Below are 61,026 nucleotides of genomic sequence, written 5' to 3'. Positions count from 1 at the left end.
AAAAAAAAAAAAACAACTACACACAATAATAGTGGTAATTATGGAAAGAGCAATTAAAAAAAGAGAGAGGGAGAAAGAGGCTCTGGGCCTAGTCCAGATCGTGTGTGCCCAATAGCAAAACTACCATTACCTTGAAGAGGACTGAGAACTGGCATCTTCCCGATTCCCAAATAAAGCTACAGAAGAAGCAGACCTTGGATTTTCAGTAGCATTTTCTCTTGTACCTGCTTATCTGCTTTGTTAATTTATCTGTGATTTAGCATTTATGTTTACAAAATACAGCCCATCCAACAGGTTTCTGGGAGCATAGTCACAGCATATTGCATACATCTAGAACACCCTGAGAGAAGAAACCAGCTCCAAGAGCTTCTTAAACAATAGACTGTAGCTGTGCCAGAACGTTGTTGGAAGAAAATTAGAGATTAAAAATTCCTGCCATGGTTCTCCAGCCTGGTTCAGAAGTACCAGCCTCCTTGCAACAAACTCATCCCTCCTGACAGCAGATCAGTTTCCCTCCATACTCTGCCTGCACAATCAGCCAGGAGACCCCCCAGCTCTCCATGGCCACTCTTGATAGGGAGGTTTCAAAGCACAGAGCACGGTATTCCCTGAGCACAGCCCCACACTGCGTATGCTACCACACGCTTGTGTTTGCACCATCCCCTTTTATTAGGCACAAGATGATGTTCAGACCAGCTTGGAACCAGTGTGGGTCTCTTTTTTCAGATAAGCCTGGGATGGATGCCCCAGAGAAGGAACAGGGCCAGTATCTGCCTTCCACCTCCCCTGGAAGGGCAGAAGCAGCATTCGCTCAACACTTGGCCCTGCTGAGAAAAATTCAGGTCTTGCATTTTAATCTCTAGCTACAGGCACCTCTCAGTCCTTCCAGCTCCAACCAGGAAGCTTGGAACGCCCTGCCACTGTAGAGCATGCCCTTAGGGAGGACACACACATGCATGGGCTGCTGGGTTGGAGGAACTGGCTGAGCCATGGCTGGGGGGGTGGGCTGGTGGGGTGGGCTAGTGGGGAGCTCTGCACCAAGGGAGGCTCTGGGTGCTTCCACGTGCTCTGCTTAAAAACAAAACCAGAAAACCACATCAAGTCCTGTGCTTATAATGTAAAAAGGCATTAGGATCTTGAATCTCCTTCTGGTTTAATGTCTATGAAATTTCAGGACATGTTTTTCAGTAGGACTCCGTCATTCTTGAGTACTGTTGGATAATTTACATTGGAAAAGATCCCTGGAGGACATCTGGTCTAACTGGCAGCTCAGAGCAGGACCAATTTTGTTCAGGTTACTCAGTCCAAAAAAATGTGATTTCACTAACATTTTCATATTGATCCTCTCTGCTGGCTTGAGAGACTGGATTGTGTTTTTGCCACATTTTAGTCACACTAGCAATGCAGAAACCACTGTAGTCCTGCCCAGCTAAGGAGTCAGGTTCTATTTTTTTGCCCCTGGTTTATAGAAAAATGGTAATTGGTAAGAGCCTAAACTGTCCTCAGCTCCACCAGAAAAATGGCCATTGTTCTGGAAAAAAGCAAGTCATGGTGAGCCTCATAGTGCTACTTCTAGTGGCCACATTGTCTTTGATAAAAATAACTCAGGGCTATTCTTTAAAAAACATGCTCTGACCTCCTCATGAAGGACAAGGTCTTTTGATAAAAAACCATGTCTGAAATACAGTATCTGCCATAGCTTGGCCTCAGAGCACCACAACTAAAATAGTGCCAGTGATCTCTTGTAGTACCTGGGTTTTGCCTTGGAGATCTTTGTGCCAAACAGCTTGTGGTCCTTCTCTTGCAGCCCCATGGTTTTGCCAGGAGTCCCGTGCCTTGTAACTGCCTTTGTTGGAGTTCCTGGACCAGGCGAGGGAAGATGTGATGTCTGGCTTTGTATCATGCAGCGCTGGGTAGGGTAAGCAGCATCTCCAAGCACTGAGACCAGGCAAAAGGAAACATGTGGAGAAGGAGAGGCTGTAAAGATCCAGAGAAAGGGAAGGAGGAAGGACATACCTGGGCCATCAGGCCACATGCTCCCAATGGAAACTTAGCAGTGTTTAGGTCTGTCTGTTTTTAGGAATCAAGTCCTGCTTCCTCCATGGAAACCTATGACTATGTGGAAAACTTCTCTTCTCCTTGAAAGGAAGATTCTTGCCCTCAAGGTTATAAGTAGGACCTGGGTCTCTCTCTTTAATGCCTGAGAGGTGGACATCTCCCACAGGTGTGAGATTGGTGGCAGATCAGGCAGGGAAAGGGGCTTCTGCCCTTGCCCCACTTTCCCTTATGGAAAAGGGATAAAATGGGAAATATGCAGAAGCAGTGGCACGAGGGATGGAAGTAGGAGGGTTTGGATGGGAAGGTTAACCAGGGAGCATGCAGGGAGTCACTGTCTAAAGTGACATGTTGAGAGAAGCTGAGGACCACACAGGCCTCTTGCAGCTGCGCAAGATGTTTCTAGCCAGGCTTTGAAAAGAGTATGGAGGAAATAACTAGATATTAATAACACTTGGCATGCTTATGTTTTATATCAAGAAGTAGCATTTTCCTCTTTGCTTGTAAAGGAAACAAGACATCTTAAAACACAGGTTTAAATGATTGAAAAATCTCTTCCAGGCAAAGTTTGAGGGTGTCTGGTAAGAGGCAAATGAGCCATTTTGATAGCACAGTGTTTTCCTCCACTGTATTTTAGGAGGCATAGAGGCTTCTACTTTCAGGAAAAATTGCAAAAAATGACAAATCACTGATAGATTGAAAGGCTTGTATCAAAATCCTGCCTTGCTTTCTCTCAGTTCAATGTCAAAGAGAGGTCAAAACTAGGGCTGGCACAATTTGAGGGTCCCTAAAGACTTTGGATCTTGTCGCTTTGCCCTACAGTCAGCAGATTCAAGCTTCCAGTCATGTGTTTCTAAAACTGATGTTGTATTAATGTCAATACAGTCCTCCAAAGCACAAAATAGGAAACACTCGAGCAAGCAGGCAGATCTACAAAATTGTCTGGCCCCTTTACATCATTTCCTCCTCATAACTCATCCTGCGTGCTGTACCTCTGACTTGCACATCTCCAGCTTCCTTTAGATAAGGGAGAAATTCTTCTTGTATCACGTGAACCTCTTCAGTTTTATCACCAATCTCTCAGATAAGGGGCTCATGTGAAGCAATCCTTGCCGTGCTCACATTCCAGTCTTCTAACAGCAGAACAGGGAGCTTTCCCACCTTATAAGGATGAGTTTCACTGCTCATTCGAAGGTGCTGCAACTGCTTTAAAAGATTTCTCAGCCTGAGTATTGCAGAAGGAAAAGTACCTGATACCCGCCGCCCTGCTGCATTAGCAACCTGGCATTCCTAGGATGCTGATCTGGGCGCCTGAGCAAAAAGCATTTGGGAGGCTGTGCCATTTACTTTTAGTTTTTGTAGATAGATTTTTGTCCCTCTCCCAGCCTATGTCAGTGCTGGCTGTAGTTAATGCAGCAAGCCAGAAAATTTCTGCAGCAAATCAGAAATTCGTTTCATAGCTGTCTGCTACTGCTGCCTGAAAAACAACCAAGTGAGTGTGCTTCTATCTAGAAGAATCCCAAAGCGTTCCTTCTTTACTACGTGTGAGGAGAACTGGAATGTAAATGTATTAACAAAATAAGCACTGGCATTTAAAATGAAGCAGGGAAACCAGATGCTCTGTCTCCCTCTTTATGCAAAGCAAGAAGTAAGTGTCCCAAGAAACACCGAATAGTCCCTGTTGTTTGGAGACCAGGCTGCCTGTTCAGACTTCTATGTAATGAAATGGACACCTTAAAATATACCAGTTTAGCTGCAGTTTAGCTGTGCAGCCTTACAGTTTATTTCTTTTGTGTTTTGTTTCCAGTTTCCAGGTTAGAATTCCTTGCTCCAGTCATAGAAGAAATATCTGTTTTGGAAACCAAGGACCGGGGAGGATGGGAAAGCTCCCTTTTGGCAGTTTATTTGAACACCCGGGCTGCAATGATGAGTGATGGACTATAGACCATTTCATCACAGGCCATGCTGTTCTCACGAGGCTTCCTGCTTCTCACAAGCCTCCCCACTCATGGCACAGAGAGCTCAAGGACCGAGCTGCGAAGGGCGACGGGCTCCTTTTCCGCAGCTGGATGGATGTCAGGCTGCACGGTGTGGTCCTGTAAGAGCTCAGCCAGTCCCTCCCTTCCTCCTCTCTGCGTCTTCTTTCCAGACCTGTCTGTGTGAGGTTTCTCAGTAGGGCAGGTCAGGAATGGCCAAGGACAGAGTTCAGGGGTTACACTGAGTGGCAAGGTGGCAGAAGGGTCATTTCTGAGTGGAAGTGAGGGCGGATCGGAGAGGTTGGAAGCTAGTGTCCAACTCCAACAGCTTCAGCCAAGACTGATGTCAGGAGAAGAGCAGGTTATTTTTAATCAAACCAACAACAGAGAAGGACCCATGATATTGTTCTTGAATGGGGACTATTTAAAGGAATAAATCATCACCATGGAAACCGGGAGCTTTGCCAAAGCGAGGCAGGAAATGAAGTTCAGTGAGAGATACCCGAGGAATTTTCAGCCATGATAACAGCAGTAACTGCTCATTTTGGGGTTGCACCTTTGGGTCAGGGGACTCCAAGTTGCCTTCCTGAGCCCAAGGAGCATGGGGGAGTCAATTGATCCAGGCACTTGTGGTGGGATGCAGCATCTCTGCAAAGTTACCCACCAGAACCACATATGCCTGAGGTGGGACACAAGGCAGAACAGAGCCTGAAACAGACCCTGCAAAAGGGCTTTGGGAAGTAAAATCAACTATGCAGGAATTAGACCAAAATGAATCCTGAAGGCTTGAAAGCCTTGAAATGTGTTATCAGCCTGGCTGCTTCCCTAAGTCCTGATTAGATCCAAAGGCCTGTTCTTTATCTTGAAATCCTAAGAGGCAAAGACAAGAGCTTAGCTGAAAGGCAACAATCCTTTCACCCCATTTAGGAGCTCCTTACATCTGCCCACTCATCCTACCACTATAGGGAAGATATGACTACTCCATTCTTGGCTGTTGCAAATGCTCATCAAAAATGAGTCTCCTAATTGCACAGGGTGGCTTATACAGCCACCACAAACCTACTGACATAAAACCTTCCTCCCTGCATTGGCAGGGAGGCTGATTCCTAAGTAGATCTTTTCACTCAGTACATTTTTGGCCTTTTGTGGGCCATTTCCATGCTCGGGAGTCCAACCTAGGCAGCTGTCATCTCCTCTACTGCACTCAAAGCCAAGCAGGATGTATGGGCAGCTGCTCTGTGTTGTTCTTTGTTGGGTGCCTCTGCGATGCAATTTTAACCATGGTCGAGTGTGTGGGCAGAACCAAAGTTGAAGGCATGGAAAACCCAGGAAAGAAAATTCAGCTGCATAAAACAAGCTGCAGAAGTGGCAGCAGCAGTACTGCAGGCAACGATAATGGTGGCAAGAAGGCTTAGGGAAACCTGAAAGAACAGCACCACCAACAAGAGGAACCATCAGCCCCCATCCTCAGTTGAGAGCAAGTGCATTACTTTATCTGGCCTCCCTGACAACTGCATTTCATGATGAGGAACTCCATCAGTCCTGCATGAAAGCCAGTCTGCAGTGGGGCACTGGCAACCTCAGAACTGATCTCTGAGTAAGTAGCAGTCATCTGCCTGCAAGTCATCCTGGGGGCTTGCTGTCATGAACAGGTATCTGCAGGTGCTTTGAAATCCATCCTGAGCAGCAGCTCTTGGGTGTGATGGAAAAATTTTCTCTGTGGTCAACAGTCTCATGGGATCTAATGCCAGTCACAGACCCCAGGATTAGGCCTTGGTAGATTAGTCCTGCAGATGAATTGAAGTGGAGCTGGGGAACCTGCTTCAGCTGAGGAGCAGCTGGTTTGTTAGGTGCAACCTCATTGTGCATCAGTTCTCCTTTTGTGGGAGCAGCAGCCCCACAGACACCCTGGAGACACCCCCCCCACAGCGCCTGCGCTGCTCCTCTGGGCAGCTGGGCTGCAGTCACCAGACCCAAGCCAAGAAGGCAGCAGACCAGACGGAGGCTAATATTACTCTTCACAGAGGTTCAGTAGGTCACTGCTTCATTCTGTGAGCAACTCTAAATTTCAGGGCAATGAGAGAATTGTTTATATTGGCTACTTGTATGAATGCTGGAGAAAAAAAAAAGGGGTATTATGGGACTTCTGTTCTTTAATTCCAAAAAGAAATCAAACATGTCTAGACTGTTGCTTGCATGTGGCTTTCTTCCAGGCTTCTCCCACCTGGAGCAATAAGCAGGCTGGAAATTCTCCACCAAAGCGTTTCCAACACCCATTTAAAAATGCTCTCACCCCGTGCACACTGGCCAGTATCGACCAGCCAAATCCTATTAGGAGGCAATGTCAGATAGGGGAAAAGCTTTCGGGTGCAGGTCACAGAAAGCCTCTGTAGCTTCCTCGCTGCCTTTCCCCAGAGGGAGACTGGGGAAGGTGCTGGCAGCTCGCCCACGGCCGGGGCACAGGCAGCGCAGGGGAGGGGGCTGCCTGCCCTCCCGCAGGGCGGCTGTGAGAGCAGCACCCACCCCACGGGGCACACGCCGCCCTCCTCCAGCCACAGGTCTATCCCCTGGGACTCGCCCTGTGTCAGACCATGCAAAACAGGGCTGCAATTCAGGCATGGGGTTGGTGGTTTTTTTGTTATCTGGTGAACTTCAAATTGCTGCTGACAAGAGACGTCAGAGCTGGTTGTGGAGAAAGACATTTTCCCTTTAGTGAGGAAGTGGCCCAGTTCAGATTTCATTCACATCAGCTCACTGAGGAGCTGCGGTGGCAGAGCTGGGGGAGGACCAACAGCTCTGCCCTTGCAGCCAATCCACCCTGTCCTCTTTGATAAGGCTGACAGCCAGGGAGGCAGAAGGGCTGTGGGAAACAATTAGCAGAAGGGAGCAGGGAATTGCCATGCTGACTGAAGCTTGAGGTCTACTTCATCTAGCAGCAGCCCCAGCGAGGCAGTTCAGAGGGAAGTGGAGAACCATGTGGTCAGTCAGACATGACAATGACTGTCATGTACATCAACTCAAACTTGGCCCTTTGGGAGATTTCCTGAATCTCATAAACACTGAAGCTCAAGCCACTATGCCCTATATTGTGTTCAATCTTCTTGCCAGTTTACCAGTCCCGGACTTTTCATTCTTTCCACTTGTATAGAAAGAGAAATCCTTCTTAACCCAGCACTGTAGACTTTTGTCCAGCAGAGGCTGAGGTGAGACACCGAAGTACCTGCCTAACCAGTCAGAGATGGGAACAACTGTAGGAGCTGTGTCCAGAAAGCTCCAGAGCCCTGATCCCTCCCTTTTCTTAGCAGATCCATAGAGCTACCTCTAACTGGTTTCCCTGCTGCATGTCCTCACTCACAAAACCTCAGTTCTTTGCCATCGCTGCCATCACCCAGCCTTTCCAGAGCTGCCAGGGACATGGGTACAGGGATTAGGCCCACGTGAAGATGAGGGCCCGGAAAATAGGCAGTGGCTATCACACTAGTCCAAAAAAGTCCAGATCAACTAATTTTCTGGACACAATGCAAAAGGTAAATATTTGAGAGAGGTTTGAGAGATCTGCTTCCATAACAGTGAAGAGCTGAACTCAGACAGCAAGTTTGGTCCCTGTTTGAAATATTGCTTAGCGCTGCTGGAATTTTACTACACAGCAGTGGGGTGTAAGTAGGTTTAGATCATGAGATAGGAATCTTTCTAAAGCTATAAAACTTGAAATAAACAGAGAGCAGGGGTCAGACTGGGTCAGTTCCCCAGAGCTGGGGACTATGAAAGAAGAGTTGCATGCTTGGGAAGGGGGTGCTGAGCCAGTCTGCTGGCAGGGTGCTCTGCCTGACCCTGCATAGAGCTGGGGTTCATCTGCATGGGCAAGGGCACTGGCCCCATGGGTAGGTCGGGGAGCCCTAGTCCTGCACATACACTTTACAGACCTGCTAGCTGCTTTTCACGAGGAATAAAGGTAGAGATCTCTATCTGGTGTTTTTTTGACTGCGTCCACTGCAGGCAGGTGAGGAGAGAGGCTTGGATGGTGCCCATGTTCTGTGCTCAGCGTCCACCTCCATGACACGAGGGCCACCCTTGCCTGGCTTCACCACAAACCCACTTCTAAAGTCCCCAGGTTTAGCCCTTGGCCAGCGATGTTTTACTTCCCAAGAGAGTTGGTGTGCTCTGATCTGAGTGCAGAGCCCCCCACCTCCCTGTTGCCCTCAGCGGATGGCACTGTGCATCACCTACACATGGGTCAGCAACTGCCCGAACACTGACGCAGGTGTTTGGGGCCAGAGCCCCCATCCTGCCTGCCCAAGGGAATGAGAGGACCATCACTGCTCACCCAGCATTGTGCACAGGCTGACACTGGTGCACCCACCCTGCTGCTGATCCACTACACTGGTGGTCCACATTTCTCCCCACTTTAACTACTAGAGCTGTACAGAAGCACAAGCAGATGCCTCTCAGCAGACCTCAGCCAGGCCCCCTGTGATGAAGGGAGCCAGGAGCCACCCTACCCAGCTGCCTGTGACCGCAGCTGTCCACAACCCACCGTGCCACAGCTCTCTGTTTTTCTGGGGGTGCCATGGGCCCCCAGGGCCAGTGTGTTCCTGAACACCCTGGGAGGCTGCCCAGGGCAGGAGGGAGGGATGGGAACCCTTTCTCTTCCATGTGCCACTCATATCTGAGCTTTTCCTCTTCCTACGGCAGGGCCAGCTCCTCTGTGGGGACAGGGGCCACCTCAGTTTGGCAGTAATTGGGATCTCTGACACAGGAGGAAGACTCGGAGCGCAGAAGGGCTGTGCGGGAGCAGACGTTTCCCATCTGGTGGAACTGACTGCTCTTAGGCAGGTGGGTAACACTGTGGTTACACAGACACGCTGTGCCCAATCAGCTGCTCGTATATAATTCAAGAGGTATGTGGTGACGGGCTTTAAGCTCTACAGAAGAAAGGAAGATACGTACGAGATTACCAGTACTTACTTTGACAGGTTACCCAGCCCACTGCCTCGGTGGCATCCTCGTGGTCAATACCAGCTGTATCTCCCCATCCAACATCACTTCTCTACCACTGGGAACAACCTGGAGAGAACAAGGCAAGGAGCAGGAAATTATCATCATCACCTAGAAATGATTTATTTGGGAACCTGAGTAATTTGATCAGATACCTCCATCTTCTTCTACTGACTGCCCAGGACCAAGCACATTGCTTTCTTCACCAGCAGGACATTGTCTTGTTAATATTGCTTGAGTTATAAAAGAATGAATGAGTGATACCTATAATTTGATTCAATTTCCTGCACAGAAAAAAAAAATAATTAGATTTATTTAAGAAAAGAAGAACAACCAAGATATTATTTATCATGGAGTGCTCCACCAGGAAATGTTACAAAGCTGAAAAGAAAAAGGCAAGCCCCAGAGTCAGCTCTTTGAGTTAAAGTAATACAATTTCTCCAGGAACATTCATAGATCTCTCACTAACACTAATTCAGCCTCTTCCTCTGTTTATGAAACAATGAATTCCCTCAGCTCCCCAGTCATACTTTTCATGAGAAGGGAACTTAAATCAGTTTGGTTTGTTGAAGGGAGTCAAGTACAACCTTAAACAAAATCCAAGTTTTTAGAGAAAAATCCTCAAACTGCTACTTTTCAGAGATGAACCCCTAACAAAGTGTATTGTAAACTTAGTGAACATCACCACGACTGTTTAGTAAATTAGTTTACTATATCTCAAAGAGTAGGAATACTACAGTGGGTGTATAATACAGAATAGACTCTGCAGTCAAAATATCTGTATACCCTCTCCTTCCTCCATCTGTTGCCATGTAGAACCAGATACCCCACAGGTTATTCTCCAGAGAGCTGTCTACGTTCATAGATTTGAAAACATCAATTAAGGATTGGACTAACAAGAAATGGCATGGCCTTGGTGCAGCGCTCTGAGGGCTCCTGGGAGACAAGACTCAACGACGTTACAATCCAATTTGCACTATTACTGGTTTCTTTTCCATCTCCTCATCTGCTTCAGCAGATCATTTAACACCAGCAAAATTCCTGTTGCCATCTGGCAGGGTGCTGCCAGCACGACTGGCCCCAGCTGCCCGCTCGGCAGAGCACGTCCTGCAGGGCTTGGGCTAAGTGGCACAAGGGGTGGGGGACAGTGGAAAGAAACTGCAAAAGAGTCATAACCTGCCTTAGTAAGAAAATGGGCTCAAAGGGGCTTTGTCTTTGTACACAAGGCAAACAGGGCTTTCACATTCATCTAAAAAGCAGGTGACTGACTGGACCCGCCAGCTGCAATACTCAAATGGTTCACATGGGCTTAATGTAGCTTCTGATGGATGCACGTGGCCTCGTTAGCTGAAATGACATCTGAAATGGTTTTTCAGGACTTCTCTCTTTGCTTGCCTCTCCAGTACATCAGGCAGGTGAAGGTTCACCTCCGCAGAGCATTATGAATCGCACCATTAACTTCCAGCAGGAAACCGGGCTGTTTAATGCAAGATTTACAGGGACGAACGCCTGTACTGCTAATGTCTCTGGGGTACAGCTGCAGAAGATGCAGAAGAGGCAGCATAACGCAGCAACCCAGCCATGGCTGGTTTCTCTTTGTGAGAAAGCCCCAGACTTGATTTGTGCTGCAGCAGCCAAGGTGACCAACAGCAATTAAATGCATGAATCATTGAAACTGGTTGGAGTTTCATTTGATTTTCCTAAAAGATGTTAGGAAAATGTAACATTAAGTAAGTTGCCTGTTTTATACCCCTCAACCACACAAACTCCTGCTTTTCTGGCTGCGTCCCTCCCATTCCCGAGTCCCCACATCTGTGTTTCCGTTTCCCATGCTTATTCCAGCCATGACGTGAGATTCTCATTTTATGTCTCCTCTTACTTTCCAGCTTCTGCACCAGCTCATCCCCAGCCCTGCACCGCTTTGCTAAGGGAAGGAGATACCTGTGGCCTGTCTGCACAGTGAGGTGGGCACATCTTTCTCCCAAAAGTTGGAAGGTGGGGTGAAGTGAGGCATAGCATTCCCATAACCAGCTCCCAGGGGCTGTCTCGGGACTTGAACCTTTCCTCTTGCAGAAGCCTGCTAAGAAGCCAGCACAAGTGGCAGGTGAGCGTGAAGAGAAAAAGCCTTATGATTTATCTTTTGTCTAACACTATTCTTTTTATCGAGAAACAGACCCAGGTTTGGCCTAAAGAAGCACTTATTTGGTCCCTGGCAACAAGCAATATCCAGGTTCTTTGGCATTGAAGATGCTTTCATTTGCCAGTATCAGCCCTGTTTTCCCTTTGTTGGTCCTGCCTGACCCACGAGAGGCTGCTCCCATTTGTGCTGCCTCGAGAGTCACCACCGTGTTGCATAAAATCAGCTATTTAATCTTCCACAGGCCAAGCCTTCCAAACACCAGATCCTTTTATCATGCCTAGGATGCCAAAGACAGGGGTTCCTGCACCCTGCGAGATAGTCTATAAGCGCAGCAGTAAAGCTTTTCCATACGCTTTGGTGTAGTCAGTGAGGGCGGCTCTGCTCTGGTCACTGTGAGCAGGCAACAGCTTCAGGGTTTAATCGATGCTGCCACAGCAAGCGCGTTTAAACAGTGACATGTGTGTGAGCAAATGCATAGCTGTACATTTTCATAGAACAGAAACTTATACGGCCAAACTAAACAACCTGAGGCAGTTGAATACATAAAACATTTTGTGCACTTTTGCTTTTACTCTGGAGAGTTGAAACCTGCGCTGCCTTCAGTTCCCTCACAGAAGGCACAGTCCCAGGGGGCCTCAGCAAGGACACAGCCTCCAGTGCAATGCTGCAAGCATGGTCCATCTCTCCACCCTGCTCTTCACATCTAGCCCTGCACCCTGGCAGCGACCTGAAACTCAGCCTGGCTGGGAGAGCGATGGCTGGAGAAGCCACCTGGGCAGCCTTGTGAGATATCACAGGACCTACGTGCAGTGGTGGCCATCAATTGAGGGTCAGAACTAATGAGACCAAGCCCTTGCAAGGCTGAGCCTGGCTTCTGATGGCATCTTGGGGCATTCAGCTCTGGTTCACTGCCCCAGTGCCGTTTTCTTGGGTGATAGTCTTGGGTTGTTAAACATCTGTGACAAAGTGCTACATAGAAATGTCCGAGTCTTCCACTCAGTTCTTGTATGGACCCATGGATGCTGAGATGGTCTGGGGAGAGCCACGCAACACAGCCTGATCTGGTGTGGGCTGCTAGACATGACAGGCTGCAGACACCAGTCCTTCTATGTTTACCTTTCCTGCTTGTAATACAGGCTGTGAAGGATGCTTGTGTGTGTGCGCTGCCCAATTATTAATAAACATACTAATAAAGGTATCCGTAACAAAGATATCAGAACCTATTTCAAGCCCTGCTGTCCTCTACAAGTACCTCTAATGACTCCCTGCTTGGGGTTAATGTTGGAAACCTATCCCTGAGCCAACATTCAACACACGCTGTTCCAGTTTAATGGACAATGCTTGGACCTTTCAGTACTGAAAACACCTCTCCAGGAGCCCAAACATTATTGCAACAGCTACATTTATCAGTCAGACTTGAAGTCCCATAAAATATGCTTAGCTCAACACAGTCTGTGCCATTCCCTATCAGTTTGCAGTATTAATTAGCCATGATAATATTTCCTTGCTTCTTTTTTAGCTCTTGTCTGTTGTTCTACCAGTGCTGAAATCACGTCAACAGGCCTGGAATTAGGTCATCCTGTTTCCACGCCTACTTCCCCATCCCCCAGAGCAACTCTGAGCTCCAAGGCTTATTAATAAAAAACCCCACTATATGAGTGGTTCAGAGACCTCTCTGTGTGGTTAGTTGAAAACTCTTGAGTGCAAATTATCTGCTCCTGGTGGTTTGAAGACACCCACAAGAGCAGCAGATGCTTACCGGCTTTCTTGCAGCGAGGGCATTGCCCACTATGCACTGCTGCCCACCCTGTGTTACTGTGACAACGGCACTGTCAACTAATCCTGGGCATACAGCCACTTCCTTCTGATTTGACACTCCTTCTTGCCCTTTATTCATTTTTTTTTCTTTAGGACCTTTGTTTCCCTCATTACCTGCCCATATTTCCTTGTTTCTAATTCATATTTTTTGCAGTGAACTTCCCTTTTTCGCTGTTTGCTAATTATAAATACATATTTTATTGCTGCATTTACTGCCCCTGAACCCAAGCTGATTTGCAAACCACTGGTACCCAACTCTCCTGGTATGGCTTTTGGACTTTCTAGGAAAATGTCCTAAAACCGTTCTAAGTCAGGGCTGGAGAGAAAGAAGCTACGTTATATCCTGCTACCAGCAGCAGTGAAATGGGATTTTCACATCCTGAAACAAAAAGCAAGAGTGTTGTATCGAGTGGTATCAGCAAGGGAGGGAAATGGAGCCCTAGTGACTCGACTCCCCTCCCCTCCACCCCCAGTAAATCACTCCTCAACGGGGCAACACCCCACTTCCCACTGATGACAGGAGACAGAGCACCCTTCTTCCAGCCTGCCTCCCACCAAACACTCCTGCTGCTCTGTCTGGGGTTTTCCTTGCCAGTGAACAAACACACTGACCCAGGAGAAACCTATTGGCTTTCCACCAGCTTTGGAAGTTGAACTGGTTTCCACAGGAAGCCCAGCAGTGCAGGAGTGTGTGCCTCTGTCCCAGAGAAGAGGATTCCCTTCTGCAGCAGTTTTGTGCTAACACATCTCAGCTGCTCAGGAAACCATCAGCATCCTTCTCACTCCCAGTCTGCAGTTTGAATGTGGTTGGTTTGGGTTTTTGTGTTTTTTGGTTGGTCGTCCCATCCCCCCAGCTGTACACAAGATAAAATCCTTTCTTTTCACAGCATAATTGTTGTATAATATAATCAGCAGAGGATTTAACTTGGTTTAAACTTCACAAATGTAATCAGCTAAGCAATACACTCACTTTTAACTTCTGTAGTAATTTTCATCTGGCAAGAGTAAGACTAAAGTAGATTTGCCCTTGGGCTGGAAACAAACACTGACTTTGGAAACTACAGGATAAAATTGTAGAAGCATCAAAAGCATTTCAGGCCTGGCAGCAGGAGACCTCAAGATGCGTCACTCAGACTGAAACCTTCTGATGTTTGTGCAGATTTTCAGCCTAGGAGCATAGCAAAGTGATTAATGAGCCATTTCTCCTGCTGTCTGCTGCAATTTGTGTGTCTCTAGCAAGGTGATCTACTGTCCCAGCATGTTAATTAACTGCTGGGAAGTTGGGCCACAAAAGATCTGTATCTTTTACATCTATATCATTAGTGGAGGGAATGAGAAAATACACCCTTCTTGGCCAAATACACGGGAGATGAAAGGTGAAGAGTTCTCGTGTTGGGTGACAAACTGCAAAAGTTTTGACTTTAAAAGTATGTGTAAGTAAATAAAAATCTCCATCTAAGGCTGTAAATTTCTTCCACTGTTGCTCAGACAGATTATCCTAGTTGGTCAGCCATTTAGGAATTCAAAACATTGCTACAGACTTTCCCAGCTTAAAAATAAGTCTTCCACATCATCAAAAAAATGTACAAGCTAAAAAAAGCTTATTTATGGAGAGACTAGAGATCTGCCCTGTAGGACGTACTGAATCAATTCTCAAATCTCATGCTGCATTAAAAGGAAATAGAGGACGGCTGGTGCTGTCATCCCTGCTTGCAGGTAAGTGCATCACACGGCAGAACTGGCATATGTGAAAGGCAAAGCTTGGGAATACTGAGAGTTTAGAGAGGGCCTATAAACAGCTGGAAGCAAGTACTTCCTTTCATTCCAAGCCTGTTAAAGCCTAGATCATCTTTCCTTTCTCTCCTTCCAAAGCTTAGATAGGTGGGAAGCAGACTTTTCTCATGCTTTGGAGAAAATTGTATTCAAGGATGCAATCCAAGCCAGGAAATGCCAGGTCTGGCCGTAATATACTGGAAATGTCATTGAAGCAAAGACATCCTGAACTGGGCACAGTTTCATTTTTGCTTTCTAGGCACCTAACACTAAGTCTCTCTAGATCCTAGAGGGCAGAAAAAGGTACAGGGTTCCTCCAGCAGACCTAGAAACCTCAGGAAGGGGAAGAGCGAGTTAGAGGAGGCTCTTGCTTTGGAGTTCTCTGTTCCTCCTGCAAGGATGCATTAGTTTTCTTTCCTCATTTTAACATTTCCTCATTTTATAGATTGCACTGAAATGAAGCCCCAAAACTTTCTTCCAAGGTCCAAATGCAAACATCAACTAAAACCAAAGTGCTTTCCCCTAGGCATCTTTCTTCAGCAAGTCCCAGGTGATAGGAAGCTAAACCAGAGAGCTGTACAAGAGAGACAGAATCAGTTGGTCAGAGCCAGGGCAGCCTTGGTGCCAACAGCCGTTTGTGTCGTTCCATGCAGGCTGCAGACCAAAGCAGTGATCCCTACTGGGTAACGTGCTCGTGGTCAGCCCGTTTGCAGTGTGCTGCAAGGCACGGCCGTGGCTTCTTGGCTGCTGCGGATCACTGAGCTGCACCGGTCCAAGCTCAAGTGTGGTGAGTCACTTCTCTTACCATACTGCTCTGGCCTTTAGGAGCCAGAGTTAGAAGCAGGTGGTGAACTTTTATTCAGAACCTAATTGGTTTTTAAGGTGTGGAGGGTTGTTGTTTTTTTGTTTGTTTGCTTGTTTTTAAATACATTTCCCCTTCCCTGACAGAATTCAGTTCTGAAGCTCATGCTGTTTCTCTTTCTGCTGTACATCTTTTAGTTAGAGTTCAAAATGTACTGCATGAGTAATTAACCTTAAATGCTCAGCTAAAGCCAAAGCTCTTTGAAAATATGCATCAGGCTTCCTTGAAGCAAGGTTTGTTTCAGAGAAGCAGAACTTGACCCTGTCAGTCTTTGTTCTGGAAGGAGGACACTTACACAAGACTTTCCCAAAGAGGATATGGTTTGACAATTTTGAAGTGACCAAAATGCAAACCCTCTAAGTACCTAGGAGCTAGTGGTTTCAGCTGTTAATGCTGCTACAAGCAGCCATGGTTTGTGAAGCAAAATGCTGGAAGACCACTGGTTCATAGCAATGCAGTCCTAGGGGTAGATTCTACCTGGAAATGAGCAACTCCTGTAGCATCTGACCATGAAAATGCTGGGCTTATAGCCAGAGGCATTGTCTGGCTGTGAAGGATGTGGTTTCCCATCAAAAGTGCAAATTCAGACAGTTTTTTGCCTATTTATAGGAACATACAGAATGTTTTTACTCACTTGCACCACTTACTTCCAAAAAGCCAGTGTGCAAATGGCACCTTCAGTAAAGGGGCAACTCCGATCATCTCTTAAAAGCGGCAACAATGCCAACCTGCATCTGTGCAGGTGTTGGCTGATACTCGAGACTAGAACTGAACAGAAAAATATTCATGAGACAGCAAAGCTGAGTCTGCCAGACATATCCCAGAACAGCTCATGTGGCTTGGGTGCTCACTTAGGAGGCTGGTGTTAAATGTCTGCAGAAAAATAATTTTTAAAAAATAACCATCCATACACATTCTGCTGAATCTGGAAAGGACAACTCTCTCATGTTCAAGACAAATGGGATGCATATAAGGCTGAGACAGCATCTGCCTCTTGCTCTCTGGACCAAAGATCACACGAGGCAGAGAAAAGAGAAAGAATCCTCTAGCATTCTCAGCAAACTATGAACTGACAGAGCTGGGCTCAGGTCCCACTCCAGAGTTTGGGGAACTGTTTCAATTTCCCTTCCCCTTTGCACTTCAGACAAAAGAACACAACCCACTCCTGAATAATGCAATGGGCTGATGCTTAAGGTACTCAAGTGAAAGGCAGGAGACCCAAGTTCCAGTCCTTGACTTGAATTGAGTACAAACATCAAATTCAGATTGCTTATGTCCTACGACAACAGAACACACCGATAACTCTTTTGAGATTTCACTGCTTTTGACCTGCACAACCACTGAAGAAAACCTTGGCAAACCTAGTGCCTGCCATAACCCATGGCTTTCTTTGTTGGGGTTTCTGGTGTGGCTCCCCCCTCTGCCCCATCCTAAAGAATTGCAATTTTCTCAGTAGATGCTTGAAACAGAGCTCTTGTTCATACTGTTATAGCATTAGCTGGGCTAATTAATACACCCTGACACAGCTGCAGGAGTGCACTGATGTTTTATAAATGATGTATGGGCTAGAATTAGCTTATTAAAGAATTCCTGAAGACCTATGTGCATACAATTCAGTTGTTGCAGCTATTTGCGTTACTCTTGGTACTCTGTGGACCCTGCAGCAGAGCACTGAGCTTCCGAGCCCTGGCAAAGACATTCAGAGAATCTGAGTGGGTGAAAATGAGAGAAAGCATCAGGTGTAAATGGTACCTCTCCCCATAGTTATTGCCTGTAAAAAAAAAAAAAAAAAGAAAGCTCACAAACACGGACCATTTTAATTCAATGAAGAAATAACAAAAATCCTGTCTTGCTCTTGTCCACAAACAGCAAAATAAATTCTAACTGTAAACGAAAGCATCCCAAGACTGTAGTAGTATCAAGCCACATCAGTTTCTGATGCTGCAGTGAGCAAGGGGCCCCTATCTGTTCACTGGGATGTGACAATGCAGGAAAGTACAAGACTTCAGAAGTAGACCTAACTGCATTTTTTTCCCTGAAATTTCATTTCAGGAAGAGTGATTTTCCAGCTACCAAGTGAGATGGCTTATAAACAGATTAGGACAAGGTTTCAATCACTAAGAGAGTGGTTCTACTATGACACTTAGGGGAAAAAAATCCGCTACAATGTTTTGAGAATAAAAGACTCTGAAATAAGTTGTCCTTCTCAATTAGTACTCCACCTGAGAGAGGCTGGATTCAGAACGTACTGCATCAACAGGGACGCCCACGGTCAAACCCCTGTGCTCACACCTTCTCAAGGCAGCTGTATCTTCCTACATGTGCTTTGCCTGCCTGCGAGAGCTACTCCTCAACAGCAAAGCATGATCTCCACTGGGCCACTGACCTTGGAGAAGAGTCTCCAGCTTTGGTATGAGCATCACTTAAGAGCTGCACACAACCTTTTCATTTCGAAGTACATGGCACTGATTATTAGAAAAGGTGAAATATCTTCAGATAAACTTGTAGGATTTTCCACAGAACAGCTTCCTCTTTCCTCAGAAACAGGGAATGACAATCCCAAACACACAGCAGCACTCAGGTCTAGCAGCCCAGGCCTGTAGCACGCTCAGCGATCCAGTGTAGGGGAGAGCAAGCAGATGCACATCATCAATGACAAAGCAAAGCAACCTGCAGAGAGCAGCTCCTTCCATCCCTGGCTACCTGCAGCGGCTGCTTGCTTGCCTTTTGGGGTTTTTTTTTTTTGTCTTTCCCAGGTAACGTAGCTGCCTAGTGCTGATAACATTTATTTATGTGAGAAGGTGAACCCACTGATTCAGAAACTCAGTTCTTGTGTGCAGTGAAGTTTCCTGTGACCAAACGGTTAAGATCGCAGCCCACCCTCCTCCTGCTTGACAGAGACTAGAAGTACTAGGCATGCACACAGCATGGGAGGCTGTCTTTGGGAAACCACAGCAAACCTTTCTGCCCAGAGCCTTCAGAGGAGCATTAACACCAAACCTGGGAGCTTTTATTCTGCTTCTGAGAACAAACAAAAGAACCAGAAAGTGAGACCACAAGGCATTTGAAAAAACACTGAAAAAAAGATGACTGTGTCAAAGGAGAGCAGAGATACTAATTCACCAGCAATCTGGGCATTCTTCAGAGGAGGGCAGAAGAAGTGATAGCTGAGAAAATGTTTCAAACGTAAAGAACTTTTAAAAAAGAAAACAAAATAAAAAAGTATTTTTTACTCAGCAACCTTAAGATTTAGGCTAAAAACCAGCATTTGCAATAAGGTGTTTACACAACCAAGAACACTCCTATAGCGGTCTTGATTGCAGTGATCTAAAATATAATCAGCACAGAACAATTTTTTCAATAAGTTAACAATATATCAGCTTGTTCTTCAAACACTTTCACTCATGTTTGAAAACATCTCTTTCTCTTTTAGCCACCTTACATGCTTTTTAAGTAATATCTTCTTTCAAGTTCTCACTCAGCAAAGCCAACCAAGCGTGGGCAAACAGCCTGGGGCACTCAGTAGTTGCTAGAAAAGTTTTCAGTTTGTGTTCTTCACTCTCCCTCCAATACACTTCCCTTCCAGCATCCCTTCTGAAGTGCTCCTATACTTTCATCATGTTTTAACAAGGGCATCTTGCTTCTTTCCCCAGGTACCAGACAGCTGTGCGTATGAGATAATCCTGAGACCAGTGCTCTACAGCAGTGTAGAAAGCAAAAATCTCCTATTCCTTAAAATAACCCAGCCCTTCTTCAGTACTGGGCTTGAAAGCCCATGATAATAACTGGGGTCAAATGAAGTCTTTTTTACTATTGTCAGCACTGCAAGGCACAAACACATCGTCTTCCTGTCCTTTACAGGTGGCTTCTCCCTTCACACACTGACTCCTCTTACCTTGTTGCTAGGGAAGCAAGTGCCATTCTGCCAATTCCAGCAGGCCAGAATCACTCCATACTCCATTAAAAACAGAGCCCAGGCAAGGAAGGACTCCACCCAACTGAACAGTAGGCTGGTTTACGGCAGCCAGGATTACACCCTTGCTCAAGTTCTGACTGCCAGTCTCGGAGTCCCAGCATCCTCACACCTGGGGACATTTCTCTGAAGCTCTCCCATACACACACAACTCTGCTGAATCCATCTACCCATTTGCAGTTTTAATTATCTGCAGCACAGTAGTGGAAAACCAACCCTGATCTCCAGTGCCAACCTATTTTGAGCTCTGGGCTAAGACAAAAGCTAAAAAAAGTAGTTTTCAGACTTTACTAAGTGTTACTGTTAACATGCATCAGTTACATTATCCATCCTTCTGCTATTTTCCCTTTGGCTTACTGCCTCCCAAAAGTAAGTACATGGGGGAAAGGGCAGGGCACAGTCAAGATACATCCCAACACTCAGAGCCATATTCTTAATAAATAATAATAATGAATCTTCTTTATGTGTTAAGCTCACAGAAAGACATGTTTCAATGCCTGATTTTTAATAGCCCTTGGTCAGAGTGAGGCCTACGGCACAATACCTTCCTCTTGCCAAACAATCAAATTTTAGTATAGTGACAACACTCTGTTATTCAGTTCTTTCCTTTAAAAAAAAAAAATAAAAAATCACAAAATTGAATGTCACCATGGGAACAGTCTAAAGTTGATTTTGGAAAGAGGCTCATTTCCTATAGGTTTTCTGTTGGCATAAAAATCATGTCACTGAACTGTATCAGAAGCAAGTACTTTATGAACCATCATCTCTAAAGATACCATTCAGTTCTGAAAATATCCTCCTGAATGATTGCAATTCTTTAGTTTCTGAAACAGAATAAAAGGCCCAGAAAGGTTTCTTCCCTGTTTTTCTCAGCAAGAAACACATCTCAAGCTACCACCAGTGTGATCTAATTCAATCATTCTTCAGCCTGTAATGTGTACTAAGTGTCAGTATGGAAAAACTCCTTCTTAGAAGAACAATTAAAGCACTCATCCTTGCTGGCTGGCTGAACAAACGACACATGTTCACACAGGAATAATTCAGTCAACCATCTTAATAAGGATTTACTTTAAACAGAACCTTGTATGGGTACACTAGACTCAGTTTCATTAAGGAGTAAGTTGGATTTTTATACAGCATGAACCACTGGCAACCTAAAACAGACCCACTGAAGAATGGAATGGAGAATCAAACGCAATGTTTCAGACCCAAGCTCTATGTGCCTTTAATACTTTCTTTCATTTTCTTTCTTTTTTTTTTTTTTTGTTTGAGTGCACACTACGACAGACATTTGCATTTATCATGTTTTTAACTTCTTTTCTAGGGATGAACTCTCTGAATCTGCATCTTCCAACTCTGCTCTGTGTCTTTTCAGTCCTCCAAGAGATTGGGTGCTCTCACTGACCATAGGATGCAAGTCAGCAGTATCCTCTCTTGTGCTCACATTGTAGCTGTTGGAGTCCATTTCAGACAGGCAGCAGTCTTTGTGCAAGGTCACACCCACCTGTACGAGGTTGCCATTATCAGCATTTGAGTGCACCTGTAGTCCTTGTGTCACAGCCTCCTGCTCTCCAAAGCTCTGTCCATTGTTGAAGCATGAAGGGCGAAGATGCAAGTGGCCGTTATTGTGGTTAACACAGGAGGTGTCGAGGCTCCTCTCCTCACTGTCATCAGTTTGGTTTCTGGAGCAGTGACCTGACATGCTACAGATGGCAGCAGTAGAGAATGGAGGGACCAGTGAGTGATGGCTCGATGCTGGTTGACAGTTCTGACTATTTTTCTGTTCCACGAGTCCTGCAGTCTGAATGCACGGTTCTTCGGTACAACTAATCAGCCCTTTGCAGTTAGCTTTTCCATTGAGCTTTTTAGTCTCAAAAGAATGCTCTACACCTCCACTGCTAGTGTCTTCAGATGTGTTTTCTTGACCCTCCATCCACCGCTGATTGTCACAGTCATGAGCTTGACCGTTACTAGAATTTTCTACCAAGCCACATTCTTTTAAAGTTTCTTTGTTGTGGCTTTCCACAGAAAGAGCTGGGGAACCTTGAGGAACTACTGAACTCAAGTTCCTAGCATCTTCCTTATTTAACGAGTATGCTGTACTGTGCCTTCCACTAGTTCCTGGTTTCCCTTCATCATTCTCCCCATCTCCTCTGGAGGACTCACCATCTTTGCTAGCTGAATATGATATGTAAGAATAATGAAGCCATTTGTAAGCTTTGTAAATCTTTCTCTCCACTGATTCACTGTCTGAACAAGGAGAGGTCCTTTCTTTGACAACTTCTTTGTTGGCTGAACTCCTTTCTGGCGAAGAAGCTGGAGAAGAAGATAGGTCATCTACTTTGATCTGGGGGTAATCATAGATGTCCTCACCTATGTAGGGGGTCACATTCTCTGTGTTAGTACTAGTCCTTTCCTCCTTTTGCATCTTCTGTTGGCGCCTCAGTGCATTGCGTTGCCTCATAGATGTGCGTCGTTCATTCAGCTCCTCTTCATCTTCTGTACTGCTGCTGCTGCTTGAACTGCTGGATTCATTCTCCTCAGGACTCGGGGACCGTGGCCGTGGGAAAAGGTCTGTGTCTAGTTCTGCCTCACAGGTATTGTCATCAGAATCAGACTCATTGGAAAGGGCCAGGAGACGTTTATCCTGATACTTTCTCAGGGCAGAGAGCCTCTGCTGACGGGAAGCCACATCTTCTCTGGCTGAGGGGGATTCAGTTGATCTTAAGGCCCTTAAGTTATAGGCAGTTTCATCAGACTCTTCAGCCACATGTGGTGGGGAATGATGCAAAGAGGCAGAGGACTCTGACTCACTGTAAGCAGAACGTTCGCTTACTCCTGCGTGGAGCTGCAGGATTGTGCTCTCACTGAGGTCGCTGTCCGAGTCAGAACTCCAGCCCTCGATCTCCCGACGCACCAGGGAGTCAAAAAAGGCCATCATCCGTGGGTCTTCCTGGACTGACTGGTTGGCATAATCATGAGACAAACCACTACCACTGTTCAACACAAGACTGATGTACTCTTCATGAGTGTAGAGGCAACGCGAGTCATCCTCAATTCTACCATCCAGATCCCCCGTGCAGTCAGGCTGTTTGTAAGGACTCCAGATCTGTAACAGAAAATAAAAAAAATACATATGTCTTCAAATTTGTAAACTATTACACGCATTTGAAGTAGAACAGTAGTGCAAATACCCAGAACAACTTCAAGTTGCAGATTGTTTTTATTGATTTTTACCCCTCAGGCCCATACTTACAAGTATTCCAGAGTCATGGGTTTTTTTTCCTCCTCCTCTACAAATGTGTTTTTCCTGCATCCGCTTCACCTATCCAGAACTTGAAAGCTCTCACACTGCAGATTATCCATCATTTCAATATTTCAGTGTGTAATAATTTCTCCCAAATTGCAGGGCTTTATTTTTATGTAATAGGGGATGCTTACTCACTAACTGTAAGAATAGTCTGTTGCCTAGAATACAGTCTCCGCACTAATAAAGGCACTTGTTTCCCAGGAAACTAGAGTTGCTTGTGCCAGTGATGTAGCGTTTCATCCAGCTGCATAGTCAGTCACACCTGATCAGCAGGCAGGGAGCTGAATGTATGGAGGAGAAAAGCAGGCCTGCATCACTCCCTGCAGGGAACAGTCTTGAAGGAAAGAAAGCATCCAACATCCTCTCAAGACACAGCAGCAGTTTTAGTTAATGGGGAAGGGTGAAGGAGAAGAGTTGTACTGAAAGCTACTTTTGAGGCGGAGAGAAGTAACATTGTAAAGTGTAATGATTTAAGCAATAGCACAGCCTTGACTGTGCTGTCCATCTAGCCTTCCCTCAGTATTCCTGGTGTGGAGAGGAAAAGGAAAAAAAAAAAAAGCCCCAAAGAAGGTCCACTACTATCCCTAAGAAACTGGTAATCCATAGCAAAGATAATAGTTGGATCTCCTTACCTTTCTCAGTTTTACTCACAGTTTTGGGGCAGTATGATGAAGGCACTGATTAGACAACCATTATCACTTTGCTCTAGATTGACTGTTAACATGTATAGACTTTCATCAAACATTCTTAACCTTTCAATTATTCAAGAGAACAGAAAGACTCTCTCTTCATCATCTAAGTTTTCCATGCTCCACTTCCTAAAGACAAGGTAGGAAGCAGTATTCTCCCAGTGGATGCATGAGAGATTGTTGATTTGGGGATACACTAAGGTTTTGAATAGAAAAATATTAAAAAAGCCTCTACTTCTCTAAGGACTATTCTGAGTTGCTGTCTTCTTGATGATTTAAGTAGCACATGTTCAGTACCTTCTATCATGCCTGGACAAGCAGGCTGGCATGCTGGCCTCTTCCTCAAGTAGTGTTAGATTGATCACTAGGTTTTATAAAACTCTTTTTTTCAAGCAAGAGAATTAGAAAACTCTTAAGATTCTGTATGAACCAATATAAATGAAGGACAGGTACTCTCTGAAGCCCCTCTAAGAAAGGTCTGTTTTATAATGAAAAGTAATCTAAAAAGGTACACAAAGTGCACAGAGTGATTCCACATCCTTGTTAGTGCTACTAGATCTTTTTGCTCACTCTGCAAGTATAAGAGAAAATACAGCAGCATTAAATATTGAAAAGATCGCTACAAAGAGTCCATAGTGAAGCTTTTCCGTTCCAAGACAGATTTGTTCAGAGAGAAGGAGTAAAGAATAAAGAGAAGTCAAGGGAATTCAGGATGAATACTTGTTTGTACAGCATCAGATGTCTCTGGAGATCGATGTCCCTACTTTTTAGACGTTTTGCTATGAAGCCTGCCAGAGTCCCAGAAAGAAATCAGATTAAGAAGCTATCCTTGGCAGAAACGTGAAGTCTTTAAACTAGCAGCAACTGGTCCAGTGCTCTCTGTGGCATCTGAAACGGGCTTCTTTGTAAATGGAATGCCTTTGCCTTTTCTCATCCTCTGACTGATGCAATGTTGAGGAAGAATGCGAGCAAATTGGAGAAAACAAGTTGGCAAATCATTCCACTGAAGCAACAATCTATCAAGAAGTTCTTTCTCTGTCATAGGATTAAGGAGCTGAATATTACTCAGTGATGCCCTGAGTATGGATATAAAAATAAGAACAATAACAGAAAAGGGAAGGACAAAACTACTTCTCTACTTCAGCAGAGACGCTTCAGACAGCATCTTTGAATTGCTTGTATTCCACGGTGGCAAACCCACAAATTCTGAAACAAAAAAGTAGTTATGCCCATAGCGTGAGAATAATTAAAACCAGCTATATTAGATTATCTGATTAGGCAGAGGCAGTTAGCCACAATAACATGAATCTGTCACCATAGCAACATGGAAAAACAGACTTTGCTATCTTTGATAACACTGATCATTTTTAAACAAATGGGCCCTACAAGAGTTGTGCTCAGAACCACAGTTACAGAGTATTCCATTTCCAATACAAAATCAGTATTTCTTTCTGAAAAATCCTTATGCACTTTATCGATTTTATCTTTTCTGGAATTGTATTCTAACTGCAGAATTCTCCGTGGCCCTCCTCTATGCCCCACACATCAGAAGGAATGTCTCATTCATTTCTCCTGCAATGCAATTCGTTTTCCTGCCAGCACATCCCAATGTCTCACACACTTAACTGAGGAGAAAGTGGTATTTTTCTATTTTTTTGCTTTAGTCCTTGTGGCAAATGCTTGCTGTAAATGGTAATTTTAGCTCACAGCTGTGCTTTTCCATACAATTTTAGTGAGGTTCAGGTTTCTGAAACAGAGCGCAATGAACCATTTATCCGGGTTGATGTGTCCAGCACACACTTTCTGGAATCAAGGCTTCTAGTATCTTTTATTATTGAGCTTGTTTAGTCTTAGTTTAGGTTTCTGAAACCTCCTGACTTGAATATTCACATCTTGACTCTCATCTTATCCATTATATTCTCAGTTCTAGCAGAAATCAAACCCTGAATCACTGAGCCACTGAATTACACCCTTGCAGGTGCTTTACAACAAAATAAAACTAAAGCAAAAAATCCATAACCACAAAGGTCAAAGTAATTCTTGTAAATATTATTCATTTCAGTAGGGCTAGCCCTGAGATAGATCTGTATTTCATTTGCAATTAGCATGAAAAAAGCAAGCGTGCTGGCAGAAACACTTGGAATTATTGAATGGCTTGTCTGTATCATGCCTTTATGCTGGTGCTATTAGTTCCTCACTGCTAGAAGTATTTAATTTAGGCCAGCTAGTCTAAAATTAAGGGCTCAGACAGACAGCTACTTGCATCCACATTTTTAATTAATCACAGAGTTTCTACCATTGAGGGAATGGAATACCACCCAAACACAGTGAACTTATCTTCTGTGATTTCATTCCAGATAGATTTTTAGAAGACACTTGAAGGACAGTAAAAGGAAGGACATTTCTTAAGGAACGATTAAGACAAACAAAAAACAACAAAACAGGAAAACATTAAAAACCTAACTACAGATTTTTATTTATGGCTCTTCTCTTGTCATCTTAAATTCTCCAAGCAAGCACATCAAGCATTTATATGAGGGAAAGATAGCCATGCAAGGGAAGGACTTGTGTTCCCAGCTATTTTTAATGCAGTAAATATCCCTCAGAACTGCTGGTGGTGTTTTTCCTGTTTTGCCCTTCTGCTGGTGGCAGTCACTAGCCTCCAGCCTATCTGAAGAAGTAGCCGGAGTAAAGAAGAAACCAGTATTGCACGGTCACCCACAAAGCACTGTTCACTAAGACTGTACCTTTAAAGTGAAGTCATGCAGATCAGACAAGATACGAGCCTTAAAATAACGTGACCCCCAAACAAGGCACATTACAAGCTGAGACAAAACGACATACAACAAAAGGGCAAGAAGTTCTGGGTTGCTAATAGACTTAATACATGAAACACCTTTCCCTTAATTTGTTTCTAGCTTGCAGTGTTTGGGGAATTCAGTTCCTTCAAAGCAGCTACACAAGTTCCATAGCACATACTGTGACACAACAGGCGTTCTCTTCTACGGAAGCATTCAAGCAGAGGTGTCTTTCAAAGAGTTACACAACCTGTGACTGGGCCCTTAATCGAACTAACCTTTTAATCACTAGGCAAAAAAACCCCCGCCAAAACCCTAGCAGGAGTACACAAAAGCAACACAGGGGATGTTTATACCAATGCTAATCCAACAGTCTAAGCACACTCATGCAGGAAGGATTCCTAGGGTGAAGGGTCAGCAAATCTAAAATCCAAAATGGAGAATTCAGGCTGTGTGAATCAAGTTCCCAAAGCAAAAGAAATGCCTCTGGCAAAACTGTGGTTAAACAGTGGCAGTTAGACTGCTTGGAAATTAAAAAATTCACGAGCTGCTAAGAGTGTTCAATGCACTTGTGTTCAAAGCTTGTATTTGACAGATTTGTGATCAAACCTGTCAGAGGGACACAGATGAAGAAAAAGGTAGAAAAGCAAACTAAAGTACCAGTGGAAGACAGAAGAGAAGGAAAGCTGAACTACAATCAGAACCCAGAAGTTGATAGTCACTGTAATGCAAGTGATGCAGCTGGGTGTTGGTCCCTGGATTCTGGGCCAGTTCTGGTGGTCCATAACTTGCAGACCACTAAAACATTCCTTTGCAGGACAAGTTCATTCAGTTAACTTGTAGTTGACTAAAACATATATTAATACTCAAACGACCTCATTTATAGCCACATGTACATAAGACTTCCATGAAATCATTCAACAGTTAAAAGCAGTATCAGTTCTCATTATTCTACTTAAAAATTAAATCATTCTGGTTTCTTTCATTTTGTTGATAGACTTAAATTATAGCAAAATTTCTATGGCAGCAGAACGCAAAGTGCATTAGTGTAGCATAATCCTCCACTTCCCCACCCTCAACCTCTGCTATTATAAGTGACAAAAACATTTCTGCCTTGCTCCCACAATATTGGCTGTCTATAAGAAAGTTTCAGAACCTAACAGAGATTTTTATCTCTTTACATTCCACATAAAAAGGCATAAACTTTCTAAAAATACTGCACATTTTTAGAGGATTCAGAAAAGACACTGTGGAAGGTATCAAGAGCCCCATTTCCTCTGGAAGCCACAGAAATGTATGCTGAATTGATTCCATGCAGAAGTGTACACAAAAATTGTAGAAGGGCAGCAGTACTTGGGACAAATTCTTATTAAATTTTAGCCCAAAGTATTGGAAGTCTTGGAAGATCACCTGTTAAAGCTGTGACCAAACTCTCCAAAGAAGGACAGTTTGCGTGATACTTCAGTTATGATGAATTATTGGATGATATAATAATATATGCATGATACAGAATAACACTGGAAAAAAATTCCTTTTGCAAGGCACAAATCCAGGAAATTCTGATCTTATCCCTTATTTCCAAAACTTTTAAAATTGAAATGGAGTTTAAAGTTGAAATGCTCAATTAAAAATTTGCACCAGTTTAGCCAGCAAATGAGACATGCCACTTTACAAAAGAATAAGATAAGAAGACAGGATGGGTGTGGAAAAGAATGATGCTGAGCAGAACAAAGCATTTCCTCCTGAAATATTGAAAGAACACATTTTCTGATAATTAATCTTACCTTTATAATCTTTTCAACACCAGAAGAACAGATCATGTAAGTGTGAGGATTAAACCGGACTTGGTTTACAATTGACCGATGACCTTTCAGTACCATAAAAGCACCATTGACGACCCGGCCAATGCCACCTAGGAGATAAACAAGCACACGTTAAATTAAGTAATTAAATCTTCATATTACTTTCATTCATAATTATTTAAAGTCATATTATATTTGACAATGCACTTCAGCTCTATTTTGCAATATTTTAAGGCCTGTGTTGGCTGCAGAATTCCAATTTTATGAGCAATGCCCCTGTGAGAAGCTGCAAGTTTGATGAAAAGCATCCTTCCTGCAAATTACAACTTGGAGGCTAGCTTTAGTTCAACCATCTAAACAAAGAATGAAGGTTTTTGACCTAATACGACAAGTATGTGAATAAGAACAACATACATACTTAATGAAATCACCAGTGAAACCACAGTGCCTAAGGCATGACACTACTCACAGTTTGTAAATTTGAAGCAGAGACAAATAAAAGAGGTTGACTTTTTAAACAGCTGTACTCTTTTTAAAAAATATTTCTTTTTAAAATCAGCAATTCATTACTGTCACAGCTGACTCTACTCCGATGGGTAAGAATCTAAAGGAGGCTATCTTCAAGGCTACTAACCTGAGTTACCACATTACAGCTGGTCTTAGTATAGCCTTCCCTAGACCAGGATCTGTAACAATTTGTATTTCTGTAAATCAAGCTTAAAGAGGGACCTGAAATAACACATCTGACCAGTGGCTTATATCACTCTTTGCCACAAGGCAGGGAATTAGCTAAAGCGCAATGTTTTTGTACTAATGGTAAAATTCAAAACAGAAGCCAGACAACTTTTCTGCTTGTGGTCACTGGTCTACACACCAAAGCAAGAAACTGTCACATGGTAACTTTTTATACTCATAGATTTACACAACTAAAACATACATTTGTTAGAAAGCACTTTGTCAGAAAGTATCCGACTAAACAAGTGTCAATCAACATGCCATGATTACATCTTCAATGAAAGAAACCAGAAGTTTTAAAAGAGGGGAAGTAAAAACTGAAAGCCACTTCAGAGGAAAACAATCTTGCTATTTAAAACTTCAAAGGTCGTAAGCACGCCTTACAGAAAGTTAAAATAATTTCACTAGCTTCTCTGCTACTTATAGTCATCTTAACACTAAACAAGTAAACTTTATGTTCTTCTGGCTAGAGATGTTTTCTATCCTCCTTTGTCCTCCACAGGAGCTCTTTCAGCTGAAAGAGCTGCTGGTTTAAGCCCTAAGCCCAGTGTTGAACAACTTCTAAAACAGAGTCAAGAGTTCTGCAATACACATTTCATAAAGAAAAACTTGCATTAACACTGAACAGTAACAAGATAAAAGGGTCAAGGGAAAAAAAGAAAAATAATTTAAAAAAAGGTATTCCTGTATCACCTATCACTTTCCAGTTGTTAGGTTACATAAATGATAAAGAACTGCAGCTAGTGAGCTTGTGTTCAGCCCCTTTCCTCTTAGAAAAAGTACTCTAGCCCTTCCACTCATTAGAACTACACTCTGAAGACCAGACCGGTGTGTACACGGTGTACAAACCATGATAAGGATTCAGAAATGAGGGGTCATCCAACTCCTAAAACTACACAGAGAGATCTTTTTAGTGATTCTGGAAAGTGTTCTGCTTGCACAAATAAATTTTTGCAGACCAAACTGCAGTCTCATGGCACTTTGGGACAGAAGATAATGTGCCTGAAGAAGGGAAAAGAGCTGGACCAAAACACATGGCTGTTTCAAAGTCTTTGTATACAGAATGAAGGCTCATTTAGAATTAAAACTTGAAGGGGAGACTATCACTCCAGTTAACTTCTAAGTATGTTCATCGAAACTGTACTGAGACTGAGCTACCTGGAACAGTTCTCTTATTTGCGTACACTTTTATTTTCTGTAAAGGTTCAGAAATGAGTTCTGCCTTCAGCCACTGGAGCAAGGTTTCACCAGTGTAAGCAAAGTTGACTGAGAAGTAACTGATTGGAGAGTAAGTTTATTAAATGCCAAATTGGGATCTTTTGATTTTCTTTTCCATTTTATGAGTTTCCTTGCATCCTTTCATTCTGCTCACCCTGCTAGACATTCATGACCACATTTATGGCTAATGGCAAGTTGCCCTACTCCCACAGCATTCCTTTCAGCCAAATCACAGTTGTCAATCCAATTGCATCTATCAAGCCAATGGTAGATGGTTACATCAAGTCCAGTTCTCAACACATTTATCTTGACCTAGCAGACAAATGTTCCAGGAGAGAGAGCCTCAAGAGTAAAGAGACCATTTGCTTAGGAAATGTTTCCAAGTCTGTAAATAATGCCTAAAACAAGTTTTAACTATCCATGGACTCTAGCTGCCTGAATTCAGTAAAAAGCAAGAAATATGCCCTACAAAACACTGACAAAACAGTCAGAAGTTAGAGAGACAACAAGCAAAGAAAGAATTGTAATGGACATGAAATACAAATTTAGGGCACCAATATCTTGGGCTGCATTTCCAAGACAGCCATTGGCTTTTTGTGGTACTGTCAGCAGTGTGAATTATCGTGTGCTTATTTTCCTAGTTAAACAGTGAAAACAGTTATTTAATGCCAGAACTGTCTTCTGGCACTAAATGTTTATCAATACACTAAGAGCACTGGATGAAAAGTGCACAGCATGCCATGTCTAGAACACTGCTCTCCCAGGCTGTAGTCTAACTCAAAAAGGGTCCAAAGCCCAGAAAGCCCATTGTATCCTGGTCTGCATAAAAAACATTGTGGCCAGCAGGTCAGGGGAGGTGATTCTGCCTTTCCACTCTGCTCTGGTGAGACCCCACGTGGAGTACTGCATCCAGCTCTGGAGTCCTCAGCACAGGAAAGACATAGACCTGCTGGAGCAGGTCCAGAGGAGGGTCACGAAAATGATCTGATCAGAGGGATGGGACACCCTCCTATGAAGAAAGGCTGAGAGAATTGGGGTTGTTCAGCCTGCAGAAGAGAAGGCTGCAGAGAGACTTTTTACCAAGGCCTGTAGTGACAGGAGAGAGGCAACAGCTTTAAGCTGAAAAAGCATAGATTTATATTGGATATAAGGAAGAAATTTTTTACAATGACAGTGGTAAGACAGTAAAAAAGTTGCCCAGAAAAAGCTGAGGATGCCACATCCCTGGAAATGTTCAGGATCAAGTTGGATGGGGATTTGAGCAACCTGATCTAGCTGAAGATGTCCCTGCCCATGGCAGGGGGGTTGGACTAAATGATCTTTAAAGGTCCCTTCCAACTAAAATAATTATGTGATTCTATGAAGGGACTCCAAAGCTTTCTGCTTTAATATTGAAGTACCCTGAATTCCTTTTAAGCTGTTAAGAGTAAAACCAGAGGAAGCATAGTACTAGAACATACTTCACTCTGCTTAGAGTGAAGGTGAGCTCCCCTACAAAGCCCCTGAAAACAACTAACTGCCCAGTTACAGGAAAAGTCCCCAGGAGCAGATTACTGCAATCACAAATCTTAGCAGTCAGCTTCTTCCAGTAGTACAAGAGGTTTTAATAATTTAAACCAGAGAGTATTGACTCCAGCAATACTCTGATAATCTTTATGTCAAATATAACAGACTACCCCAGAACCTCATTTTTAGACAACCCCTTGCCTGATGCAATTTTAGTCTACCAACTCCTGTGTTCTTAAGTGATGTCTCTAAGTGCTTAATGCACAGCCTTCTCCATCCTTATCCTGACAGTGGTCCCTTCATTTTGGAGTAGCCCAGCAAAGCTGCTATCATATTACAGGAGTATCTACATGGCAGACACATGCCTGTGTCCAGACTTGTCTGGAATCCCCCTGGTCTCTCAGCAGAAACTTTGCTGCAGCCATACAGTTTCTAGCCGTCTCACAGTGTGAGTTACGTTTACTCATGTTTGCTGGCAAAAAAAAAAAAAAAAAAGTGCATCTGCACATTAAGTGAAGGTTGGCCATAAACTGCTCAAATTCCTGAGCCCATCTTCCTTTTTGGCATGTAATATTTCCTATTTCTTTTTGTTGTCTTCACTTGAACTGGTATTTGTATTGGTATTGTTTCAGCTGTACTGACCGCCGCTCTCCCAACAACACTCAAATTTTGCTTTTGAGGTTTGGGGGTTTTTTGAGGGGATGGAGATGTTGTTTGTTTGCTTCTGAATTTAGTAACATGCACATGTCCTGCAACTGGTTTACCACGGCAGCTTTTATATTCTTAGACAGCTACTATGTGTATAAGCAGTGTTTATACAGAAGCCATTAACTTACATACATGTTATTAATTATAAAAGTCTTGAAGTCTTCAGAGACTGATTATGCCAATTTTAGAAGGCTTCTAACTTGTAACTACTGGAGGGAAGGGACAGAGATATACTAGCTGCTTTTGCAATACTTTCAAAAAATTGCTATGCTTAAGGATAGTTGATTATGCCAATTTTAGAAGGCTTCTAACTTCTAACTACTGGAGGGAAGGGACTTTCAAAAAATTGCTATGCTTAAGGATAGCTCTGAATAGTGGTTTAGTGTTCTGGCTGTGCTGGTCAATGTTTTTTTGGTCTGCTTTTAATTGATACACAAAGTGAAGTGTCAAGAATATCCCTCTTCCTCTACACCCTGCAAATAAGTGCTCCAAAGACGAGCAATACAAAGTCTTACAAAATTCTTTAAATAATATCCTACCACAATATCTGACCAGCTGGAAGAAATAACTTACAAAAGGCTAAATCTGAAGTGTACATTTTAAAACAGATTTCCTCTACAAAGGTTTGACAAGAACACCATGGCAACACAAGGCACATCTACAGGCTCTGATACAGACAGAAGGAAGGAATAATAATAATACAATACTTTGAAGCAGTACATGTCTAGTAAGTTGCCCAAGTGAGTACTTCTTGATTTGCTTTATTATTTTATGTTTTAAGTATTAGGCTAATGAAATCCTCATGAATTATGTAGTTTTGCAAATATTTATGCAAATGAGTTGATGTTTCACATATTGATAACATGCCGGATGGTACATATCATCACATTTTAAAAAACACTACTAGATCATAATGGAAAGTGAGGTATTTGGACAGCAATCTGACTTCCCATGCAAAATTCCACAACACATAGCAGTGTTTTTTTTTGGGTTTTTTTGTTGTTGTTGTTTTTTTTTTTTTTAAAAAAAAAAAAAAAAAGAAGAAGAAAGAACTACTTGAAGGATAAGGAAAAAAGGGAAGTGATAGATTATTAGGAAAAGTGCCCTACAGCAGAAATCCTGTAAGAATGTAAAACAGTTGCTAAAGTAATGGAAGCTGCATTGTTCCAAACATTTAAAAAAACCCAAAAACCTGTCAAAGCACCAGCGAACTTGCTGGGATAAGGAACAATCCTCCACCAGCTCTGTAACAGAGGAAATAAATGACCTCATGGAGAAGAAGTCTTTTCTATCTAGGACACTGAAAAAAAAAGTCCCACTGATTGTTCATATAAGGTAGAAAGATGTTCCACAGACTAAAGCATAACTTCATACAAGCCTTGTGAATTACTCAAAGCGCTGAAAACTCCTGAGAAGAAACAGATATTTGCAGCTGCTGCCAGTGTGCCATAGCATACCATTTCACTGTAGTACTTGGCACTACAGTAGAAAGCTCATTTAAAATTAATTTAGTTTTCATTAATAATAATCTGGGACACATTTAGACCATAGGCCACAGCCCTGCATTTGAATCCGATGAGGTCATGATGCGCTAAGGGTAGAGAGATACCATAGTTTGGAAAGCAAATGCACAGCACAATGCAAGCAAGTATGCAGAGCATATAGGGCCTCTGCCTTTGGTGCAGCACATTATGTTTAGACTCTTTAAAAAGTCTCTCTCTGGCCACTCACACACCTGTACTTGTTTTGTACAACACGTGCCAGTGGACAGCTTTGCTCCTCAGAGACTGGTCTGTAGAGAAGCTAGATTTAAACACAAGCACTCTTGCCTTGAGAGCACAGGACCCTGCAGCATCTGTTCTAGTGGGATCAGGAATCTGATTCCAGCTCTGGCAGCAGCCATAGCAAATTCAAGGTTTCTCAGCAGCACAGGCAAAACTGACTTTGGTCATATCAAATATGAGATGAGAATGGCAAGGGCTGGCCAAGATCCTTTCTCCTCCCAACATGGTTAAGAGGAGAGTTTGCAGGGGCACCAGGGGACTCCAGCTACTTCTGCTACTACAAGAGAAAGTGAAATGGATTGTCACCCCATAAGAAAGCAGCTCCAATTCCATCTGCGGACTGCTTCCTTCATCACCTTTCAACCCACGCTCCACCTCCCAGGCCCCGTGAAAGGATGAGCATGGCCTTGCAGAGCTTTAATGTAAGCACAGGGAGCAGCAGGCTGGCAGCAGCACCTGCCTCAGGCAACCTGATCTTCCTGCAGTCACTCACTTTGCCTAGCCTACACCTAGAACCAGCCTTGTGGTTGTCTTGTACCTCTGTAAAGGTTCCAAAAGTCAAAGAAAAAATTAGTATTTAAACATCTAAAGAATATGCAGGAAGCTGTAGTGGTAGTGGTTATTTTTGGATGTGTATTTTCTCTTTTGTTGCTGCTAAATATCTGCCATGTCTATTTATGCCTTATCTATGCCAACCCTCCCACTATTGTTATCAACAGTACTGCTGACCAAGAACATGAAAACTAAGACAAAATTACTACAAAGAAACTTTGGCACACCCTTTTCACTCTGTCCCCTCTCCTGGTCTGAGAGAGATTGCTCTTTTGGTGTATTTAACTGCATACTTTGCAATGGTTTTTACAATGTTACAAACTGTCACCAACAACTATGCTTTCTGAACATAAAGAGAATAAAATGAGTGAAATTATTACACAACCTAGCTGTTGTTTTTGAAAAGCAAGGTGCAAGAACTGCTCGCTTGTGCATTTATTGTGTACAGGTAGCTGCAAAAACATTCAATACAATAAAAAGATAGGAGTTTTGGTACAATCAGACAGCTAGTTGCTGGGGACAAAGGCTTCTCCAGTGTCTCCCAGTGCTCAGTGTTATCTTTGGCCTTCTAGTGCTAAATAAGATATTAAACATGCTAAGGCCAGGGAGAGAAACACTCATGGATGCTGAATCTTCTTCCACTTGGCTACAGCACTACGAAGCACTCCACACTGCCTTGTTTTCTGATGGATGCCATCTAGCCAGGACATTTCCACATTTTTCCAGTATTACAATCCACACAACACAGAAGCCAGTCTAAATTCCACTGAATACAAGAACCTCTTTCACTGCCTCATCACTTACTTGTTGTGATAATCAAACAACTGTTCCATAGCACACTATGGTCAACACTGACCTGAAGGAAGAGACACCACAGTCCTAAAAGTAAAAGCAGTTTAGACCCCAAGAGCACACCTCAGAAAAATTTATTTTTTTAAAAAATACAAACCTTCCAGAGCATGCTACCCATTCAGCCAGATGGCTTGCCCCCCTCAACCCAACTGGTATGTATATATGCATGTGTGCACATATATAAAAATCTCAAAAATAGCTAAAGGCATTAAGAAGCACTTAATCATCTATTATTAATCTTCACTTATCAGCCTGGAACTTTAAGAACTTAAACCACAAGCTGTCTCCAATGAGATAACCCTTTTTTAAATGTAGTGAAAAGATCTGTTGCTGAATTCTTCAGGCCTAAAGAGGTGTCTGCATTTACAATGATCAACGAGGAGAAAAAAAGAGAAGAAAAATTGCATCAGTTCTGCTGAAAATTGGTGCAATTAGTTTAGCAACTGGACCACAATGACAGGTCCTTTCTTGCTAGCAGTTACAAAGACAGAATTAAAGAGAGGTTTTGAAATGCAGTTTGCTGCTGTGATTTAGAGAAGTTTTGCAGAAGTCTGGCAACAGCCTGCTCACATAAACTGAAGGATCCCCAACTGTCTTCTCAATCGCAAATAAATATCATATCCCTCACATAGCATCTTCGAGCAATATTTCAAAAGCAAGAGACAAGCTCTGAGTTGCAACGATGATTCAGACTAGTGGGTGAGGAATGTAAATTCCATTTTGCAAAACATTTGGTCTACTAAGCCCTCTATTATCCCATAAGACATGTCAGAGTCTGTCTTGAACAGGGATTCTTTACCAACAAAGAGACCATGTTTATAAGAGTTAGGTTTAAATACTGCCTGAAGTGCTTATATGTTAACTGTCTTGCTGGGCAGGTCATGTAGGGCTGATGTCTCTTCTCACTTCTAGCTTGTCTTGGAGTCAAATAAAAGCTGTGGAAATCCCAAACTGCTTTACTTCTGCCAGACTAATGTATTAATTTTGCTAGAAACTCTGCCTCTGAAGAAAACTGGGATATATACTCTAAAGAGAAAATGGGCTAACAAATTCACCAAACAATCAGCAATTACTTCTGAAGCACAGGGGAAAGCTGGGTAGTACTTGGATGGAGAAGAAAGTGGAAAAATGAACAAACTATTCCATCTTCAAGAAAGAACAAAAGGTGGTAAAAAGCAACCAACCTTCTGACATAGGAAATACCGGCCTATTCAGAACAATCTGAGACTGTGGAGGGAGACCGCCAATAAAACTCTTCAACAGAACAGCTTCCTAAGCACTTTAGGAAATACCTTTTTTCACAGACCTGAAGTAAATCCTGTCTAGTAACTAGACTCAACAAAACCACTGGCAGAAATTACAGCTGAGGAGGAATGACTCAATGTCACCTCCTGGGAGGATATCTCTAAATTATGATTATTTGGGAAAAAAAAAAAAAAAAAAAAAGCAGCAGAGCTTGTTCCATAATACTGGCAAAATACCAACACAGGTCACTGCATTCACCCACCTTGAAAAATGTTTGCAATTGTCTGACTGGTGGGTTCCTTCCCTCTTTTCTTCATCTTTTCTGTAGTAATGTTGCTAACCATTAGATAGATAGTACTCACTGCACCTGTACTTAAGCAAAATAATCTATTTCAAAGTTGTCGTTAAGGATGCAACTCTGTAAAAAGTTTTAGGCTTGCAAAAAAGTTACTATTTACAAATAGCTGATATAATTTTAGGGAGTTGTATCATAAATATTTATAGCAACAGAAGTCTGAATCCAACCGGAAGGTAGAAATCAGTTAGAGAGATATTTTTATTTAAAACACCAACCAACAGTACAGGACATTACATCATCCTGTCTAGTTTGTACAGTATGTTAAATCAAAGACCACATTCCACCCCCTCAGATCACAGACTGAAAGACACTCCTATTTTAAACTAGGATATGAAAACAAGGAGTTTTCCATTGAAGCAGAAGGTTTCCACATCCCTACAGCAAGACTCTTTCTCCAAGAAGGAGGCACAGCAACCTCTCCAGCTGAACAATTATTCTGAATCAGAGGATGAGATTTAAGAAAGGATGTTTCATCACGTTCAAAACAAGCACAACCCTTCAAGAAGAGCTGAATGAAAAAAAGAATAATCCTATCACAGGTGATTTAGATGGCCAATGAGTTATTTGCCACAGAAGCTGAATCTTTAGATCTAAGAAAAAAATGCTCTGAGTGTTGCTAAAATGTTTCAATAAGAGAGCTGCTCAAGTTACAAGACTAAGACATACACCTTCCTGCTACAGGATCTTCTGATTGCATTAAGCAGCCACTGAGGGCAACTGACATTAAGTAATTAATTTTGTAACTGAAATGTTGCAAGATTACTGACACCCTTCCTCAAATTACGAGAGCCAGAAACAAGAAAGCTGACCAAAATGCCTATGACATTGTTTTGTGGTTATTTTAGCTATCACTCTTTGTGCAAAGGTCCCAGATAAAAAAGTTTGCCATCTGCAGCTGCCTCAGAAAAAAATTTTCAAGAGCATCAAAGCCAGATAAACACAAAATCCCAAATTCAGAATTTACAAATGAGTCAGGACAAGCATAGTAACATGCATGAAATGTAATGCTACAGTTCACGCATAAAAGCTTACAGATAAATAACTAATTTAAATGTATGTAGCCTTTGTTTTAACTAAAGAGAAATGCCATAAGTAGTAGTAAAACAGTATCAAATGTAAAAGGAAATAATACAAAATTAAGGGAAAGTAGAGAGAAGTCTCTATAAACCCTACACAAAGAACGCCAAGGTACTGGTATACTCAGCAGGACCATCTTCAGGACTTCTAGACTGCAACATCAAATGTTGGTTAAGTAAGCAATTCAAAGTTAGAACAGCATTTTCCTCAAAACCCTGCTGTTAACCAAACCTTTCAGAGGCTAGTCATCTCAGTTTTGGATTACACAGCGGTGATTAACAGCCTTTGAAAATGAAAACAAAATATTTTCATTTTACCTCCAATGCAACTTGTAATTTGCTCTCGCTATTGCTAAAGCACCTGAGACCACAGGATAGCACTCAGTTGTACTTAATACCACTAAAATGTACAGTTTAAACTGTCAAAGCCATTAAAAATACAAACAGTAGTACATTTTCCTGAAGTCTTGAATCTTTCTATCAATATTCAACACCCTTCTAAAAGAGCACAGCTATTTGTTTCAACAGAAAAGATATGCTGACATTGTATGGCTTAGAGATAGCAGTGGGAGATACCGTATTGCCAAACCCTACACAACACCAGATGATATCAAATTAGGCACTGACCAATTGTGGCACCTACAACACTACTGTCACACCCCAGCATACACTGCTGCTTTTCTTTACTCTTAACACCCCTCTCCTATACTTTCACACAAGAGTTGAGCCAGTGATACTCGCTTAGCACGTCTGCCACAGCCTGGGGAAGGGTCAGAAATCAGTCAAAAGTGGTCATTTCTACCAGCTGATAGTGCTTCTCCACCCAGAAAGTAAAGAGCATAACTGCTCTGCATTTGAAATCAGTGGGAAGGTTTTGGTGTGAGGAAAGAAAGAGGGGAAGAGGCCAAAGCACTGGAGCTGTAAGGAGCAGCTTGTGAACCCAGTACCATTTTACACTGTAAGCTTCATTATGAGATGAAATTTCTTAGTAACAGATCCTAAGCTCTTCAGTGAACTCAGATCAGCTAAGAAGCAGCAGAGTTGGTAGACAAGAGGGAGGAAACACACACCCTGCTCCAGTCACAGCTCTCTCTCTCCATCAGCTCATCTACAAGATTTAAACGATCATTATAAGAGAAGAGAAAGAAAATCAGTATGTTAAAGTATTCAAATAGCATTATCCATCATTATCCAGAGACTGGATTAGGCATTTGTAAACTCTCCCCATGCAACTTTCATCAGAATTACTCTAGATTCAGAGAACACCAATTTTTCAAAAAAACAAATTAGTATTTGTCAGACACTTGCCCTCTCTCCTCCAAATTCCAAACCAACAAAACTTACCTGCTTCTGGATCTGGAGGAATCCTCCACATATACAAATTGAAGTCATCAGAGCCCGAAAGGATGTACTGTTAGGAATAAAAATAAAAGCAATTTACCAAAATTTATCACCTGGATTATATTTTTTTATTGTTGATCTAATTTCTCCAAACCAAAAATGAGAAAAAGCTAATTTGTATCATTCTTTCCACCTGGCTAATCAACCTACCTTTAAATGGGGGTGAGGTATCAGCACAAAAATGCTGCGTGCGTATGAACGGATCAAGACTCAAAAGCACGCTACATGTAGCTAATGCCTCCTGCCCAAAGTGTAGGTTTTCTTTGCCAAATAAGGCTATGGATTTTGGTTGGCTTTAGAACAAGTGTGTCCAGATCAAACTCTCATATCTTGCAGCCTCCAACTCTGGTCTTTTTTTAATGTCAAAGTGTTTCATCCTTTTTTCTCACCTCCTGAACTACTGAGGAAAATTCCATCAAACACATACCTAAGAAGAGAGCTAGTATGTCTGTTACACATAAGCACAACATGTCTGGCTCATCAGTCTACCAAGACCATCAAAAGCCAGTCACTGAGGATAATCTTGAACACTGAACACTGTCAACAAATCTCAAGCAGTTTTAAAAAAACACATTTATCATACTGTTAATTTTTCTCCTGATTATAGTTACTCTGAAAAGATGGAAGGCTGCCCTTTTCAATAATCCATGAATGATAACCAATCTCTTAATTGTACAGAAGTTTAGTCAATATGCAATTTGAAGTAGCTTAATGTACTACAAACATGCACTGGCATGACAGGTGACATTTGACATGGTAAAAAGCTTACGCCTCTCAGTTACAAGAGACAACAAACTGTGCCTTGTCCCCAAATACCTCTTTTCCAATAATCTGTAATTTATTTCTCTCCCAAATTAGAGATGAGATGACATGTAGTGGAACCAAGGGCAGATTCCAATTTCAGTTATAGTGGTGTAGACAGTGTAAATTTCTAGCCCTCAACTGACTTAAGGCTTCTGCTTAATCAATACAGTCAAGAACTAGGTTTTAGATTTTATTATTACTAATATCAGGGTAGAAGGAAGGGAGAAAAATAAAGAAATGGAGCAAGTTTCTCCCTTTTTTAACCTCTGACAGGAGACAAATTCTGTTTTGTTTGGCTCAAATATAACTGGTTTCTGTCTTTCATTCTCCAGGGATACATAAACTCATCAGGCAAAGTAACATCAAGCAGTGAGGAGGCAAGTCCTGGAATAACACAGGACTGAGATGAAAATAGACAAAAAATACACACTAACACAGAGAAAACTGCTATAAATTTGCATACATTCTGTTTGCAAATACTACTTACGTTCATGCAGTGATTGGATGTTTCCAGCCACAAAAATGCAATAACCAACCACTAAAATACCTTCACTGGTTTCCTACTATCACAGTCCAATCATTCTTTTTCTTTTGTCTTATTTTTAAGGATGTAAGATGTGAGTAAGCACTTATGAATGCAATTCTGTTCATTTTCTGACAGGTAAGAACTGATCCATCAAAAGTTCTTTTAAAAACTTGCGCACACTAGTTCTGCACCACTCACAGATCCATCCTTTCCAAGCCAGAAAGTTATTTCTACAAGCCAACATGTTCAAGCACTTAGGCAGCTTACCTCTGCCAAACTGACCTGATGGTGCCAGGAATACATGCTTCCCTTTCATTTGACTGCTCATAAACGTTAGCCCACAGCAGGCTGAGCCACTGTGCCAAAACTACACAAATTAGGGCTTATATAGGCAATCTCCCAGCAATCAGACAGAAAGCACTTCTAATGTTTTGTTGCACAAGAAATGCTACATGGGTAAAAAAAAGTCTTAAGTTATAAAGATGTTGCGAATTGTTAGTATTTATTACCAAATTTTGTGTTTGAAGCAGCAACTGGTTTGCCTAGGACATGTGGGGAAAAACGGAGACTTCTAAAACAGCTGGAAAGCTCAGCATCTTGAGTTTATGACCATAATGCCTTTTTTTTAAAAAAAAAAAAAACCAAAACCAAACAAACAAACACAGCCAAACAAGTTCTAACAACTCCTCAATATGGGAGTCATTCACCCTTTTATGCCATAAATCAAACAAGCTTACCAATGACAAGCCCCAAAGTGACAGATTTCAGATATCCTGCACCAGGCACACAACACAGAAAAAACATACTACATACGTGCAGGGAACGAAGTGTCTGTGAGACTCTTCAAAACAGCTCCCAAACTGCTTTGCAGAGGAAGGCACTATGTATCCTGTAAGATGCAATGGCCAAATTGTCTAGGAAATCAGCTGTATCATTGCCCACCAAACAAGAACATACTACCTGCAAAGACCACTGATGTGAGCACGCTGTCTTGCTTTGTAGATACCAAAATTTAGAGTGCCCTTGCAGTGATGTGGACCAATGGCAATTTGACTGCACTATCAAGACTGTAACCAGGAGGTCAAGACAAGTGATTATTCCCCTCACCCAGCACTTTTGAGGCCACACCTGGAGTACTGTGTCTGGTTTGGGTGCCCCAAGACAACAGTGACACTAATTGAATAGGACAGAGTAGAGGAGGGCTGCTGGAGCTGGAGTCACATGATCTGCAAGGAAAAGCTAAGGGAACTGGCCTTACTCAGCCAGAGAAGATAACCAGTGGTAGAACAAGAGGCAATGGCCTTAATTTGCACCAAGGGAGGTACAGATTGGATGTCAGGAAATATTTCTTCACTGAAAGGGTTCTTGGGCACTAGAACGGGCTGCCTAGGGAGGTGGTTGAGTCACCATCCCCGGAGGTATTTAAAAGGGGCTAGATGTGGTGCTCAGAGATATGGTTTAGTAGTGGACAGGTACGGTTGGACTTGATCTCAAAGGTCTTTTCCAACCAAGCAATTCTGTGATTTTATGATAAAGTGAAGGGATAGAGTAGACCACAACAGTCTCCCACTGTCTGAAGGAATACAGAGCAGCTGCAGACAGACTCTTCTCAGAGGCATGCAGCGGATGCTCAGGAAGCATCAGTCACAAGTCAACAAGGGAAATTCCAGCTGAGTGCAATGGAACAGCATGTTCAGGAGGAGTGTAACAAACACTGGCAACCCAACCCCAGAAAAGTGGTAGAATCTCCACTCTTGCAAATCTGAAATTTACTGGACAATTCCTCAAGCAACCTGATCTTGCTTTGAAGATGCTCTGCTCTGGAAAGCAAGTTAAGTCAGATAGTCAGATGACTTCCAGTCTCTTCTGATTCTTTTTTTTTTTTTTTTTCCTCTCTCCAGAGATTACCAAAGTAAAAAGGGGAATAATTGTCTTGGTGGATTTGGTTTGGCTGGAGGGCGGGAAGGGGAGGGGCCAGGAGAGGTGGGTAGTGGCAGCAAAATGCCCATCTAAAACCTTTACACTCCATCACACATCACAGCTTCACGAAAACTCCAATGGGAAGGCAAACTTAGGCCACATAGAGGCACAAGCTGCAGTTCAGCACATACACTTGCACAAATTCGGGTGGTCACAGTTTGGGGAATATATAGAAAGAAACCAGCAAAGTATCTTGAAGTAGTTCATAGAATGGCTGAGGCTGGAAGGGACCTCCAGAGGTCATCTGGTCAAACCACCCTGCTCAAGCAGGGTCACCTAGAGCCGACTGCCTAGGGACATGTCCAGATGGCTTCTGAGTATCTCCTATTGAGATAGTTCCTACATACTTAAAAGCAACATGAAGTCCTTCACTTCATTACCATTCTATAGCCTAATGACATTTGCACCAATCAAATTCACTTGGCCAAACTATTCTGGAGTGAATTAAGAGAAAATAAGTAGGAATGAATAAACCATCTGCATTGCAATTTATGTCTAGTCAGAGAATAAAAGTTCAGCTCGGGATCTGAGCTGTTCTGAAAAAGTGCTTACAAGTTTAACCTTGCAAGTGGGACAACCATCAGTAAGTGTCAAAAGCATAAATTAATAAAGTCATCTACACAAGTTTGACCTTGTAAGGAATGGACTGCAAGTTGCAAACTTTTAATATAAATTTAAATTTTATTTTGATAGCTCTGCCAATAATTATAAAAAATAGATCACATTCCACACGATATCCAACTATTTGCTATCTCTGTCATTCCACTGCCACCACTGTAGCAGCCAGCATTGTTTTCTACTCTCTTTGCCTGTTAGGATACCTCTGGGGTAGAATTTTTCTTGCTGTTCTCACAATACAGAACTGAATCCCCAAATCCATTCCTTTTTTCTTTTTCTGTAAAATCAGGTAATAGGAGTCTGAGAAGTAGAACATGTTTTTTCAGACAGATACCAAGACTGCCAGAAGCACAACTTCATGACTGCAGCTATTTCAAGAAAGATGGGCCAGCTGAAGCTTCAAGAGCAGACACCCAAGCTGCTAAAGCCAAAACCACACCTCTTCAATGACATTTCCAAAAGAAACTCACATCCAATTAGTACTCTCTGCATAAGGCAACGGTAAGCCAAGACCTCTGCAGAGCACAGCTGGACTAATGTTACTAGGACGTTTACATGATAATCTGTGAAAATGTCTTCAATGTATTAATTATTAGTATAACAATAAGCCAATAGTTTTCCACACTAGTTGAAAGTTGGAGAAGAAGGATTGAGAAAATGCAAGTCAGTCCATACTGCTAGAAAATTCAAAGAAATAATTGCTATGAAGCGCACCAAGCCCTAGTTAATAAGGCTGAAATCCTGAGGGAATGGAGTAGACTTTTTAAAAGGAAGGAATAGAAATGAAAGAAAAGGAAGGGGTTGGGGTGGGGTAGATGAAAGAATGTCATGCTGCATATGCTTAGACTCTGCTCTAATCATGGCCGAGGATTTTTGGTCCTGAGGGGATGTGCAAAACATAATTCCTAGCAGAGTACCTTCTACTCATTCACTTTAAGAACAAAAGCCCAGATAAGCAAATCACAGAGGCAAGCCAGTGAAAAGCAATAACATGCACGTTCACAGAGACAAGTAAATGACCAAGACAGTGTACACTCTCCTCCTCCTGCACTACCTCATAAACACAAACTCCAAGCAGAACATAACCCCAAGAACCAGCGCAGTGCTGACACCATTTCCCGCAGCATTCTCCTGGATGTACTGGCTGCTCACGGTTTGGATGGGCACATGCTTTTGCCGTAAGAAACTGGCTGGATGGCCGGGCCCAAAGAGTGCTGGTGAATGGAATTAAATCCAGCTGGCGGCTGGTCACCAGTGGCTCAGTACTGGGGCCAGTCCTGTTTAACATCTTTATCAATTATCTAGATGAGGGGATTGAGTGCACTCTCATTAAGTTTGCAGATGACACCAAGCTGGGTAGAAGAGTTGATCTGCTTGAGGGTAGGGAGGCTCTGCAGAGGGATATGGACAGAGATCGATGTGTCAGGACCAACTGCATGAGTTTCATTAAGGCCAAATGCTGGGTTCTGCACTTTGGCTGCTACAGGCTGGCGGAAGAGTGGCTGGAGAGCTGCCCAGAAGAGAGGGACCTGGGGGTGCTGGTTGACAGCTGGCTGAACATGAGCCAGCAGTGTGCCCAGGTGGCCAAGAAGGCCAACAGCATCCTGGCCTATTTCAAAAATAGTGTGGTCAGCAGGACCAGGGAAGTTCTCTTACCTCTATACTCAGCATTGGTGAGGCTGCACCTCAAGTGCTGTGTTCAGTTTTGGGCTCCTCACTACCAAAAGGACATGGAGGTGCTGGGGTGTGCCCAGAGAAGGGCAACGAAGCTGGTGAAGGGCCTGGAGAACAAGTCTTATGGGGAGTGGCTGAGGGAACTGGGGTTATTTAGCCTTGGAGAAAAGGAGGCTGAGGGGAGACCTTATCGCTCTCTACAGCTACCTGAAAGGAAGATATAGTGAGGTGGGTGATGGTCTGTTCAACCAAGTAACAAGTGATAGGACAAGAGGAAATGGCCTCAAGTTGCACCAAGGGCAGTTTAGATTGGATATCAGGAAGAATTTCTTTACTGAAAAAGTTCTAAGGCATTGGAAGGGGTTGCCTAGGGCAGTGGTGGAGTCCCCATCCCTGGGGGTATTTAAGAGTGGTGTAGACATAGTGCTGAGGGACATGGTTTAGTCAGGGACTTGGCAGAGTGAGGTTAATGACTGGCCTTGATGATCTTAAAGGTCTTTTCCAATCAAGGCAGTTCTGTGATTCTGTGAATTCTGAATCAGATCAGACACTTCACGAGGAGTTTAGATGTCTGCAGGGAAAGACAAGTATTAAAACCACCTGTTCCATTGTCTGCTTTTTTGCTGCTGTTTCTGACCAGGACTTTGGAAATCAACATTCACAATATTCATACAAACAGATTAGACAGAAGAGATTAGACAGAAAACAGTTGCTAATAATTAATATTGGAATTTTTTAGAAGGGAAGAATCAGCTTCTATGTCTAGCTGTTAGCAACAATGACAGGAAAAGGCTTTCAGATGACTACAAGCTGCTGATTCAGAAGTTTGCCTTAGAAGGAAGAAAAATCTCAGGCGTGGTTAGAGTGGTGCTCGAGAAAACACAAATTCAGTCTGAGCTTCAAGTATGCATAAAATGTTTCAAATGAACCATCATCAGGAATCTGGCACCATTACTTCAGACTAGCGCTCCCCACTCATTCCACTCTAACTTTTCTCATTTTCTCTCTCCCCAAGGAAATTATAGCAGTTGATATAAATAAATGGAGATCTAATACACTGCTGCTACAGTCTCGTAACAGTAGCATTAGCATTGCATTTTGCAGAGTACTATCCCTCTGGGGAATTTATTTTTTGTTCTTACCACTGCCAGTTTGAAAGTTTTCAAAATCCCACAAGCTACATTTCCTCAGGTGCTACTGAGTATGGAGTATTTCAATAAAATTGTATTTAAATAAAATCTTATTTTACAGATTCCAACATCCACACTTCCTGTTTCCATAAAATTGCCACTTACTTATGACCTATATCAGAGACATTTTTAAACTTTTGGCCCTAGACAAGGGACCAGCGAGCATGGATCATTTTCCCAAAAGTATCAGCAAATCTTTTGCATGGCCCTACTAATGCAGGGGAGAACAAGAAGAGTGTAGGAGAACGTGTCTTAAAAGCACAAACCAAAAAGCACCAACACAATTATAAATGGATGAATGAGACCACAGGTGATGGTACAGAGATGATAATAATTTGAAAAGTGATTGCTGCTATAAGGAAAATGCTTGTTAGAGAGACACAAATTCCATGCTGCTCCTTACAGCTTTACTAGCAAGTCAGCTCTGAAAGAGACAGAACTTCTTAAATCTCAGTTCCCATTTATTTGAGTATGTCTGTCCTTCCCTCAGAGGGGCCAGAATTATTCTTGGGCGTTTAGCGAGCTGTCCCTTAGCTTCTTGAAGTAACGCAAAACCCACATGCTGAGGAAGAAGCACAGTGGCATCCAAATTTGAAACAGCTTAAGTGACAGGATGTACAGTACCTCCATGTATTGCTTGTAACATAATATAACTCATGGGTGGGGTATAGGCTTTTGCTTTTGCCTATAACAACAGATAAAGAATCTGGATTGGTGGCAGTCTGCTATGCTGAAGTCTTAATTGCTCTTAAGTATATGAGAAGAGCTGCCTCGCACATCTTCTCTGCAGTGGGGTATGCACTGCAGAAACCACAGTTTGACATGAAGCATCACTGAAGTCTGAAAAATACTGATTATTTGTCCAAAAGAGACTGAAATTCACAGCAATCAGCACTTTGGAGAAGGAATCCATTTACATGAAGAAAAAAAAACTCTGTGTATTTTTCCAAGGAGGAAAGGTTTCCTAAGGGAACAGGGCTTATGCTATTTTGTTCTCTGTGGCATCTCTCCATCTCCAAGAACTTTTAAGCCTAATGGCCAATTTCAAATTTGATACAGGACCTGAGGGTTCCAGAATTACGGACTGCCTAGAAATATTATTTTACAGACAGGCAGCCACACTGAGGAGAGAGAGAGAGGCCCTGTAAGTAGCCACTGAGAGCAAGGCAGTCCTATAATCACAGACCCCTACCAAACGTCAGGAAAGTCAAATGGGAACTCATCTGGGAGGCCAATGAAATAACCACCATCTGCTTCTGATGGAACTATTTCAAAGGGGATAAGAAAACAAGCTATAAATAAATAAAGGCAAAAAATAAGACAAGTCTCCTCATATACACATATATATTTGTGTGTGTGCTTATACGTATACATACATATAAAATATAGCAGCCATGAACTCAGGTCTCACTATACACTGCACATTTTGAATGAAAAATATTTGACAGAAGACAACAATTATTTTTTTTTTTAGCTGTTTCTGGGCCTTTTGTGATGCCAAGACTGGTCTACACATCTTCCTTACAAACAAGGCTTCCCCTTCTATTTTTTCAATTTTTTTTAAATTTGGTGCTAAGTCTGCATTTCCTGCAGGTAGAAAATCCATAGATTTGTTTTCAAATAATCTTTTTATTGTTAGAATACTCACTGACCAGAGGGGAAACAAGGCATGGATACATCTATGGAGGAAGAAAAGACTTTTTCCTATTAAAAAAGCAACAAGAAGCAAACAAAGAATCAGCAACATAATACATCTTGTTTGAGATGGGCAATTCCAGAGGAATAAGAGAAAAAACAAGATCTCCCACAGAGCAGAGCACTCCTTTCCTTTCCTTAAGCAATAAAAAATAAACAATAATTAGCTGGTCAAATATTTCCATCTCTGATTCCTGATCTTTCTGTCAGGCTGTTACCTTTACGTTGATTAATCTAGGCTTTTAGTATAGAGTTTCCACTAAGTAGAGCTTGAAAAGCTGCTCTACTAATCATCTGCTGACCTCCTCAAGTAGGTCTACTCCCACCTACATCCTGTATGCCAACATCAGCACTCGTGACACTGCAGTGGTCTGGTTCAGTAGCTCCAACAGCAAAATCCCACATACATTAGAATCAATCATTCAGTGTATTTCTTCTCTATTATTATTTTTCAACCAGCTTCTATAGGGGTCGGGTGTATACCAGTACAGCCCAAGCAAAGTACAGGACCTCCCCTCTCAGTAGCATACTGCTTTTTTGTACCCTCAGACTGCAACCCCAGTCAGAGTAGCTGACTCTTCTCCTTTTCAAAGTTCTCACTGTCACCCACTAAGAAGTTCCCCCTTCCAAGACAGTTAACCAGGGTGTAGGGTTGGGAAGACACAAAGAGCAGTCACTTGTGCAGGCAATTAACCTCTTGTTGTTATCTCTCAAATGGCAAAGCCTAGAGTAAGAAGAGATACAAGTGGGAAAGTTTTCTGAAATGTATTTTGGAAATCTTACGGTTAAGAAAATACCTTAACTACAAGAAAGGATACTTATACTTTCTTTAACTTCTGCTTTGTAATAAATTCTACGGCACAAATCATAGCTTTTGTGCAGTACTTAAAAAATTTAAAAAGTAATCTACAAACACGGCTCACAGCATTGTGGCATTAAGAAACTCATTTGCCTTGAAAACAGCAATAGGCAGGACAGCAGCTTGCAACTTGTACTGTTTGAGACTGTTTTTCAGGAAGGTTGAACCTGGCCCAAAAAAGAGCTTAAATTTTTTCAAGCTTGGCCAGAGGATCAAGCAGGTAGGTCCAAAGGTTTTGTTGGGTTTTTTTCACAACAGAAACTCTGTTCCTCAGTAAGAAGCATGCCTATCTCATGAACTGGAAAAAGAAAAGCTGTGACACAGCAGACTGGAGAAACACAAATTGCTCCTAGTACATAAAATTCAAAGCCAAAAATTTGTATTCCCGCTCCCTAAATCCCTAATCTTACAAGCAGCCAACTCTGTGTGGGGCAGTTCTAAATGCTTACAGAAGCACCATCAGGAACAATCCATCAACATTTTTACAGCTGCCTTTTTGCCATGCAGAAAGGCCATAACAGTAGTTTTACTCATAAACAAAAGCAACTTAGAAACTCTTATTGTGGATTTCTATAGCAGGAAAAATATCCTTATGTTCCAAAGAAAGCAACAAGTTTGTCTGAGCACATGAAGGGGACTCCTCTGTACACATCTGAAACTGCCATGTACCCCCCAATTGCTCTCTTTTGTTTTCTTTGGCCATCTGTTACTTTCAAATACACTTAAAATCAAATATTCTATTAGTCAAAATCCTCCAAAATAGTCACTTTTTCAGTATCTAAACAAGGGCTAGTTTTAAGAGTTCAACAAGAAACACTGTCAGTGCAGCACCTATTGCGTGTCACTTTCAGCAGTGCATTCCTGATCACTCTCTGCTCCTCCCTTCTCACCAGTTCAGCAAGGGTTGCTACTAAAAGGCAGATCTCCCGTGGTACATCTATAAGGAACATGAAGCCTACAAACCTCAAAGTTTCTGAAGTCAGGGTTCCACTCCACCAGAATTTAGCTTCAGTATAGATAGATCCCTTTGGGCTAATGCATCACTGTCTAGAGGTCTAAAAACCTCACCCAAGAGCTTACAGAATGCAGAAGGGAGACAGAAAACAGAGCAGGCAGGATGCCCCAGGGAAGGGGAAAGAGGTGATCAGAATAAGAGTTTAAGAAAACTCCCAGCCCCTTCTCTCAAGACCCTGAGGAGCCATTTCCAGTATGACCCTCCCATGTCAATTACCAAAAGCAACAGGGAAGAAATAAGTAAATAACTTCTTAGCTGGATTAATTACTCATGTATGTATTTTATATGTATGTAATGTTATGCATCTAGCTGGGATTAAACTGCCATTTAGATAAAAAGTAAAAAAAAAAAATCAAATACAACCTCATCAGTAATTCTAGGAAGAAGCCAGTTTAAGACAGTGTAAGACACCGATTTTCTTTTCACTCGAGCACAACAACATACTCGCACACTGATTGCTTTTCACATAGCAAGAAATACTGACTGCAGTAAGTTACTGTTCATTAAGAAGTCTTCTATGCACAGGAAACTCACAACATACTCTTTAGAGGAATAATTCCCTTCTTTTTAGTTGTTAAAGCCAGACACTGGTAAGTACTATTTCCTGAGATAAATGGCCTTAAAAGTTAGATGAGAGAAAGAAGAACACAGAAGAAAAGTTCTATTTCAATGCACAACCATATAAGACCCTTGTCACCCATACAGCTAATCCTGTTCTCGGAAGGGTTACATTCATGTAATAATTCTGTCCTGCTAAAAACTGAGTTGTCCCTAACCAGGACTATTTAGCACACAGACTTCAACATAATGGAGGCTGTAACTTTATAGGGAGCTGGAGCAGTCTGCAGTACGGTGAGTGGTGCATTCCTGAAACTCTCCTATACCAGCATAATGTTAACAGAAAAGGCTGAGTGGTGATGTAATGTCTGAGGGCATGCCAGAGTCAAGACACTTTTTGTTTGATTCACAGGGTACAAGTTATTTCCCCCCACCCCCACCTTTTTTAAAGCAGGCAATAAGCGTTGATTTTACAGCTACAAGCGTTATAGAGCCTCACATTATCTGCACAGTGAAAAAAAAGAATGAGCTGATAGCATTCATCATTGTGACACAAGCAACAATTCTTAAGCAAGGAAAGCTTTTGGTCTGTTTTAGTTTGGGAGTGGTTTTTGTGTTTTGTGAGGCTTTTTTACTGCTGCCCATCACCACGGCCTCTGAGGTTCCTACACTTGAAAGTACATTTGGTTACCTGAGGCCCTTTAATACTTCTCATATCCTCAGATCCAAGAAGGTACTTTCCGTAGCAGTCTAGCAACTAGTATTAAAAAACATTCAGTATTTAAAAAACATTTCCCAAATTCTAACGCTGACAAGAAGAATGGAAGCCCAGTAGCCTGACAAAACTTGAGATTCTCATACATTTTATGATTTGTACGTAAACACTTGTGTACACTAGGGTAAAGCCAGTGGGAGTTAGGTGCATAAACAAACTGCCTTTAAAATTCTAGGCCTGGATGCCTGTACCAGAAGGATGGATAGACTGTGCTCTCACATAAATCTCTATTGCCAACAGAGGGAGCGGGCAGCTGAGATCCATGCTTGACACATCTAGCCTATCTTATCCTTCCTCCCTTCCACAGCTGGATGACTCAAGTGAGCTCCCAGATAATGCAAATAGCACACCATTTTGAACACAGTTATCTACCAATATCAGAGCTCTCCTACAAAGGAAAGAAAAATCGCTAGCGTGTGAATGAGGTCATTACACTCATGACATGGACAAAAGACAGTTCCGAGAGAAGCAAATGAAGGCCATGATAAATGGGTGCAAATAAAACACCAGTTAAAGATTGCCTCTCAACCTTTGGTAGTTGTGAGAAACAAGGAAAGTGACTGTGGCACTTCCAGGAAAAATGCCTACATATACTGTTTGCTGATTTTTCAAAACAGGTTCACAAGGACTAGGGCAATAATGCTTTTGGAGGGAAACAACAGTTTGCAAGTACACAAAAAGAAGCAAAGCTGTTCATCCTTCAAGATCCTTGTCACAGCTTGTGCTACAACCCACACATCCAATATAACCTGCAACAACTCAGAACCATCTAAGCACTTCAGAATGTGTTCTTTTAAACTTAAAAATAAGTTATTGGGGTTAACAGGTGAATCTTTCTGAGTTTTGTTTCTTAAAGTGTTAATGGTATTTCATTCTTTGTTAAGAGGTTTCAATCTACTTGCATCACAGATGCTCCAATAAAATGAGCTGGCATGCAGATCACTGCACACCTGCTGGTAGCAGGCTCCCCTCGAGAGTGCTAAGTCAGGAGTTCTGGATCCAAGCTGAATACTCCTTTGAGTACCTATCACAATCCGTGGGCACCAAAAAAAATGATACTGAGAAAAGATCAGTATATAGAGCCTAACTGCCATCCACAAACAAACCAATCAAACTGTTTCCCAACAAGCAGTCCATGTTTTATTTGTGCAAAGGACTTGTATTAATTTAAGACGCACACCTTGACAAAGTAATAATAATATATCTGATCATTATGGGAACTTAAGTATTTAATTTCTTAAAATATAAGGGTGATCTCTAAGAGAACTCCTAAGTCGTGTGTCTGCAACTTGGAATCTGTTCATTTTTGCCATACTAGAATCCTACAGCTCCTTATAGAACATGGTGTTTTTTACATTCTCTGTAGATTTTCACCACCATGTTATAGCAAACTTCCAAAGGCAAGTACTAAGATATTAACAGTTGTGGGGTTTTAAACCCTGATGGTCATGGAAAAACTCCCTGTGAGTAAACTGTTTTTCATGGACAAACTTCACAGAAAGATTAGCAAAGGCTGTTGTTCCGTGAGGAGTTTAGTCTCACAGCGCTGAAAGGCCATCACTCCATCTCTCACTCACCCTCTGATCCCTTCCTTGTATTGCATTCAAATGCTTGCCAGAGCCCCAAGTGTCAATGTAAGTCACTAACCCAGAAAAAGAAGTAGATGCTTCTCTCAGGTTAGGAAGTTGAATCAGCAAGAGGTCCTGCATCACCTCTGCTGGATAAGAAAGGCCTCCTCCTTTCAGCAGTTCACTTTTTTGCTCAATGCAACTACATTTTAAGCACTGATGAGTTAACAATATTCCTTTCTTGTTAGAGTTAAAATATAGAATCAAAATGCAAAATTAACTAACTGTGAAGACAACACATAGTTTTCGAACACTGAAGTCCCATTTTTAAATTACCAGGTTCTGTATGAAGTATTAAAACCTAACTATTTAAGAGCTTAAAAGAGGAAAAAAATGAGGCATCAGTTTAATAAAGATGAAAAGAAAAACTGAAGACATAGAAAATCAGAGGTACAATATGAGAAAATTTCTGAAGAAGCCTTTCTACCACAAGTGCTATTCATAATTTGAACACAACTTTCTTATCCTTAGGTCCCTTCAAAGGAGCCTTAGCCCACACAAAGTTTTGATCCTACAAGGAAAAACAAGCAAGGAATTCTATGAAGCTCACTTTGCATGGATCTTGAATGAAAGACATTCTTTATTAAGGCAAAGGACAGCAACATTAAATGAGAAAGGGGGTTCAAATCAGATTAAATTTGAAACAGATTTATTTCTTTTTTTGGTGAATTCTGATTTGTGGGGGGAAATCTTCTACACATTATTTCATACTCACAAAACTCACCAAAAAGCAAAAGTTGTATAGAAGGGCAAAACTGAAAAAACATTATACATTTTTTAAATGAATCTTATGTATCTTACAGAAGGTTCTAACTCTAACCTTCTTTTCTAGATACATCTGGAATTGGAACTGGGCTCTCCATGAAAGGCAGTCCCTAAGGACTATCCATAGCATTGACAATCTTAAAACAGATGAATTTTAGCATTACTGGACAGTTTCAGACATATACAGTTGGACCACATATTGGCATTTTCTGTGACTCTGTTATCTTTTTTCTTTCCAGTTAGAGGACGGGTACAAGCAGGTACCTAAATATCAAATTCCACATCTCTTTAATAATCCATTAAAATTCATCTTCCCTATTGGCTTCTTGAAGCATTTATAAGGGAACATAAATGTCTTTTGCTCTGATTTCCAACTGATTAGTAGCATTATGTGCTGCTACTTATCTGAACAGAAAGCCTGTCAAGCCAAAAGAATATAAAGTTTTTTAAAAATGCAAGCTTCTGAAGCACCTCATCAATCTGATACAGAACAGCCATATTCTTCCCATTAAAATAATACCATATCCGTAAGAAAATGGCTTAGAAAACACAATGACCGACACTAAGGCTTTTAATGAGATCTTCAGTAACGGATGAGAAGCTAAATTATATGTCAGTGCACACAGGTTTACTCTGACTTCCAGAGGAGAAAAGAGTGTCATCTTTAGGCTGATTAAGTAACAGACCACAAACCATGAGCAGTTTTCTTCTTAAACAACACGTCTTTGCCCATTCTTTATAGTACACCACTCTTTTTTTTTTTTTTTTTTACAACGGTTTCATTATTGCATTTGCACACTCCTTCTGCCAAAGACTACGTAAAACTCAGAAAAACTGCTCAAGTTCAGTGACGTAAATGTATTTCCTACTTGCAATCTGAAAGAAGCTCGACTCTGCCTCCTGCAGCAGCAATAGAATTAACGATCAAATTCTGACTGCAGGAATTTCACTGATGACAGCAAAGAAATTTTCAGATCTTAGTTATTGATTGTGGCTTGAAAATACATTTTTTTGTCATTAAACAGTGTTAGTGGTTATTAAATACAGCTGTTCAAAGACAATATCCAGCTCTAGCATCATACAAACTGCTGTTAGTCACTTTATGTGTGACCTATTTCTTTGTGTTTAGTCGTAGGGACAGAGTCCTGCCCCAGTGAAGTAACAAATTATTCCTTCCTAACCACCCACCATCACCACTTACAGAACACTGAACTATAAAGACCTATAACCTGATCCAGTAGTATAGTGTTAAAGGAGAAACATAATAATTCAAAATAAGAATCAGTAATTCTATAAATCCACAATATTTATCTTTTGTGGGATTCCCTCTACTGCACTCAGTAGCAATACTGAAAGAAAGGAAGATGCTTCTTTATCATATGTAGATATTTTCTACTCACGGTTCTAAAACAATATTAATTGGACCTAAAAAGCCTCTGCAAATATTTTTCTTGTGAATACCACCTTCTAAATAAGTATTAGATAACACTGAAGAAGAGGTAAAATTGATCACATGCTTTGGGATGTGTGTACTGTGAGTATTGTGTTCAGTTTGAGTACTGTATTCAGGTTTGGGCCCCTCACTGCAGGTAAGATGTTGAGGTGCTGAAGTGCGTCCAAAGAAGGGCAAAGAAGCTGGGGAAGGGTCTGGAGAATGAGTCCTACAAGGAGCAGCTGAGGGAGCTGGGGTTGTTTAGCCTGGAGAAAAGGAGGCTGAGGGGAGACCTTATCACTCTCTACAACTACTTGAAAGGAGGGTGTAGTGAGGTGGGTGTTGGTCTCTTCTCCCAGGTAACAACAGACAGAACAAGAGGAAATAAGACTCAAGTTGCACCAGGGGAGGTTGAGATTGGATGTCAGGAAAAACTGAAAGGGCGGTCAAGCATTGGAACAGGCTGCCCAGGGAGGTGGTGGAGTCACCTTCCCTGATGGTATTTAAAAGATGGGTAGATGAGGTGCTCAGGAACATGGTTTAGAGGTGGAATTGGCGGTGTTAGGTTTACAGTTGGACTCGGTGACTTTGAAGGTCTTTTCCAACCACTAGGATTCTGTAATTCTGTATATGTTTTTCTTCTGTCAGAGCCTACATTGAAAAACAGTTCTGAGGTAAGCCTACACCTGTCCTGCCTCCTCCAGTTGTATCTCCAGAAAAGAAAAAGCCTTACAGAGGTGTTTCCAAACACTCATGGAAGCTCTGGGGACCTAGGACAGCATTGCTTGCTTATTACCTGATCACGATCACCTGCAAAACAGCAGCTCTTCATGGTACATGAATTGAAGTACCCTTGGTTGTCAAACTGGAAGACAGGCAGCCGGCAGTGGATGTCATAGAGGACCGGGGGAAGGCGCCGACGCAGTGCCAGCAGCTGGGTTCCATTGCTGTTGAAACGGACACTCATAGCACTCTGAAGGGAGAGGTTTCCACCATAGCGGAGCAGTGAACTGGGAAAAGACAAAGGAACCAAGTGAGATGGGCCACGCATATGAAATTAACTACTTAAGGACAGAACTTTGTCGTTAACCTTACTGAGTCATTTCAAACAAACAAGCCCAGTAAACTATAATCTTATTTAATTTCTGCTTCAAAGCATCAATTCCTGAAAAAACTTGATTCAAAAACTTAAATGACAACCTATCAAAATGCTAAGACTATGAAGTCTTCAGAAAAGTAAAGTTAAAGACTGCAAGCAGTCTTGGTAATAACAAATACATTTCCTGCATAGAAGCAAAGTCTCAAAGAGTAGCCTTAGCCTTAAATAGGCTGTTCTTGTACTTCTGGGATATCTGCATTTGAAACTGATCCTACCAGCACTCAGTTCTTTTTGTTTGCCTGGTGCCTGAATACAGCCCACCCAAACCTTTTTCCCGCCCCGCCGCCCTCTCTGCTCTGGCACTGGATAGCATTTTCTCCAGTTGTAGATACTTTGACCATTATCTCACTTCTGCTTCTATCTACATTTCTACAGGGCATCAGGGGATGTTTGAACTCCACAATCAGTTCCAGCTGTCTGAAACAAGAGGCCATCTTACTAACAAGTTATTGCAAGAGATGCTAAAATAAGTCCCTTAGCTAATCTCAAACTTGCTTCATCTAAAAATATTGCCAAGTAGGCAAGACAATTATGCTACCACATGACACTATTACCTAAAACTCTCACATGGTTGAATTAGTTAGTTTCCTTGTCCATATAAGGCTGTATGATCAGAGCTGGAATATTTGTATCAGTTCTTATTGACATATACAAGACAAAAACAAAGGCTCATAAGCTTCCAGGATCTCTGTTTAAAACAGTAACAGAATATAGAATTTGTTCTGTCTAGGAACCTAAAGATAAATCAAAGCATACCTGAAATTCAGCTTGCATTGTATGGGCTTTCTGTTTTTTTCAAAGACTTAATTCAATCTCTGTACTTGAAATGATTGTGTGTATGGAAAGGGGGACAAAGAAGGAAAACATTTTATCCCTTTTTTGTTCAGAGATCATTGAAACCTTCTTAAGCAGTACCAGAGCTCAACCTTCTGTTAACAGGTTTTGAGCAATCCCCATAAAAATCTTGTTAAGAGCTGTGACTTTTATGCACCTTCTGGGCATGCCAGTACAGAATTTACAGATTCTAGAGAAGTTTCTTCACAGATTTTAATGCATTGTATTTTCTGATGTAGCCCTCTGCCCCAACATTTGTGAAAAATTAGTCACTTCACATGGTCAGAAAGCCACATTCCATGCAGGTTGAAGCACGCATGATTACATGAGACACTGTAAAGTTACAAAACTATCGTTCCTAAGCCAGAGTTGAACAAAACCAAAGCAAAATAGAAGGCTCCACACAACGAACACACTAGAAATACACTGCTCTCACACACATGCACTGTGTGAACTGAACAGTCAAAGCCAGGGTGCCACAAAGGAACCAGAAGTCACATTTTCAAAGCCAACTAGCAAGAGTTTCGAGCTGGGCACCAAAACGTCTGAATGCCTGTATCAGCATGAAGGGTTCTGCTCTCTCACATCTATGTGCATTCTCCTCCTCCTCCTAGGCAAAGCTGCGGTTTTTAATTAAAAAAAATGAGAAAATTTAATACTAGAAACTGTAGCCTTAAAAGACAAGGATCTAGGATCCCCCTCATCAGCCTCAGTTTCTGTTTATCAAGATCAGTAAAGTACTCAGGCAGCTCAAAATAGTCAGGCATTAAAAAGAAAACAAACAAAAACCCCAAAACACACATGACTTTTTTGGCCTCTCCCCCTTTCCTGATAGGTTTGTGTAAGCTAAAGCTTTTTTCTATGGAAGTTTCCACTTCCTAAAAAACAAACAAACAAACCCCAAAACCCAAACAAACAGAAACCCCAAAACACACATGACCCTTCCCCCCCCCTCTTCCTGATAGGTTTGTGTAAGCCAAATTTTTTTTCTATGTAAGTTTCCACTTCCTAACCCCCCCCAAAACAAACAAACAAACCAACCCCCAAACAAACAACACAAAAATTAAACAAACAACCAAAACAAAAAAAAAAAAAAACCCCAACCAAAAACCCAACCCAAAAAACATGCAGAAGAAATAAACATAGATTTTATTTTTTTTGCTGAGAAAGGTCAATTTTTCTCTAAAAATAATATAAGTTCTCCACCATGGATAAGAACACCTTAGCATATACGCATCACCTAGACTTAAGGTGCAGCCACTTCTGCACCAAGACTAAGCCCCTCTTCTGATTACCAGTTCTCCTCAATCTAAACCGCAACCTGGAATTCTGTCCTGCCTACAAGTGAACAAACCTACCAAATGCCCTGTCCTTTCAAAACTTCAACCAAAACTTCCACGGGTACTATTATTATGCCCTGCCTGAAATATTTTGAGATTATATTTTATAGTAATAGTAGTGTAATATTAAACTAGTTTCCATTCTGCTTGCAGATGTTTTCAGTAAGCTCCTATAGCAGTCAAAGCTATCAAAGAAAACACCTCTTGGAGTTGAATTGTGTGTTGTGTTTCAGTAACTTTAGTGTAACAAAGCTCTAAAAGAATATTTTACTTCAGAAATTAAATGAAGTAAGAAAGGCTAGAACTTCAGAAATTATGCTCATATACATACACGTAAGAAGTCTAGAAGCTGCATAGTTAAGACTCCAAAAATCCACAGCTTTGCCTACTCAATACCCTCACTCCACACAATTCAGCCACACATAGAACGGAAATACAGTTTGTGCTGCAGTTCCTTGAACATTTGGCTCAAAGCAAAAAAAAACCCAAAACAAAAACCCCAAATCTCACACTAATAAAAAAGACAGTAGGCTAAGTTTTGCTGATAAAGAAATACGAAGGTAGTCATTTGCCATTCACACAGAAGAGCAACATGCCGATCGATGACTTTCCCCCACTTGAATCACTGCTATCCCCAAAAATCAGACTCTATAGCTCCAAGTGCAGCATTTTGCTGCACTCATCACAAGACAGTGCTTTTCTGTTTTCCACACCCTGCTGTGTCCTGCTTGCTTCCTCTCTGCTTCTGTGAAAGGGTTTGTTAAATTAACTGCACAGTGTTTTCCTTTAACAAGCTATGAAAAGAGGCAGCAGGTAGTTAGGTGGGGATGACGAAAGACAAAGTGACACCAAAACCCCTAAAACATCAATTTCCTGACCCAAACAGAGGAGAAATATTTGCTTTCTTTCCACTCCTACAAGAGAATGTCTGAGAAATACAGTCAGAAATATGATGGGGGATGGAGTGCAGCTCATGGTTCCATCTTGGTAGAAAAGCTAGAAACCTAGCTCATAAACAGAGGACATAAAGGATTTAAGAAATCTCTCTTCCTCTGCCTCCTACTGCAGGCAGTGCACATGGTAGCAGTATTTAGAACTGTAAGAACCCCAAGACTTCAGTATCTTACATTATAAAATTTAATTCATTACAGAACAATCATGCTGGCTTCAGGGAAAAAAAAATAATAATTGCCCAAGTTGTCTTCTACAGTATTCCATCTCCATCAAAATTACAGGTGAAAAGCAGTCAGCCATCTCCAACAAAGAAGCTGGGGGAAGTTACATTATTTTTTTACAGTATTAAACCAGTATTAATACTCTTTAATACTAAAGAGGATGTCTGAATCAGGAAGCTCTAAAGATCTTCAAATTAATCAGAACCAGAGCCTTGCTCTTTTTCTTTTTTTGGGGTGGGGAGGGAAGAGGAAGAGGAGAGTTATGTTTAAGCATGTTCAGTGTTCAAATTACTATCTCCACTTTCCTGGGTGCATCATGGTGCTGCTGTGTGCTTTTAGTCAGCGCTACTTTTGGATTTTTTGACACAGGATTATGTGAGGCAGTGTAGGCATGCTTGGATATGTCGCTCATGTTAGAACTACTACTTATGCCTGCTCCAGCAAAGGAATTTCAGAGGCAACACCTTCTTGCAGATGCATCAGACTCCCCTGTTGAAGACACAGACCATGACAGCTAGTGAGAAATGGGTCCCCCTTCCATTAGAGGCATGATCTTTATGAATCCAGACCCAGACTACTCTGGGATTTAGCCTGCTTCCAAATCTGGCTCACCCAGTCAGCTGTGGAATGCTGATGTTGCCTACCAGCTCTGGAAGCTATACAGAGAGAGACACATGCACTTCTGAGTTTTTAAAAAAGTCATTTTGTATGATTAAGAGAAATATTTAGTTCACAGATGGAACATTACAATCCAAACACACATGCTGGAGCTAGCGGGAGGCTGAGGAGGGAGAGAATGGACAGTTATGTGCAATATGGTTATTTCTGTAGTTGGATACGCTGCACAGAGGCAGCACTCAAGTGTTAACTAAATACCAGCCCAGCCAAACAATGGAAGGCTCTCAGTCTAAGAGTAGCACCATTAATGTAAATAAATCCGTTTCTACTGGCAGCTAGCACGGTGAGGGAAGAAGTTGTCTTACTGCACTCATAATTTGCAGGAAAAGTCTATACCTGAAACAAATGTTTCCTTCTCCTCCCTGCTCCCCTTTTATAAAAAAAGAAGTTGTTTCATCCTTTTTTGAAAAGTCGACTGCCTGAGTGGTAACATAGGCCTAACCCAGGCTATTCAAAAGTTAGCTTGGCAACAGACAACGGCCTTTAAAACAGAGATCAGCGTCCTGGTAGAAATAAAATAAAAGCAGCATGCATGACAGCATTAAATAGAACCATTAAATGAAACCATTGAATAGCTTCTCTTGATGAGCTACAAATCTGACAATGAACTCCAGTACAGACGCTGTCCTTGGGAAATTAGTGTCATTTAAGAGGGAGGAAAGGAGGGAGGGAGAGAGGGAGGAAAGGGGGGAGGG

The 61,026-nt window shown here is 42.1% G+C and overlaps 1 protein-coding gene across 1 annotated transcript; it reads right to left on the bottom strand.

The window, feature by feature from the left end:
• Positions 1–20,852: 20,852 nt before the first annotated feature.
• Positions 20,853–56,155, bottom strand: DCAF5 (DDB1 and CUL4 associated factor 5; the record flags this gene model as incomplete). The annotated part of the gene is made up of 4 exons (XM_010162950.2): positions 20,853–22,701; positions 28,174–28,301; positions 39,570–39,636; positions 55,942–56,155. Coding segments are annotated over 4 exons (2,218 nt in total), but the record flags the coding sequence as incomplete, so codon positions are not given.
• Positions 56,156–61,026: the final 4,871 nt, after the last annotated feature.

The sequence above is a fragment of the Antrostomus carolinensis genome, unplaced genomic scaffold, assembly GCF_000700745.2.
Source record: "Antrostomus carolinensis isolate BGI_N321 unplaced genomic scaffold, ASM70074v2 scaffold1102, whole genome shotgun sequence".
NCBI classification, from domain to species: Eukaryota; Metazoa; Chordata; class Aves; order Caprimulgiformes; family Caprimulgidae; genus Antrostomus; species Antrostomus carolinensis.
Note: the sequence above shows the minus strand (reverse complement) of the source record. Positions and strands in the feature narration are given on the sequence as shown.